General features: G+C 33.4%; 4 protein-coding genes across 4 annotated transcripts; all 4 read left to right on the forward strand.

Annotated features, from left to right (window-relative positions):
* The first annotated feature begins 19,298 nt into the window (after positions 1-19,298).
* Positions 19,299-20,165, forward strand: LOC139874767 (uncharacterized). Its single transcript, XM_071862167.1, has one exon. It carries the CDS (start codon positions 19,299-19,301, stop codon positions 20,163-20,165), a length of 867 nt encoding a protein of 288 aa, XP_071718268.1.
* A 156-nt stretch (positions 20,166-20,321) lies between these two features.
* On the forward strand, positions 20,322-24,473 carry LOC139874768 (uncharacterized). The gene is made up of 5 exons (XM_071862168.1): positions 20,322-21,392; positions 21,452-22,242; positions 22,322-22,581; positions 23,658-23,891; positions 24,154-24,473. The coding sequence occupies exons 1-5, from the start codon at positions 20,322-20,324 to the stop codon at positions 24,471-24,473; spliced, it is 2,676 nt and encodes an 891-aa protein (XP_071718269.1).
* Positions 24,474-25,649: 1,176 nt separating this feature from the next.
* Positions 25,650-26,345, forward strand: LOC139874769 (uncharacterized). The gene has a single exon (XM_071862169.1). It carries the CDS (start codon positions 25,650-25,652, stop codon positions 26,343-26,345), a length of 696 nt encoding a protein of 231 aa, XP_071718270.1.
* A 41,468-nt stretch (positions 26,346-67,813) lies between these two features.
* Positions 67,814-68,916, forward strand: LOC139874770 (proline-rich receptor-like protein kinase PERK15). Its single transcript, XM_071862170.1, has 4 exons — positions 67,814-67,965; positions 68,081-68,198; positions 68,580-68,768; positions 68,872-68,916. The coding sequence occupies exons 1-4, from the start codon at positions 67,814-67,816 to the stop codon at positions 68,914-68,916; spliced, it is 504 nt and encodes a 167-aa protein (XP_071718271.1).
* Positions 68,917-72,089: the final 3,173 nt, after the last annotated feature.

A 72,089-nucleotide genomic window follows, 5' to 3' on the forward strand; every position in this document is an offset into this window, starting at 1 on the left:
CATCAACGCCAACTGTACCATTACCACCTCCAACCACAACCGCGTCGTAAACCTCAACTTCACAATCTGTCCCACGAGCATCAACGTCATACGCACCATAGATACCAAGGAGTACCAACAACAATAACTGATGAAGTATTAATTCATAACTTCATTGGAGAAACATTCTGCGGCGATTATGTAATCTCTAAAGTCTTAGAGATTATCTAATCTAGCCCTAACCATAAATCAATTAAGCGAACCAAAAATGATAGAAGGAAGAGTAGAAACCCTGACAAAAATGGTGTGTGATTAACAAGCTAAACTTGCTTTACCAACAGCATCAGCAGTACCGTTAGAGTTACCAGCATCGTCAGTACAGTCAACATCCGAATCAACAACACCGATAACATCACAAACTTTTTCAGTTCAAGAATCACTGTGGACATCATTACGAATCAATAACGTGTATATTGTATCAACGAGTTATGAAGAATTAACTCATTCCCTCTCAAGAAATTATATGTATATTATATATATATATATATATATATATATATATATATATATATATATATATATATATTTTGAAATAAATCTTTCCATGCTAAACTATTGTGTGTGAATATTAACTACTCGGTTAATTCATATTACAAATATGCAATAATGTACGTCCTTCGGCCGTAACTTAACCAGCGTTAACTACAATCTCTGTCGCAATTCAACAAATTCCAATTCATAATAAATCAAGTATATATTTGATTTTACACTTTCATCATCGATGTACCCGAAACTTTTCAGATAACATCATTCGTACTTTGCAAAATTCACAAGAATTCCACGAACCGAACATCATACATCAACAAATAACGAAGTATTGATTCATAATTTCAATGTCATTAAAGAAATACTGCGTAAAAGTTATGTACTTTTTAAAGCCTTTAGGGATTATTAAATTCTAGTTTCAACTGTAAATCAAATGAGTTTAATTTAACATTAACTCATTAAATCTATGTTACATCTGAATAAAATATACATATATATATTTTCATAAAGACTGTAATAAAATTCTTTTGTACAAAATATTAATTGTGAAATTTTTTTTTAACGGGTAGGTAATACCCGAGAGATATATAAATTCACAAATAATATATTACATTCTTCGAATCTGATTCAGCAAATTATCCATTATACTCCCTACTTTCACAACTATATACATTCTTTTATAGAAATCAAAACAACTATACTCATTCAAAATTTAATCACATATTCTGATTTTGAAATCTCAAAATTCAACTCGAGATATGACCAAAATCATCACTCTTAGATCCTTACATCTTTCACAAGCTATATTTTGACTTCAAAACTGTGTTAGAACATCAAATGTATGTTAACGATTACAATCTGTTTTCAAACCCTTCGAAAATTTCTGAAGACACTTCGAATGATGAGCAATCGAGATGATGATCCAACCACATGTTACCCACAGTTATGTACCCGAAAAAAACTCTTGAAACCAAAGTAAAAGTTTAAACAACGTATCCGCGTCAGATTCTTTGGCATTTATTAGCAAAAATAACTTTGCGACTCCTATTCAAAGTAGCCAGTTTTGTCACAGCTCCAGCAAGTCAACTTTGACTTTTCAGTCAGACTAACCTTATTATAACCTTGAGATATACACCATCGTTACTAGGGAACCTTTTACATTCCACCACATTATTAGCAGATGTACCAACAACTTCATTACCCTTTGACTTTAGCCTCTCTAAAAAGTCATTATAATTATTTATTGAAACCCCATCATTTACTCATTCGCATCTTGTAATGAGAATTGCCATACGAATCATTGGGAATTAGCAATCAGTATTTTGAAATCTCGCAGCATGTCTACGCCAACAGTTATATGTGTATATATAACGTCTATCTTCTGGACTTAATTTAAATGTAAAGTTTCTGAAAAACACTCCGAACTAAGAATTGGTTCTCCGAAAATGGAAAAATGCTGATGAAGCAGCAAAAACTAAAAACGACTTTAAACGGTAAAATCTGAATGATAATGATGAAGTGTGCTGGCAAAGCGCAGAAAAAGAGAAGTTTTGGAACTGGAAAACGGATTGAGTAAAGTAGGAAGGAGGCTTTGGACAAATTACAAAGACTGAACCTGACTTCAAAGGATCCAAATGATTCAGTACCTGCTGAAGTCATTAACGAATACCTTGCTCCTGACTCTAAACCCCTGCGGACAATATTCTTCATCATCCTCTGATATTAGAAATTCTAAAATATCATCATATCTTTCATTATAAATATCCTCCATATTTCTAAAGATATTTTCTTAATTTTTCTTATTTGAAATCATTTACCTCTTCGCACTATCTGTATTACATCATAAAAGAAACTATTTTAGTTTCTAAATTCTGAAACATTCAAGTTTAAAATAGGAATATTTTGAAGTAGTGTTGGGAACTGAAGCATGAATTAGTATAATATAATGACACTTGATCAACGTGATTATATTACAGTAAGTCATGCTGAGTTTCTAAATGGAACGTGATGATTCACAGATCATAATATCATCATGTGCCATGTTATACGACTCTTGTATTCTATTTAACCTCTAAAATATCAAGAAAATATTTCTTGATGATTCGGCCTTTTCCAAGGTATTCTAGTAATTTGACAAGTCAAGATCGTGCCATCACAATTTCCTTCCTAGAACATTAACAATGTTCATTCTGAAATTCATATCTGTGAATTCTGGACCATTACAAGCGGTGCTTAATCGCAAGAAGAAGAAACAAAAGGACAAAACTCCGAAATAAAAATTGGGGTATAAATTGCAGCAAATAAAAGAGAGCATTAACTGTTAATGATAATGATTATAGAAGACAGAAGCAAAGACTTTGAAATATAAGGGAACATATAAAGCCCAACGATAAACCAGAAATTATAAACCATATATATCGATGCATATAGCAATATAAAGACACGGGAGAACTAGAAACACCATAAACCCAAGAGTATAGTAGAAGTAAATAGATTCTTTCGGCGGTAGAAGAAAAAGAAGAATGACCGATATGAAAGTTAGAAGTATATCGAGAATCAGAACTAGATGGAGCATATTGATGAATACTTTAAAATATGAGTTGAGGGGGAAAGAATAGAAGGTGATGAAACATGACTAGGAACTTAGAAATCAAAAGATTTAACTCACACAATGGCGGAATAAGTGAATCAAACCCTCTAGTGAATAGGTTAATTTTTTTTTTTGATTAATTTAGTCAAACCACAACTAAATCAAGTGTGATTAGATCAACACCTAGAGCTATTATTCACCACCTAGGTGATTTGGACTGAGAGAAAATTGGAGGAGCTCATTAGATCTGAGTGTGTGTAACAAATGAGAGGCTTAACCTAAAATGAAGAACATAAGACTTTATATACCCCTGATGTTGACTCACCCATACGATTCATTCATCACACGTACGAGTTGGCTTCATCAGCCGTACGGGTGATCACTCACTCGTGTCTTCTCATTTAGGTTGTAATTGTGACTTAGCTCAGCATCAACCGTGCGTATGAGCCTGTCAGCCATACTAGTGAGGCTTCACTCGTACGTCTAACTAAGTCTAACATAGTCAAACATCTAAATCTCGTTCCTGCAGTTCCTGTAACCACATACAAACACGTATAGGATAATAACGAGCAATCATGGTGGCCTGTAAACTGTTGTACCTGCAATGGACGTGGGTAGATGTCTAGGAACTTGCATAAAATGCATCAACAGAAGGTGTGAGTTGTAAGGAAACGAAGGAGGTGAATTTATAAGACAATCTCCGACAGAACAATTAAAATGGACGATCGCATTTAAAGCGGATCCTAATTCCCTTGATTACCGGAGAGTCAAATCTTATTAAGAAGATTTTCTTCAAATCCCTTGAAATCTGGTAATCAATCATATCTACGTCAAATGATAAGATGAATCTACACTTACTCATTTCACTCTTCTATGTTAGCTTCATTCGTACTCTTCATATAAATGGATTGTTTATCCAAATTATTCGCTGATGATAAAACTCTAATTTTTTGCCCGTATGCATCATGAAAACATACTTATTATCATTCACGACCTTTCCACTCAAATTTTAGGACGAAATTTCTTTAACGGGTAGGTACTGTGACAACCCGGAAATTTCCAACCAAATTTAAACTTTAATCTTTATATGTTTCCGACACGATAAGCAATATTTGTTAAGTTAAATTTCAAGAATTTTAAACTATGTTCATACATTCATTCAACCTCGACCAAGTTCCAACGATTCACGAACCATTAAATGAATATGATTATATATGTATATATGTATATATATTATAACTTGAAACGTAAACAAAATATTAGATCAAATACTTTATATGATTGTATCTGTTTCAAAATGTTTATCAATGGAATTAGAAGATAAGATCAAATGATTGAATTATCAGATATATTAAATTATGATTACAAGTCTCTGTTGAAAGGCCCACGTTGATTTGAGAAATCTTTTCATTTTAACAATATTCGGAAAATGGTAAAGTGATTTATAAATAAGAACAAATTGTCAATCATTGAGAACTAGACAAAGGATAGTGGAAGATTGAATCTCATAAAGACTCGATTGATCTATTTAGTTTCAAACGTACAAAAACGTTTTCAGTTTAAAAAGAACTTTATTATTAAAACTTATATAACTTTTATAAATATCTAGAACCACTTTTGACAACTCATTACTTAACTAGTATGATAAAGATAACGATATTTATATTTTATTTTATATATATAACGATTTAAATTAATATTATATATATTTATACGCGTATTATACGTACATAGTTTTATACTTTTACTATACTTAAACTTTACCTTTACTTTATTTTTACTTTACTTTAACTTTAATAATTCACTTTAATAATTCATACTTTAATAATTCACTTTAATAATTCATACTTTAATAATTCACTTTAATAATTCAAAAATCTATTATAAATAGAATTCAATAGGTTTTATTATTTCATAGAAACTTGAAAATATTTTTCTCTAAACTCTCTCAATCGATTTACATATATATATTTACTCTGTATTATTTCAAGATATTATTAGTATACATAAAATATTACGACGAAGTGCTGTCCGAGTGATTTCGAAATTGTTTTTCGAGTGGGATAGGATTAAGGAAATTATGGGTTATAGCTATGGAGGTGATTGAGTATGGTTCATGGGTATGCTCGTGAGGTCAATATAGTGTTTATCATTTCCGTTGCGTCTACGTACCTTTCCTGAAATATTGAATCTCAATATTGATACGTGAGTACTCATAATTTAACTTTTACATACTAATAGTGTATCCCTGACTAGTGCTCGAGTATTTAGGATTATGCATGCTTGTACTTTTGATATTGCCCTTAGACAGGTTAGGTTGAATGTTGAATTAGTTACACTTGCGGTTGAGATAAGGTATAAGATATGCATGTCCTTGGAAAGCTAGCGAAAAATTAAGAACTTTTCCTTTAGATATCGAATGGTTTCGATGAACGGATTAGAAGTTAGAATCAATTAAATTTTCGATATTTTTATTAAAAATGATTATTATTATCGTCGTTTTTATTGTCGTTCTAGTTTTATCTTATTATTATCATTATTATTATCTTTATCAATAAAAGGGATTTATCATTAAAAATTGTTATTTTTTTTATTATTACTATCGTTATTAAAGTTAAAGTTATAATTAGTATTATTATTATTATCCAATTATTATTATTATTATTATTATTATTATTATTATTATTATTATTATTATTATTGGTATTATTATTATTATTATTATTATTATTATTATCATTATTAATATATATATCATTATTTAAAAATGGTTATTGTTATTGTTATTATTATTATTACTATATTATCATTAAGATAATTATTAGTATTATCGTTAATAATGTTATAGTAACTATCATTATTAATATTAGTGTAATTAAAACAAATATTTGTAACACCTAATTATTTTGATTACTATTATTATCATTATTATGAACACGATATAAAAGATGATTAAGAGCTATTAAACGAAACGATTAGGAAATAATGGGTAAGAGTATCATGATGAAATTAAAATGTTATAAGATATTGATTTAGATAAAATTATCATTCTTATTATTTTTATCATTACTATTATTATTAAAAGTATCGTTAGTATTAAAACTATCATTTTAACAAAAATTATCATTTTAATAGAAATGTCATTGTTACTATAAAATATCATTATTATTATTATTATTTTAAATAAAATTATTATTTTAAAGGTAATATTAAAAATTATCGTAAATATTAAAGTTATCATAATTAGAATTATTGTTTTATCTAATGTCATCTTAGTAATTATAAATATTGATATTTTTATAATAATAATTATTATTACAAAATAATACAACTTTTACTTACTATCATTATAGATATTATTTTATCAAATAAATATGTGATACAAACATATTTTACTACGTGTAATAACTTACTTTAATAATACCTATCATATTATCTTTATGATATTAAATGAACCCTATAAATTTTATTACTTAATATATATATATAAGTATATTTTATTATATAAAATTAATATAAAATTTTATTTATTAATAAATAAATTATATTATTTACTCTAATAAATCTTTTAAAAATATTTAAAAATATAAAACAACGATATTTAAACTATATATTAATCATGTATAGATTTTTAGAAATTATTTTGAGTCAAATTTACTATTGTTGACTTTTGCATATTAGTCTCGAGCATTAGGATTGTGGTACACTATGACTTGACCTAATTTGTTAGACAAATATTGACCAACACATAAATATATATAATTAATTTAGGTTCGTGAATCCGAGGCCAATCTTGCACTTGTTCAATGACGTTATATGTATTTTTACTACGAAATACAGTATGGTGAGTTTCATTTGCCTTTTTACCCTTTATATTTTTGGGACTGAGAATACATGCGCTTTTATAAATGTTTGACGAAATAGACACAAGTAATTGAAACTACATTCTATGGTTGAATTATCGAAATCGAATATGCCCCTTTTTATTAAAGTCTGGTAATCTAAGAATTAGGGAACAGACACCCTAATTGACGCGAATCCTAAAGATAGATCTATTGGGCCTAACAAACCCCATCCAAAGTACCGGATGCTTTAGTACTTCGAAATTTATATCATGTCCGAAGGAGGATCCCGGAATGATAGGGGATATTCTTATATGTATCTAGTTAATGTCGGTTACCAGGTGTTCACCATATGAAGGATTATTTTTGTCTCTATGCATGGGACGTATATTTATGAGAACTGGAAATGAAATTCTTGTGGTCTATTAAAATGATGGAAATAAATGATTATGATAAACTAATGAACTCACCAACCTTTTGATTGACACTTTAAAGCATGTTTATTCTCAGGTGTTAAAGAAATCTTCCGCTGTGCATTTGCTCATTTTAAAGATATTACTTGGAGTCTTTCATAGCATATTTCGAAGAACGTTGCATTCGAGTCATTGAGTTCATCAAAGATTATTATTAAATCAATTTATAGTTGGATAGTGGATATTATGAAATGGTATGCATGCCTGTCAATTTTCGATGTAAAGAAAGATTGTCTTTTAAAAATGAATGCAATGTTTGTAAAATGTATCATATAGAGGTCAAATACCTCGCAATGTAATCAACTATTGTGAATCGTTTATAATGTATATGAACGGGTCCTTTCAAATGATGTTCCCGTCGCAAAATAATTTCCCGATGTATTTCCGAAAGAATTACCGGGATTACCTCCACACCGATCCGTTGAATTTTAAATAGATCTTGTACCGGGAGCTGCACCAATAGCTCGTGCTCCATACAGACTCGCACCCATCGAAATGAAGAAACTTTAAAGCCAATTACAAGAACTTCTAGAGCATGGTTTCATACGACCAAGTACATCACCATGGGGAGCCCCTTTTTGTTTGTCAAAAAGAAGGATGGTATATTCAGGTTGTGTATCGACTACCGAGAGTTGAACAAACTTACCATCAAGAACCGTTATCCACTACCGAGAATCGATGACTTATTTGATCAATTACAAGGCTCGTCAGTTTATTCGAAGATTGATTTACGTTCTGGGTATCATCAAATGCGGGTGAAGGAGGACGATATTCGAAAGACTGCTTTCAGAACGCGTTACGGTCATTACGAGTTTATGGTTATGCCGTTTGGATTGACTAACGCACCAGCTGTGTTTATGGACCTCATGAACTGTGTGTGTGGGCCATATCTCGACAAGTTTGTCATTGTTTTCATTGATGACATACTTACCTACTCAAAGAATGATCAAGAGCACGAAGAACATTTGAGAAAAGTGCTAGAGTTGTTGAGGAAAGAAAAACTGTACGCTAAGTTTTCAAAGTGTGCATTTTGGTTGAAAGAAGTTCAATTCCTCAGTCACATAGTGAACAAAGAAGGTATTCAGGTGGATCCGACAAAGATTGAGACCGTTGAAAAGTGGGAAACCCCTAAAACTCCGAAGCATATACGCCAATTTTTAGGACTGGCTGGTTACTACAGAAGATTCATCCAAGATTTTTCTAAAATAGCAAAACCCTTGACTGCATTAACGCATAAAGAGAAGAAATTTGAATGGAATGATGAACAAGAAAAAGCGTTTCAATTCTTGAAGAAAAAGTTAACTACGGCACCTATATTGTCATTGCCTGAAGGGAATGATGATTTTGTGATATATTGTGATGCCTCAAAGCAAGGCCTCGGTTGTGTATTAATGCAACGAACGAAGGTAATTGCTTATGCGTCTAGACAATTGAAGATTCACGAGCAAAATTATACGACACACGATTTGGAATTAGGCGCTGTTGTTTTTGCATTAAAGACTTGGAGGCACTACTTATATGGGTTCAAAAGTATTATATATACCGACCACAAAAGTCTTTAACATATATTTAATCAGAAACAACTGAACATGAGGCAGCGCTGGTGGATTGAATTGTTGAATGATTACGACTTTGAGATTCGTTACCACCCGGGGAAGGCGAATGTGGTAGCCGACGCTTTGAGTAGAGAGGACAGAGAACCCATTCGAGTAAAAGCTATGAATATAATGATTCACAATAACCTTACTACTCAAATAAAGGAGGCGCAACAAGGAGTTTTAAAAGAGGGAAATTTAAAGGATGAAATACCCAAAGGATCAGAGAAGCATCTTAATATTCGGGAAGACGGAACCCTGTATAGGGCTGAAAGAATTTGGGTACCAAAATTTGGAGATATGAGAGAAATGGTACTTAGAGAAGCTCATAAAACCAGATACTCAATACAACCTGGAACGGGGAAGATGTACAAAGATCTCAAGAAACATTTTTGGTGGCCAGGTATAAAAGCCGATGTTGCTAAATACGTAGGGGAATGTTTGACGTGTTCTAAGGTCAAAGCTGAGCATCAGAAACCATCAGGTCTACTTCAACAACCCGAAATCCCGGAATGGAAATGGGAAAACATTACCATGGATTTTATCACTAAATTACCAAGGACTGCAAGTGGTTTTGATACTATTTGGGTAATAGTTGATCGTCTCACCAAATCAGCACACTTCCTGCCAATAAGAGAAGATGATAAGATGGAGAAGTTAGCACGACTGTATTTGAAGGAAGTCGTCTCCAGACATGGAATACCAATCTCTATTATCTCTGATAGGGATGGGAGATTTGTTTCAAGGTTTTGGCAGACATTACAACAAGCATTGGGAACTCATCTAGACATTAACAACTATATTTATATAAAATATATATAATTATATATAGTAATATTATTATAAAAGGGGTTTTTACCGTTTAATGACCGGTTTGTCGATTTTAAATAAAGCGTAAAGATAAATGACGATAATATAAATGACAGAATTTAAATTGCGATAAAGTAAATTACAGTAATTAAAATGACAGTAAATAAAGGTACTATGAAATATGAAATAAAAGAATTATGCTTATTTAAACTTCCGTAATCATGATGTTTGACGTTTTGATTTTAATTAATTGTTACCCGGGTTAATTGTCTTTTGTCTTGGATTATTTGATACCTATTTGGTTTTTGTCCATAATAGTCCATCGGTTATAATTATAAAATGATCGTCAAATTAACCTTATTCCCGAAGTCAAATATTCCAACTAATTAGGGATTCGAACTTTAACAAGGTTTTAATACTTTGTTAATAATTACACCAGATTATCGACTGCGTGTAATCCAAGGTTTTAATACTTTGTTAACAATTACACCAATTATCCTTGTATATAATCCACCCCTATTTTAATGATATATGAATATTAATTTACCCACTTGATTATAATGAATAATCAATTACCCAACCCGAATAATTAATTAAATGATCGTAAAATGTAGTGACCCGAACTTTTCCATGTTTATATATATTAAATGAAATTGATATTTATATGATTAAGTGTTTCCAACATGTTAAGCAATCAAACTTGTTAAGACTTGATTAATTGAAATAGATTTTATATAGACAATTGACCACCCAAGTTAACCGGTGATTCACGAACGTTAAAACTTGTAAAAACTATATGATGTCATATATATGGATATATATATATATATATATAGTTAACATGGTATTATGATAAGTAAACATATCATTAAGTATATTAACAATGAACTACATATGTAAAAACAAGACTACTAACTTAATTATTTCGAAACGAGACATATATGTAACGATTATCGTTGTAACGACATTTAATTGTATATATATCATATTAAGATATATTAATATATCATAATATCATGATAATATAATAATTTAACATCTCATTTGATATAATAAACAATGGGTTAACAACACTTAACAGGATCGTTAACCTAAAGGCTTCAAAACAATATTTACATGTAACGACTAACGATGACTTAACGACTCAGTTAAAATGTATATATATGTAGTGTTTTAATATGTATTTATACACTTTTGAAAGACTTCAATACACTGATCAAAATACTTCTACTTAATAAAAATGCTTACAATTACATCCTCGTTCAGTTTCTTCAACAATTCTACTCGTATGCACCCGTATTCGTACTCGTACAATACACAGCTTTTAGATGTATGTACTATTGGTATATACACTCCAATGATCAGCTCTTAGCAGCCCATGTGAGTCACCTAACACATTTGGGAACCATCATTTGGCAACTAGCATGAAATATCTCATAAAATTACAAAAATATTAGTAATCATTCATGACTTATTTACATGTAAACAAAATTACACATCCTTTATATCTAATTCATATACCAACGACCAAAAACACCTACAAACACTTTCATTCATCAATTTTCTTCATAAAATTGATCTCTCTCAAGTTCTATCTTCAAGTTCTAAGTGTTCTTCATAAATTCTATAAGTTCTAGTTTCATAAAATCAAGAATACTTCCAAGTTTGCTAGATTACTTCCAATCTTGTAAAGTGATCATCCAACCTCAAGAAATCTTTCTTATTTATAGTAATATATCTTTCTAATACAAGGTAATACTCATATTCAAACTTTGATTCAATTTCTATAACTCTAACAATCTTATTTCGAGTGGAAATCTTACTTGAACTTATTTTCGTGTCATGATTCTGCTTCAAGAACTTTCAAGCCATCCAAGGATCCTTTGAAGCTAGATATATTTTTCTCATTTCCAGTGAGCTTATCCACAAAACCTGAGGTAGTAATGATGTTCATAACATCATTCGATTCAAATATATAAAACTACCTTATTCGAAGGTTTAAACTTGTAATCACTAGAACATAGTTTAGTTAATTCTAAACTTGTTCGAAAACAAAAGTTAATCCTTCTAAATTGACTTTTAAAATCTACTAAACACATGTTCTATATCTATATGATATGCTAACTTAATGATTTAAAACCTGAAAACACGAAAAACACCGTAAAACTGGATATAGGTCGCCGTAGTAACACCGCGGGCTGTTTTGGGTTAGTTAATTAAAAACTATGATAAACTTTGATTTAAAAGTTGTTCTTTTGGGAAAATGATTTTTCTTATGAACATGAAACTATATCCAAAAATCAAGATTAAACTCAAAATGGAAGTATGTTTTCCAAAATGGTCATCTAGACGTCGTTCTTTCGACTGAAATGACTACCTTTAAAAAAATGACTTGTAACCTGTATTTCTGACTATAAACTTATACTTTTCTGTATAGATTCATAAACTTAAGTTCAATATGAAACCATAGCAATTGGATTCACTCAAAACGCATTTAAAACGAAGAAGTTATGGGTAAAACAAGATTGGATATTTTTACTTGTTGTAGCTACGTGAAAATTGGTAACAAATCTATACAAATCATATCCTAGCTAACTTATATTGTGTTATACATGTATTCTAATATATTATGTAATCTTGGGATACCATAGACACGTATGAAAATGTTTTTACATATCATATAGACCCATCTATATATATTATTTGGAACAACCATAGACACTCTATATGCAGTAATGTTGGAGTTAGCTATACAGGGTTGAGGTTGATTCCAAAAATATATATACTTTGAGTTGTGATCTAGCCTGAGACGTGTATACACTGGGTCATGGATTGGGTCAAGATAATATATATCAATTTATTTCTGTACATCTAACTATGGACAACTAATTATAGATTACTAACGAGGACAGCTGACTGAAAATATTTAAAACATTAAAACGTATTAAAAAAGGTTGTAAATATATTTTGAACATACTTTGATATATATGTACATATTTGTTATAGGTTCGTGAATTGACCAGTGGCCAAGTCTTACTTCCCGACGAAGTAAAAATATGTGAAAGTGAGTTATAGTCCCACTTTTAAAATCTAATATTTTGGGATGAGAATACATGCAGCTTTATAAATATTTTACAAAATAGACACAAGTACGCAAAACTACATTCTATGGTTGGATTATTAAACCGAATATCGCCCTTCAAGTCTGGTAGCCTAAGAATTAGGGAAATGGCCCCTAATTGACGCGAATCCTAAAGATAGATCTATTGGGCTTAACAACCCCCATTCAGGTTATGGATGATTTAGTACTTCGAGATTATTATACAGATGAGAGGTTCTGTTTTGGGGATATTCTATGCATTAAGTTAACGTCGGTTACCAGGTGTTCAACATATGAATGAATTTTATCTCTATGCAGTTTGCGAAATGCCTGATAAGAGATGTGTTATAAAAATGAAATCTTGTGGTCTATTATTATGATTTAATAATATGTAGGTTAAACCTATAACTCACCAACAATTTTGTTGACGTTTTAAGCATGTTTAATCTCAGGTGATTATTAAGAGCTTCCGCTGTTGCATACTAAATTAAGGACAAGATTTGGAGTCCATGCTTGTATAATATTGTTTAAAAACTGCATTCGAAGACTTATGTTGATGTGTAATATTATTGTAAACCATTATGTAATGGTCGTGTGAAAAACGCTATATTTTAGATTATCATTATTTGATAATCGTCGTAATATTTTAAAGGTTATGATTTGTTTTAAAATCGAATGCAGTCTTTGAAAAACGTCTCATATAGAGGTCAAAACCTCGCGACGAAATCAATTAATATGGAACGTTTATAATCAATATGAACGGGACATTTCATAAAAGATGTCGTATAAATGTCACTAAATAAAACATACATAAACATTTTAATAATTATTAGATTAACTAATTTGAAGATAGGTTCGACAGGTTCCAATGAGTTGTCATTCGATTAGACAATACCCCCTATCTATTAATAGTCAATAGTCCAATGTCCACAAGTGTCGGTCATTTGTCCAAACCTTAATTATGGTACAAAATCTAATAACCCCGTCATAATATTTAGTCTAACATCGTGATTACTTCGGCTCAAATAAGCATAATATTAACTTAGTTACGAGACATTAATTTAAAAGGGAAGAACATAGCTTACAGTGGTGATTAATCGCGTAGCGTTACACGGACAGAGTTCCGACTTACAAAACCTTAAAACATTTCTTACAATAACCCAATTATTATTAAACTTAAATTAAACTTTAAATTATATATATATATATATATATATATATATATATATATATATATATATATATATATATATATATATATATATATATATATATATATATATATATATATATATATGTTTCTTACAGAGAAGGAAAAGAAAAAGATGTGTTATAACTCGTCCGAAAATGCTGAATTTATGGGACCTGGCCAGATTTCTGGCTTCATGCGATCGTATGAATAATGGTCTTCCTGGCCATGCGATCGCATGGCCAGCTGGATCCAGCCCATTCATTTTGTTTTCTTGTTTTGCCGACGTTTTATTAATATATAATATAATATATATAATTTTAAGAATTATTTATATATTATATTATATTTATGTGCATAGTTGACTTGTAATTTTAGCTCCGTTGCGTCGCGCGTTGATAGTTGGTTATGTCCTGGTTCCGAATTTTCGAACGTCCTTTTGTATGAGGAGATATCTTGTACTTTGCGTTCCGCGACTCGTACTCTTGTCATTTTTAGACGTTTCTTATCAATAAATTGAACCACTTGAATTATATCTTGTTCATTTGAGCTTTTTGATCATTTGCGTCTTCAATTCGTCGTTTTCTTCTTTTGTCTTCGCACTTATTTATTTAAACGAATATTACATAAAAATAGAACAATTGCAACTAAAAGCTTTACATATTGGAAGGATATTGTGCCTAAATATATGTTCATTTGGAGCACTATCAAATATCCCCACACTTGAACGTTGCTTGTCCTCAAGCAATACAGAACTTGAAATTAAATCACACTTCACTCGAATCATTTTTTTATTCTCACACTTTATACATCAGTGATTTAGATACGGCGGTATAAACAATGATAGTAACGATGTGGTTTACAGTCCCACATGACTATGAAAATTTAGATCCTTTAAGGAAATTGGATCTTTATGAAAATATTTGATCTTTTGAAAATTTATTCTAGCTTTTACCCTAGATAAGTTTTCCGGAATACCCCTTCACCGGTGTTTGCAAAATGTTGATTTTGCGTTAAATTTTTAAAAGGCTACAATTCTATAGCGAAACGCAAAGATGCACATATATTGTTAATTTAAAATAACATTTAAATCTTTCACGGGTTATATCTTTTAGTTCGACTCGAGTTGCGATTCAACGACATCATCGTTAGCCACGAAATAATTTTACAAACTAAACGTAATAAAATACATTGAAAACCGAACCCCAACGCGAAGCGAGGGTTCGTACACTAGTTAAAAACTATAAGACGTCATTTGTAAAATTAAATTGAGACAGGATTCACTATACAAGTAATAATACTCGGTTTTACGAAAGTAAGTATAAATGGATGAAATATAGACAACCATTAATTAATTAATCTACCTTATAATAAAAGGGGTTGTTTCTTCAACCAAAAACAAAAGAAAAATTAATTTATTGTACTTTGTCAAGTTTTGTCAACTACACATGCAATGTATGAATCGTCACCATCAGAGTGTATGAATTACAATAGCAACACTCCATCAAATGATGTAAATCATCGGCTGTGTTCTAACAAGACTTTTAAATATGACGGTTAGATGCTAAATCACGCTAATACCTCATCAAATGATGGCGATGGCGACGACATACACTTCCGTATCAATCATCATCGTCACAGTTAACAATTACTACTACAATAATTAGGACATGGAGATTCTTACACTGTTGATATGTTAGAGCACTCTCATCGAGCCCCGCCCTCGTCCTGGACTCAATTCCACTCTCGAGGGAGTCGGTGAAAGTGGCGCGCCCTCAGTCTCCCTATCAAAGCTCGCCCTCATTTTTTCGTGGGATAGCATAAACCAGGACGGAGCCTTTAACATTTTTGGATTGTTCACATATCTTTGACACTCGTAAACTAATTTATTCATTTACTTTGGTGAGTCCATGTCCTAATGAGGAAGTATGTCATTGACGACAGTGTCCATGTAGACGTCGATTTGATGGATCTTAGGTCGCTTATGATCGTAACTAGAGGCGGAATTCACTAGAAATGAATTAAATCGGGAATCGGTTCGTGTCGGGATCGATTGGGTCGAACCTAGGGTTGAATCTAGATTAGATCGATGCCTAGACGTAGTAATTCGGTGGTATAGGGTATTGGTATGGTAGGAGACGAAAGCAAAACGTATTAGGGTTGTAGGGATGTGTAACCTCACACAAGAGGCTTTAACCCGTATATATACTACACCACAGACACAATCGGTCGAGTGTGTCACACACAGCTCGGTCGACTGTGTCACACAGTCGGTCGTGTGTGTAGACACACACAGTCGACTGTGTATGCAGTTTAACATATTGATTTGTTTAAATAAATAAGCACACACACACATATATAATCAATAGTCAACAATCAACGTTATTACATGACTAAATGTATTAAACAATAAATCATCTACAGCTGGGGATTACATGCACCAACAAACTTCCCCTAAGACCTAGCCGGTATATTTGAAAATTCGGCCATTAATCAACGTAAGGATTAGTCACCCAGTTCTTGAGATAACAGAGCTTGACAACTCTGTAATACTGTTCAGCTTGCACACGGTTCTTTGGGCGATACAACATCCTGTTATAGTATAGGGTAAATATGTCTTCTTCACAACAGTTTCGAAGCCAGACTGAATCTAGCACCCTGTTACTATCATTCTCATCGCTTCCATCCCTATCCAATACAATGATCGCTTCCTCCGAGCGTTCATCATAATACCAACAACGAAAAGGTAGGCTGAAGTTCTACGGCATTTTTCTCACAGGAACCTTTAGCATATACTTCACTGGTTCATATTTGACTATCTTTCTCTGTAAGCCCGTATTCTTGTTCGTCCTGTAAGAGATCTTTGAAAATTGGGGTCGAAAACCTTCATAATTAGGTGACATAAATGATCGTCTTATCTTACGAACCAACACATCAGGAATACCAACAAAATCCTGATACAACATCTTGAGCCTGGCAATCTGCATAAATTCAAAGTAAGGTAATGAAGTGAACTGGTACGCATGTTCAAAATGAAAAGAATGTGATGATGTGACACTGATATGGCGGTCTACTCTGATGAGAAAGAAATCGTTGGGAGTGGTTTATATAACCTATAATTTTTACCGGCTTTATGCTATATATGCGTTCAAACATTTTTTTTCACATATGCACACATGAGAATCTACCGTAAGGATCATGTAGTTCCATAACCTCAGTATGATTGAATTTTTTTTTTTTTTTCTATTAAATACTCTTGAAAATATGGCACCATTAAATTTAACTATTGGAATCCATATACTTATAGAATTTTTGAATTTTTAAAAGTAAACAACTACTAATTATAGAAGTATTTCCTAAAAAGAAATTAGAACCCCTCTAAGTTTTCATCCTAAATTCGTCAGTACATATGCAGAGCATATATATAACTATTATATCATATATCATTCACAATCAAACGAGTATTTTCCACATTGAAGATCATGATAAGTAAGTGCACAACACCAAGTTTTTATTTGAGTGGTATCGGGTACTAAAAAAAGAATCTCGTGTCTCGAGTTTGAGTGTCACCTTTCACCTCCCCAAAAAAGAATCCCGTGTTTTGGGTTTGGGGTGACGGGTTTCCTTACATGTGAGTGATCTCCGACTTCGCATTCGGACTTTCGTCTGCGACTACTAACATGCTGGTAAAAATAGATAAGTAATTGGACATAATATACTTATACATGATACATGAAAATAGAAGATTATTGTACAAAGACGTTAACCCCTGCTAAGTATGTATCTTAGTTTTACAGATTCACCTATAATTAAAATATGTAAATATCTCTGCACTATTTATTATAAGGGTTAAATCTACAAATAGGCTATATACTTTCTTAAATGTTCCGATGTAGGATATATACCCATTTTCGTCTCAATATCGGCTATATACTTTCAAAAGTGTACTAATATATACCCATATTCCGAGTATAACATTTTGCTGCCATTACTCGAAATATGTATGATGTCTTTAGGAAACTGTGGAAGGCTAGCCTTGATTGTGGTCACCAAAAGATAATGAAAGGTTCTGATTTCGTGACATATAAAGTTGGATTTTTGGGAGGGAATAAAGGAAATTGGAAAATTGATGAGCAATGGAGAACTTCTGATTATTTTGATAGGTGATCATATGCTAAATTTGAAACTTATGGAATATTATGCAAACAAATTTTGTACATCATGAGGAAGAAGCTACTAAGCGAAATTCCTAATCACTATATATTACCAAGGTGTACGCTCAAAGCAACATACAAAAGTACAAGTGTCTGGGATAAAAAGTCAAGATTTGAGTGATGATGCTACTAAAGAAGTTAGTTTGTTAACTTTGTGGTCTCTTCGAGCAAAGTTTAATAAACTAATTGAGTATGGAACAGATTCCCCCATTGAAATGTAGAAAATTGACAATACTATTAATGATCTATTAGAAGAGCAAAATAGAAGGAAAAAGTCAGAATTTGAGTTGAATACTAACTTTACTTGTGATAATGATGCATCCACACAACAACAAACATCACAAGAGGTTACAGTTTCTGATCTTAAAGTTCCGGTCAAAACGAATGGGCGGCCAAAAGGAGCAACAAGAATGAAGTCGGGTATGGAATTAGCTATGGATGCGAAAAAGAAAAAAACTTGTGGTTTTTGCGGAGAAAAAGGTCACATTAAAACTGGATGTCAAGCGAAAAAGGTTTGTTGAAGTTAAATAATGCAAATTGTTACTCTTGTGTGCCTAAATTGTAATGAATCTTATATTGTGTTGTCAGATGACTAAAGCACATCACTAGGGTGTGGTCTTGCTGGATTTATGGACTTTTTCTAGAGTAGCTATTATTTTTCCTTGGTTTTATTTTTGGAACAACTGGAAGTATGCAGTACTCAAATTGCATTTTGTTAATTTTGGTCTCATTTAAGTTCCAACAATTGGAACAATTTTGGTTTTATTCGAGTTGGAACAATTGGAACAATTTTACTCTTTGTTTGTTCTCATGCAAATAAGCTATTCTTACTTCAAAAATGTATGTAGTACTAACAGTGATATTTTTTTTATTGGTATTCGAGGAACATGGAGAAGCTCTGGTCAATATCTCAATCTCATAAACGTCTACGGGCCACATAATGACGCAGACAAAATAAGTATGTGGGATTCTTTATCAGTCAAGATTGCGGCTTTTGGAGATGAACCGTATGTATTGTGTGGAGATTTTAATGAAGTGCGAGAAGAAGATGAAAGACTTAACTGTGAGTTCATTCCAAGTAGGGCTAGACGTTTCAACAACTTTATTGCATCTAATGGACTAATTGATTTACCTTTGGGAGGTCGTAAGTTTACTCGGGTGAGTGAAGACGGTATAAAGCATAGTAAGTTAGATCGGTTTCTCACCTCTAATACTTTCAATCTTATGTGGTCGCATCTATCATCTGTTGCTTTAGATAGAACCTTGTCGGACCATTGTCCAATTTTATTGAAAGATGAAGAAAAAAATTTCGGGCCGAAACCAATTAAAGTCTTCGATGAATGGTTGAAAATAGATGGTATTGAGCAAGTCATTAAAGATTCTTGGTTAGAAGATACAGGAAGCGGTTCTCGCTTAGATTGCCTATTCAGAAATAAGCTTAAACGTCTTAAGTTGACTTTAAAAGCTAAATGTAATCAAAGGTTCGGATCACTGGATGGTGAAATTGAGACTTACAAAAATATTGCTTGTAGCCTTGAGTTGAAGCCTGAAAATGTAAATCTTGATCAAAATGAGACCGCAATGTGGAAAGATGCAAGATTGAAGTGGATGGAAAAAGAGCGAGTTAAGAGAAACATGTTAAAACAAAAAGCGCGGGTTAGATGGATTTTGGAAGGTGATGAGAATACTAAGTACTTTCATTCTTTAATTCGTAATCGAAACAACAAAAACAACATTAATGGTATTTCGATAAATGGTATGTGGAATGAGGAACCAAGTGTGATTAAGGAAGAGGCTTTTAAACACTTTTCGCACATTTTTGAATGACAAAATAATGACAGACCAAGTATGGAAGATCTTCATTACCCTTCATTGACATTAGAAAATGCTTCTAGCCTAGAATCACCTTTTGAAGAAAATGAAATTCTCGATGCTATAAAATGATGTGGGAGTGACAAGGCACCCGGACCCGATGGTTTCAACATGTTATTTTTCAAGAAATTTTGGGATGTAATCAAGAAAGATCTATTTGCGGCAATTCAATGGTTTTGGGAAAACGGAGAAATTTTGAAGGGTTGTAATGCTTCTTTTATTACGTTAATCCCTAAGAAAGCGGACCCGATGAGTTTTGGGGACTACCGGCCTATTAGCTTAATTAGTAGTTATTATAAAATCATTGCTAAACTTTTATCTAATAGGCTTAGGCAAGTTATCCCGGGCCTTGTTGGATCGGAACAATCCGCTTTCTTAAAAGGAAGGTATTTATTAGATGGTGCTTTAATTGCAAACGAAACTCTTGAGTTCATTAGCTCTACTAAAAAGAAAGGCTTAATCTTTAAAGTAGATTTTGAAAAGGCCTTTGATTGTCTAAATTGGGATTTTTTGATGGAAGTAATGCATTGTATGGGGTTTGGACTTAAATGGAGAATGTGGATCCTTTCATGCTTAAAATCCGCATCTATTTCGATTTTGGTTAATGGCTCGCCTACTCGAGAATTCCATTTGGGAAGAGGTGTTAGACAAGGTAACCATTTATCACCTTTTCTTTTCATTCTTGCCACGGAAGGTTTAAATATTCTCACAAAGGCGGCGTTGGATAGAGGGTTATATCAAGGTGTTAAAGTCGGGAATGATAATGTGGTAATCTCGCATCTTCAATACGCGGATGACACCATTTTTTTCGGGGAATGGAACAATTTAAATGCTCTCGGGTTGATAAATATTCTCAAGTGTTTCGAACTTACTTCGGATCTAAAAGTGAACTTTCAAAAAAGTTGCTTGTACGGTGCCGGTGTTAACAATTCAGAGTTACACGTTATGGCTCGTAGGATGGGATGCCTAGCCGAAAAATTACCTTTTATTTATCTTGGGCTTCCGATTGGTACAAAAATGAATAAATTGAATTCTTGGAATCCGATTATTGAGAAATTTAAGAAGCGTTTATCGGATTGGAATAAGGGTTCGTTGTCGTTTGGTGGTAGATTAACTCTCGTTAAGTCGGTTCTAAATAGTCTTCCGTTGTACTATTTCTCGCTATACCGTGCCCCGCCGTGTGTACTTAAATATCTTGAGAGTTTGCGTCGATCCTTTTTTTGGGGCGGGGATTTATCCAGGAAAAAATATCATGGGTGAAATGGGAGGATGTCATCAAACCATACGGGGCGGGGGGTTTAAGCATTGTGAGTCTAAAAAGTAAGAACCTTGCTTTACTCGAAAAGTGGTGGTGGAGGTTTAAAACCGAAACCAACGCTTTGTGGGTTAAAGTAATTCGTAGCATTCATGGTCCTCTTGGTAACCTATTGTCTGAGTATGGGTCTTCCCATCCTTCGACTATAGGTGTTTGGAATAATATTATTCGTGCAGGGAAACACATTCAAGATTTGCAAGTTCCATTCTTAACTTCCTTCGAGAAGACTATAGGAGACGGTTCATCTACTTCATTTTGGTACGACAACTGGATCGGCAATAACAGTTTGCGAGTTATGTTCCCCAGGTTATTTCGTCTGGAAAACAACCCAAATATTTCTGTCAATGAGCGACTTTCAGGTGCTGCTAACGCAACAGCAAATGCAGCAAATGAAGGCGTGATCGGTGCAGTCGTTTTGGAATGGATTCGGGAACCGAGGGGGAGAACAAGGGACGAATTACATGAGCTTTTACATCTCATTGGCAACATATCTTTGAATCATTCTGAGCCTGACGGTTGGAGATGGAGTCTCTCATCAAGTGGTAAATTCACGGTTAAAAATCTATCGTCTCTTACTGATGAACATTTGTTGAACATTAATAATCAAGGTATTGATGCAACAATTTGGAATTCTCTTGTGCCAAAAAAAAGTCGAGCTATTTGTATGGCGTGTTCTGAAAAAAAGATTGCCCGTTCGAATAGAGTTAGAAAAAAGAGGCATAGATTTACACACGGTTCGATGCCCGCTTTGCGATGATGACTTAGAATCGGTTGTTTATACTCTAATTTTTTGTAGCCACGCTCAAGCGGTATGGAATCGTATCTTCAAATGGTGGAGTCGTGGAAATTTCAACTACTTCTCAATTTCTGAGCTTCTTAGTGATAGCCCATCTGGGGCTCCGTCTATTTGGCTTGCGGTGATTTGGATAAGTGCGTATTTTATTTGGAAAAATCGGAACAATATGGTTTTCCATGGAAAGTCTTGGAATGCTCCAGTCGCACTCAATGAAATACAAGTTATCACGTTTGATTGGATTTCAAGAAGAGCAAAAAACTGTAACATCGATTGGAACATTTGGCTCACAAAACCGGAATCTTATTTAGTCTAGTTGTTTGTGCGATGCAATCTCCGCATCTTATTTCGTGTTTCTTGTTTTTGTCGTTGTTCGTGTGATTTCGTGTTTGTTGTTTCTTTTGTGGGTCGTTTTGTTTGGCCAAGCTACTTGTTGCTTGTTTTTGTGTTGAATAAATTTATTGCTTTTCAAAAAAAAAAAAAAAAAAGTATCAATAATAGTTAGTCTTAGAATTCTAGTATGGCTACTATTATATTTACTACTGATAGTTGGAATAAAAAAAATATTAAATCTAATATGAAACGTTAAAGGTGAGGTCAAAAAACATGCATATAATGATATCATGATATTTTAATAATTAAAATAAAAAGAAATGGTTGTTCAAAAAAAAATTTAAATAAAAAGAAAGAGGTGGGTCATGGTTGGTTATGGTCAATAATAAACAAATATATTGAAACGTCACCGTTTTTGTGCCGGACATGTCGGTAGTACGCTGCATACTTTTGCAGCCATTATTTTCCCTTATTTTTAATCTTAACCATTCAATAAGTTTTATACGTAAAAAAAAATGTCTTCAAATTCCTCTCAAACTTTCAAACCTACTTACCCAAATTCAATCTTAATCAACAACAATTTCTTCCACAAAAACCAATCTTCTTCCAAATCAAAGCCTAATCAATATAACCATCCTAATTTCCGGCAAAATCTTCCATTTTATTAGGAAATTTGTCACGGTTCTCTGATCAATTAACGATCCAAAATCTCTTCCAAAATTACCGCACAATTCAAGGGATCTCCTGGAAAAGAGACCGATCTTTTGCTTTTGTTAAATTCCAACACATTAACCAGGTCTCTAACGCTTTAAAATCACTGAACGACATGCGTGTTAATGGTAGAAAGCTCTTTATTGGATATGAAAATAAAGAGTTAAATGTTGATGCTTTCCCAAATTTTGAACCACAATCACAAAATCAACATACAATTCCAGTTTACCTTCCATAAACTTGTCCCAAAATTCTGATATTTGTAACCGTATACACCTGTCCGCATTAATTGTAGATAAACAACCAATCTCAGCAGCAAAATTGTTCAATTGGTTAAAAAGTCGATTTATTGCAATCAAATCAATTTCGGCTTGGGGTTTATTTGGCGTTATTGTTCAATGCACAGATGAAGCTAGCTTTAAACAAATGAAGAGGGGTCCAACTCTATATGAATTGGAATTTTTGGAGGTAGTTCCGATGGTTAAACGTATAAACAAGTACACAAGATTCGCCAAAATTGCAATTTCAGGTATCCCCTTTGATTGTTGAGGCCCTAATTGTACTATTGAAGTGGCACAAAATTTTTGAAGAGTTATTCATATCAATAGCACTTCGTATAGCCTCAAAAGAGCAGATGTAGCTTTTGCTGTGATCGAAGTGTTTAATCCTGGCCCTATCGATAAAATGGTCACGACGAATGTAGCTAATTCTTCTGTTTGTGAGTTATGGGTGGAAGAAATATCTTACGATCAAGATGTTGTAATTATTGATGATGATCTTATTGTTGAAAGAGGCTGAACATTTAAAAACTTCTTTTCAAAATGAGTTTTCCGGTCATGATTTGTCACCGGAACAGTTGCCGGAGGAAGGTGAAATGTCTGAAATTGTTGGAAAATCAAAAATTCAAAGTCTAAAAAAGACTAATGTTACCGTTGAGATTCACAATTCATTAGAGAAGGTGTCTAAAGCGGTTTGGTCTCAAAAAAACAAAAAGCATGGCTCATTGAGTGTGGCAGATGATATAAAAAAGAACCTGTTCCAATCTTTTGATAAGGATGAATCAAAAGAAAAAAGGACTCTAAAGGACAGTTACTTTCAGCAGTTGACTTGAACACAACCCAAGATTTACCTTTTAATCTCAAGAAAAATGACTATCCTACCCTCCAACAAATTTCCCCAAAAAACCACCCAGTTTCTACTGTTAATCTTCCCAAATCTTCTCCAAAGATAACTTCCTTTCTTAATCAAGAAGTTTCCTTCGCTTCAAAACTCCTCGAAAAGTCAGCTGCCAATTCTTTATCCTAGAACAAATGCATCAGTAGTGTGTGCCGTAGTTCTTGTGAAGAAATCCAAAAACAGTGCAACTTATCTTCCTGCTAAAAAGAAATTCTATTACAACCAAAAGTTTCTTCGAAAAACAAGTCAAAAGATAAAGAATCCAAATGGTTTGATGATGTTCCAAACATATCAGATATCTTCGATACTTCAAGCGAAATTAACCACATCGACGGCCAAAGTTCATCTTTATAGAGTAATGTAAAAGGTGTCTAAGAATTTAGGTGAAAAAAGATAACATATAAGGAAGAATTTTATAATTTTGCGTTCTCATGGAGAACATGGCCGAAGATTATACCCCAATGATAAGCTCAAAATCATGAGGCTAGCCTCATGGAATACCCGTGGCCTAGGTAATAAGTCAAGAGGTAGTTTAGCTGGTTCGTTGGTCAATCGATTTCAAATACAATTTCTATTAATCCAAGAAACTATGGTTAAGGTAGTTCGACAAACCGTTCTCAATGAAATATGAAAAAATTACATTTTCGATTCCGTCCAAGTTGGAGCATGTGGAAGATCAGGTGGACTGCTATCCTCTGATGTTTTTTCTATGATTGAAACATGGAAAAGGAGATACTGGATCGCTACAGTATTAAGGTATCATCCTTCAAACCTTTTAGTTCTTATTGTAAATGTTTATGCTCCTAATCTTGATAGCAAGAAAAAACTAGTGTGGTCACAACTAAAGGATATCGCACTAAATTGGCCGGGTCCCCTTTGTTTTTTGGGTGACTTCAATGCTGTTTGTCACCCTGATGAAAGGTTGAGAGAATGTATCGATCATAACAGTATTCTAGTGTTTAATGAGTTCATTCTAAATGCTTCTTTATTTGATCAAGCATTGTCTAACGACGAGTTCACTTGAGAAGGCCCAAATGGAAAGTTTTCTTGTATTGATCGAGTCCTTGTTAATGTTGAATGATCTTCTCTTTGGCCCGAAGAAATCTTACAAATGGCCCAAACGGATAAACCTGATCATAAGCCCATCATATGGGGAAACAAATTAAGCTATTGGGGTCCAAAACTGTTAAGGTTCAACAACTCCTGGTTTTCGGGTCGTGATTTTCTATCTTTCTGTGAAACAAAGTGGGAAGGGTATCAGGTTAATGGATGGGCCGCCTTCATTATTGCTAAAAGATTACGTCTTCTGAAAGCAGATATAAAAGATTGGTGTATATCTCATAAAAGTCAAGATGAGATTAGTGTTCAAGTCTGCACTAATGATATCAAGTTCCTAAAAAATTGTTTTAAATCAAGAGACTTAACTGATATCGAATTAGCTTCACTGGCCGAATTGAAATTGCTTAAAAAGAAGTTAAAAATTCGCATCGACTCAAAACGCAGAATCCAATTCCATTACCATTGGTTAAAATTGGGTGATAAGAACTCTAAGTTTTTTCATCTTGTCTCTCGAATCAAGAAACAGTCGTCTCATATTACAGGTTTAAAAATGAATGGATCCTGGGAAGAAGATCCTTGTGTCATTAAACAGTTTGTTGTGGACTATTTTGCAAAGCTTTTCAAACCGCCTGCTCATTATGTTCCTGTTTTCGATTGGGCCAGTTTAAAATTAGCCCATGTACCGGCCCACTTAGAAGATTTTCTTGTAAGTGGGCCCAATTCTCTTCTGTTGAAGTTCTGGAGGTGATAGCCTATTTACGAGTATATAACCTACATTGATATTTTTCTGAGTATATAGCCTACATTGGAACAAAATTGAAAGTATATAGCTTATTATAGCTTTAACCCTTATTATAATTATATTTATAGTTATATATAGGCATAGAAATAACTTTTCATAATACCTTGAGAGTTACAAAACTGCTATTCAAATTTTAATTATTATGAGAAACTAAAGAGACACTCAAATTAAGTTACTAATTAATCGTGTCAAGAACCGGAAGATGGATTGGCTCAATTGGATTCTGGATCCGCGGTCATCTCTTGTTTAAATATGGGTGCAAGTTCTCTGTTGCAAGCTCCGCAACTTTCATCGCTTCATGCTTTCGGTCGATTTCTTGTTTGTATGTTTATAGTTTTGTTTCCATTGTACACTTAAAGTAGTTAGCTCCTGTATGTTTTCGATCTCGTGTAAACGGGATTTGGGCCCCCTTCTTGTGCCCTGATTTCGTGATATAAAATATATCTTTCGAAAAAAAAAAAAATCTTTAGTTAAATTTAAATGCATACACAATACATAATGGGTTGTTAGTAATTTTACATTTTTTACTTTTTACTGCTCAACATTATTTAGTACATGCGTAATTAATCATAGATACACTCAAAAACTCGACCGTTAAAGTATTAATTAAAATAATAATAATAATAATAATAATAATAATAATAATAATAATAATAATAATAATAATAATAATAATAATAATAATTTATTATTATTATTATTATTATTATTATTATTATTATTATTATATACATAGATGATAGATAGATATATAGATTTATGTACAAGTTACATATTTATTATTGTTATTATAATTATATGACCCAATTTCAGATAAATAGAGTGGTTAGTAACTTATTTATTGTTATTTTTCAACCATTTTTTTTTTACTTTTTACTACTCGTATCATCTAGTGGATGTGTAACTACTCATAAATACAATCAAAAACTCAAATTTTAAAGCATTATTATATATGTATATAGATTTATGTATAATTATAATTATTTTTATAATAATTATATTCATATCCATATTTATATATATTTATGATTCGAGAACTTAACTTTAGGTAAATAGAGTAAAGATAATAATAGTTTAATGTAGAGGATTAATTAAATTTATGCTCTAAGAGTCAACTATTAAGTAGATAGAGTAATAGAGTAATTTTTCTTTTCACTTTTTTACTGTAAATTAATATAGAGGGTTAATCATCATATTTATGATTTTAAGAGTGAATTTTTAATTATATAATAATAATAATAATAATAATAATAATAATAATAATAATAATAATAATAATAATAATAATAATAATAATAATAATAATAAGAATAAGAATAAGAATAAGAATAAGAATAATAATAATAATAATAATAATAATAATAATAATAATAATAATAATAATAATAATAATAATAATAATAATAATAATAATAATAATAATAATAATCACTATATACATTAAAAGAGAGTCTCGATTAGCTAATAAATATTTCCAAAACCCCCTTTATTACCATTAGATTAGAAAATTACATTATAATACCCCTTGATCTAACGGTTCTTAATCATTCACTAAAAAAATCAACTAATAAATCAATTTTACATATAATCCATCCCTAAAATACCATTCTAATAAAAAAAACACGGTAGCCTTCTAACAAATTTAGGGGTTTCCTTCAATTGGGAGTTATCAAATATACTTTAGAAAGATGACTAAGAAATTAAACCCATCGATTCCAGAGAAAACAAAACCCTAGCTTCCTCTCCCAAATCATCGACGCTAGCAACACAGCTTATCTCATTTTCTTTGAATCTAGTTAGAATCGTATCAAATCTGGGCCGCAACTTAGGGTTTTTTCCTGATTGATTAAATACGAGTGAAGATTTGTGAGAAAATTAGGGTTTCGATCTGCGAAGAAATTCAACTTACAGTCACAATCGATTCAACTGCAATGTTTGACGCACAAATCATGGCTTGGATATCACTCAGATAAAGGTACGATCAGGCTTCTATAATCCCTGTTCATTCCTATAAAAAATCAGATTTGTGCATCAAACATTGAAATATGTTCAATTGTTGTTACAAACTGATGCAGAGGGGTTTGTCAAGGCATTCCAACATGTTTACGGGAAACTTGTGTGTTACCATCTCATATTTTAACTTCCAATTCACGTTTTTATATTATTCAATAATAGTGAACTAACTTTTGTTCATTTGTTTGTTAGTATTTTCGATTTGTGTCAGTTTGGGTTTTACTTAACACCGCACTTACGCACTTTGTAGTAAGTTGTTTATTATTTTTATTTTTTTTATTTTTTTTTATTACATTTAAGTAATATCTTTTTTTCATTAGTATTTTTGATTTTCCTGGTTTTATGTTTCGTCTTCGTCGTTGTGGTCGTTTCTGTGACAAATTAGCTGTTGCACTATTGTAATTGATACGGTGCCTTATGTTTATCATCGTTACCTAATTTCAGCTACTGCTATTTCTGGCATGGTTGCTGGAGTGACTACTTCATCAGTTCCCATGCCAATTGCATCAGCATGCACTTTCTCTGACCCGTTTAACTATTCAGGTTGTTGTTTCCTTCACTTTTTATTTTACTACATTCATTTATTTGTAAATATTTGGCTTTTGATGTTCATAGATGATGATAGATAGATGATGATAGATGATCTATGTTTTGTGAACAGTATGTGCAATTTTTTTATTATTTTTTTCTTTATGTTTACTTTGTGACTTTTGTTTTATAGACTACTGATTCTTATGTTTGATTTTGTTAGTCTGCTTTAAATATTTAGTTTTTTTTTTTGTTTACACATTGATTAATGTAGAATATGAAAATGATAGTTGTTTTTCGTGGTGAAATAAGTAGATGGAAGATCGGTGAAAAACCCAATAAAAATTATCTTCAGTTATGTCTATTCAAAACTTCAAGATATTGTTAAATTAGTCAAAGGTATGTATTCCTTTGATGCATGCCATTTTTTTTAATTTTTTTTTTAGACAGCAGGGGGACTAAACTACCCGTTGTGATCATCTCCATGATTTTAGTTTTTGTTTTTGGTTATGCATCTTGGACATTAATTACCTTTGAGCAATATTGAGGTGCAACCAATAAAAATAATATAAAAATGTTAATAAAAGAACAATTAAATACCAACAATATTGTTTTTCTTCGCATAATCACACATAGTAGTATTTATGTAACACCGACCATTTTTTTTATAACACAGCGGAAGTCTTAGTTAATAAAACACCACATTAATTACATTAGTACAAAAGCTTAAGTTTAACTTTCACAAACGGTGTTACTTTATTACAAACACGGTTACAAATGTCCACATCAGAGTTGCTAGTCAAACATGTTTTCTACATCAAGTTCCGATCCCATCAACAGCACCTAAACATGCAGGGGGAGGAATGTGGGGGATTAGCGCACCGCTAACTGAATGGAATCTATCTACAGATTAAGCTTAAGCAATCCCTCATATAACAGTCAACTAACATGCTTACAACCATCAAGCATACTGTGACACCCCGTACAAAACCATCGTGTACGGATCATCAACAACAGGATCGTTACAAGGTCAAATACTATATGATGTTTTAAAATAAGTTTGCATTCATATGAAAAGGTGACGTCATAACCAACACCAAATATTTAACAACCGGTAGTGTGCTTCTACGAATAGAAAGCGATAATAATAGTACGTGACCCATAGGTCGTTACAAATACATTGTTTAAAAGTAATAAAGTTTGAATGCAAATAAATGTTTCATGCGATGACATCTCTAATAAGCGCAGCGGGAGTCTACAAAGCATGGCAACTACAGCGGAAGCAATCAAACTTTAAGCACCAGATTAAAACATGCTTAAAAACGTCAACACAAAGGTTGTTGAGCTATAGTTTAAGTATAACAGTAATGTAAGGTAGGCCACGAGATTTCAGTGTTTCAAAATAGTATGAAAAGTATATGTATAACCGTGGGCACTTGGTAACTAACTTAACGTAAATAACACCCCCTAAAAGTACACTTGGCGAATGCGTATGTTTAAGAAGTATTAAACACCTGTTAAATGCTAGTGCTACTACCCCGAGTGAGAATGTCAAACCCTATGGATCCATATCTAAGATTCGCGTTCACCGGTTCAAAGACCAATGACTAAACGTTACCGAGTTTATGCCGTTGTATAACCCACACATATATAAAGTTTAAGTACTCGTGCCTAGTATGTAAAATGTAAAATGCGCATGTATTCTCAGTTCCCAAAATAGTTAAAGTAAAAAGGGATGCTATAACTCACAGTGAAAAGTAGTAAAAGTCGATACGCGGGAATAGTAAGCAAGTAGTTGGTCCGGAAGGTCCTCAACCTAAGTCAAAAGTTACTAAGTCAGTAAGTCGTTCCCAAAGGTTTAAAAGTATGTAAATTAGGTCTTATTACCATCATCATTCATCATTAAACAAAAAGTGTAAAGTAAGTTTTAAGTCAAGACTAGGGTTTGAAACAAGGGCTGACTTCGTTCAGTCGCCACGACCTCTATACAAACTGAAATGGGGTGAGACCAGTGGCCATGGCTCCGTATGTGAGTCCCCTAGGTATTGACCAATTTCCAAAACCAAACTTCGTTTGACTGTGGTGATGGTTTAAGTGTGAGTAGGTCAGAAATTTTAGCACAACGTTAATAGGGTGTAGTGACTTTCGGGAGGCCATAGATCCTAAACCGTAACTCGGATTAAGACGAGGTCTAAACGGAAAATCATCTACTCGAACCGAAATAGTTGGAAATAAACTTTTCCAGTAGCCTAGGTTAATGATAATTTCCAGAAATAGTAAGTAAAGGTGTTCCGGTGGGTTCTTGGTGCTTGATGCTCACCACGGTTCTCATCCTTGATGCGTATAGCTTCAAGTGTACAACTCGTTGATGTGTTTACATCATCTTGACCAAGGTTTGACCATCATAACACTAGTGTAAGTCTAAGATAAGTAGCACAACTCATTTAAGTGTTGTATGTAGGTTGATGAACCAAAGTTACATCAAATCTTAGATCCGACACATACATGAGTTATAAAAGTAATATTAAGCTACAAACTTGAAAGTAAACTAAATAAACAAGATCTTAAGTTGTAGAACTTAGATCTTAGCTAGATCTTAAAGATCCTAGACTAGAAATTCTAGATCTAGTGTTCTTAAGTTAGATCCTAAGTTATAGAACTTGGATCTTCACTTTAATGAAACCATAAGTTATGAAACTTAGATTTTCAACTTGTAAAATGTATGTAAGCTTATAAGCTTTTATTTACAACAAAATTAGAAGACCATAAGCTATAGAAACTTAGATCCAACATAAGAGTGTGAAGTTATAACTAGAAAGTTATACTTCCATATTCTTGAACTTACAAATTTAACTTTTAGTTTCAAGAAATATGAGATCAAGATTAACTAGTAATACTTGACCAAATTAACAACATCATAACTTTAAAGTACTTACAAAAGAAAGAATTAAACTAAAGTACAAGTATTATGTTCATGTTTGTTTCATACTTAGGAAGATTCAAATCAAAGTTTGGATCTTAGGATTTAAGTCTACAAAACATGAACACAAGTATGATTATGAAACTTATGAACTTTAAATCTTGAAAATATTTAAATGTAGAACCATAAACTAACAAGTTTAGGTTCTTGTTCTTGGTTCTTCATCAAACAAAAGATTGAAGAAAGCAAGATTCATGAAGATGCAAACTAGGAAGTTTGATCTTTAACAACAACAAACAATAATCAAGTAACAAAACAAGTAAGAAGTAAATGGATGATGATGATGATGTATATTTTTGGTTTTAAGGAAGAAAAAAGAAAGAAACTAAAGCCTTGTTACTTACAAGTTAGAGAGAAAAAAAGAGATCAAAAGAAAGTGTGAGTTTGAAGTGTGTGTAAAAGTGAAAGAGTACTAGCAAATAAGTAACCAAAAAAAAAAAATCTTGAACTCCCTCCCCACCAAGGATGGCCGATGGTTAGGGGTGTCCCAAAGAGGAAAGGTCAAAAGTAATCTTTCATGCATGGGGAGGTGGTGTGAGCTTGAAGAGGTAATAAAGTTAAATGGTATGGGAAAGAGGTGTAAGTATACATGTAACAAGTCTTTACATAACACTAACTAATCTTGTTTATCATTAATGAAATACTTGCATAATAATGGGCTAATTAGTCCATTAAGAAAGTAGGGTGGGCTTCTAAGTCCTGTCCATTAATAAAAGCCCAAGTATGTAACAAATTAAATAAATAAGCCCAAGTAATTAACTACTTACACTAGTTAATTAAAAATGATTAATAATAATTAATCATGAACGTAAATAATATTCAAAATATTATTCGTTTAAATTACGTGTGTCACAAAGACAAGTCGGGCCATGAAAAGTTAAATACGGTAACAAGTAACACGTATAAGAACACGTTTATTAAAACACAAGAATTAAAAATAAATTATTAATAATTAAACGTTGGAAAATCCAGGGTCGTTACATTACCCACCTGTTAAAGAAAATTTCGTCCCGAAATTTTAAGCTGAGGTAGATGGAGGAGTTGGGAAAAGGTGAGGATACTTCTGCATCATTTAATCCTCTAGCTCCCAGGTAAACTCAGGTCCTCGTTTGGCATTCCATCAGACTCGGACGATCGGAATCTTGTTGTGTTTCAAAGTTTTAACCTCACGATCCATAATTTCGACAGGCTCTTCCACGAAGTGGAGTTTGTCATCAATCGTAAGTTCCTCCAATGGTATGACATGTTCCGGTTCAGCAAGACACTTCTTCAAATTCGATACATGAAAGGTAAGATGAACTAAGCTCAATTGATTTGGAAGATCCAAACGGTAAGCAACGGGTCCAACACGCTCCAAGATTTCAAAAGGACCAATGTACCGCGGGTTTAACATTCCATGTTTTCCAAAACGAATGACACCTTTCCAAGGTGCAACTTTCAACATTACACGGTCACCCACGTTGAATTCGAAGTCTTTATGTTTAAGGTCGGCATAACTCTTTTGGCGATCACGTTCCATCTTGAGTCTCGCTTGAATTTGGACAATCTTCTCAGTTATTTCATGGACTATCTCGGGTCCGGTGATTTGCGTTTCACCTACTTCGGCCCAACAAATAGGAGATCGGCACTTGCGGTCATACAACGCTTCAAAAGGTGCGGCATTAATACTCGAATGATAACTGTTGTTGTAAGAGAATTCGGCTATCGAAAAATGCCTTTCCCAAGCCTTTCCGAAATCAATAACACAAGCACGCAACATGTCCTCCAAAGTCTGAATCATGCGTTCGCTTTGCCCGACGGTCTGTGGGTGATACGCAGTACTCATGTCGAGACGGGTCCCCAACGCTTCTTGCAAAGAACGCCAAAATCTGGAAGCAAAATGGGGATCGCGATCTGAGATGATTGATAAGAGCACACCATGACAAGATACAACCTCTTTTATGTATAGTTGAGCTAGTCTTTCCATCGTATCCGTTTCCTTCATGGCTAAGAAGTGTGCAGATTTAGTAAGACGGTCAACAATAACCCAGATGGTATCGTATCCGCCCACCGTATTTGGTAACTTCGTAATGAAATCCATTATTATCCTTTCCCACTTCTATTGCAGGATTTCCGATTGTTGAAGTAACCCAGAAGGCCTCTGATGTTCGGCCTTAACTTTCGAGCAAGTCAAACACTTCCCAACATAAGTTGCAATGTCCTTCTTAAGATTAGGCCACCAATATTTATCCTTAAGATCGTGGTACATTTTACCGGCTCCTGGGTGAATCAAATATCTCGAATTGTGGGCTTCATCTAGTATAAGGCTACGTAGGTCTCCATAACGAGGCACCCAAATTCTTCCGGCATAGCATCGGAGTCCAGTTTCCTTAACCTCGAATCGAGAAATGAGAATGTTCAAGTATTCATGAGATATATTCTCCTCCTTGAGAGCCTCATCTTGGGCTACTCGGATCTGGCTATTGAGGTTCGAATGAATGGTGAAGTTCAAGGCTCGGACACGAAGAGGTGCCGTCCTCTCCTTTCGGCTCAAAGCGTCAACTACAACATTGGCCTTGCCAGGGTGATAACGAAGTTTACAATCATAGTCGTTCAGCGTCTCGATCCATCGACACTGTCTCATATTTAATTGCTTCTGATCAAAGATGTGTTGGAGGCTTTTATGATCGGTGAAAATAGTGCTCTTAGTTCCATAAAGATAGTGTCTCCACAGCTTCAATGCAAAGACAACGGCTCCAAGCTCGAGATCGTGCGTAGTGTAGTTTCGGTCGTGAATCTTCAGTTTTCGGGAGGCGTAAGCGATAACCTTTGTTCGTTGCATCAGTACACAACCAAAACCACTTTTCGAAGCATCGCAATAAACGAGGAAATCGTCACTGCCTTCAGGAAGTGATAAGATAGGTGCGGTGGTTAACTTCTTTTTCAAGGTTTGAAATGCTGATTCCTGTTCGGGTTCCCAAATGAACTTCTTCCGTTTGTGAGTCAGCGCGGTCAAAGGACGCGCAATTAGAGAGAAACCTTCAACAAATCTTCGGTAGTAACCGGCGAGGCCTAAAAATAGGCGGATATGAGTTGGAGTAGTGGGGGTCTCCCACTTGCTGATAGCTTCAATCTTTGCGGGATCACTTTGATACCCTGGTCACTCACAACATGACCCAGGAATTGAACTTCCTTCAATCAAAACTCACACTTGGAGAATTTTGCATAAAGTTGAGTTCCAACACTAGACGAAGATGTTGCTCATGTTCTTCTTCGCTTTTGGAGTAGATGAGGATATCATCTATGAAGATGATAACGAACTTATCTAGGTATGGCTTGCATACATGATTCATGAGATCCATAAACACGGCAGGTGCATTGGTTAGACCGAATGGCATCACGAGAAACTCATAATAACCATAACGGGTCCTGAATGCAGTCTTCATCACATCGCTCTCATTCACCCTCAACTGGTGATAACTGGATCGCAAATCGATCTTAGAGTAAACGCTCGATCCTTATAGTTGATCAAAAAGATCGTCAATTCGGGGAAGAGGATACCGATTCTTGATCGTCAATTTGTTGAGTTCACGGTAGTCGATACATATGCAGAAGGATCCGTCCTTCTTCTTCACAAATAAAACAGGTGCGCCCCAAGGCGAAAAACTTGGTTGGATAAATCCACGGTCTAGCAGTTCTTGTAATTGGCTCTGCAACTCTTGCATCTCAGAAGGTGCGAGTTGATAAGGTGCGCGAGCTACAGGTGCAGCTCCTGGCACTAAATCAATCTGAAACTCTACTGCTCTCGGTGGTGATAATCCAGGTAATTCTTCAGGAAAGACATCGGAAAATTCGTTCACAATTCATACATCACCCACGCTCTTCACTTCGGTTTCTAACGCTTTCACATGTGCTAAAACAGCAAGACGTCCTTTCTTCATGATCTTTTGCGCTTTCATGCAACTAATGAGATTCAGTTTCGAGCGACATCTCTCTCCGTAAATAATCAGTGGCTCACCGTCTCCGTGTGGTATACGAAGAGCTTTATCTCTACAGATAATGTCAGCCCTTATCTTGGTCAACCAGTCCATACTGACAATAACATCAAAGCTTCCCAACTTAATGGGTATCAAGTCAATCTCGAAATCCACACCAGCTATGTTGATAATAGCTCCTCGGCTAATTTGTTCAACTTTCTCAATTTTTCCATTGGCTACCTCTATAAGCATACTCTCCTTTAAAGGAACTAACGATCAATTTATCTTAGAGCAAAAGTGTCTACATACATAACTTCTATCGGCACCAGTATCAAATAGGATAGAAGCTAATAGATTATTGATAGTGAATATACCTGTCACCAAGTCGGGGTTCTCACGGGCATCCCTTGTGTTTACATTGAAAGTTCTGCCACGCGGTGGTCCGCCGTCCTTTCGCTTGTTGGGACACTCATTTCTGAAGTGGCCCTGTTTTCCACATTCATAGCACTTTCTCGGTCCAGTAGGGTTTGTCTTCACATTCAGGGTGGTGATCTTGCAGTCTTTGCCAATATGCCCAGTTCTTTTACATTTTTTGCAGACCACGTTACAGTACCCGGTGTGATTCTTGTAGCATCTCTTTCACTGCGGCAGACTACCCTTGTAGTTAGAGTTCGAGCTAGTGTTCGGGTTTGGGTTGTTTCCCTTAAAACCTTTATGTTGCTTAGCCGAGTTTTGATCATAGACTCTCCCCTTATTGTTGTCCCACTTACACTTCTCACTGCTAACCCCCGATTCGGATTTTGCCTTTTCCGGTTCATCGCTGATAATTTGGTTCATTAAGGTGTGCGCCATGCGCATAGCTTCTGGGACGTCAGCTGGTTTTGAAGAGGTGACATTTCCCTTAATGGTATTATAAAGTCCCCACAAGTACCTTTCCATTCGCTTAAACTCGGGGGTAACCATCGTGGGACACATCAGAGCTAATTCCAGATACCTACGGTTGTAACCATCAAGATTTTTTCCCACAACCTTCAACTGCCAAAACTCGGCCTCCATTTTCTGTATCTCTGTCCTGGGGCAATACTCCTCAATCATAGCCCCTTTAAATTCTTCCCACGGAGTGGCATAAGCCTCGTCAATACCCTTGGCCTGAGCAAGTGTGTTCCACCAGGTTAGTGCGCCATCCGACAGCGTACATGAGGCATACTTTGTTTTGTTCATCTCTGAGCAGTTGCTTACACGGAACACAGATTCTAATTTCTTAAACCACCTAGTGAGACCAACTGGCCCCTCAGTACCACTAAAGTTGTAGGGCTTGCAGCTTTGAAATTCCTTATAAGTACACCCATTACGAATGGGCTGGTAAACTAGTGGGGCTTGGGGGTTCATTTTCTCTAAAGCTGCGACTACTCGTTCAGTGATCATTTCTTCGATCTGTGCCGCTGTGGGCATTGATCTTCCGTTGGCCATTGATCTTCTAAACAAAATTTTTGACTCAAGTCAAAATCCAGTATTCAAATAATAGTACAGTATATGGTAACCAACATGGAATCAACACAACACATGCTAATTAAGTAACGCAAATAGATTCAAATACCACAAAATCATCATACATTAACGTAAATAGAACACCGTACAAAAGTTAAACAACCCAAAGTTCCATTCATTAATAAAAAGTTGCATACATTCGCATAAGATTCGTACAATACATGAGTGAAACATGAAACTACAAACGGGATTACATAAAGAAATCTAATATAAAAGCCCTATGGTGATGGTGGGTAAAGGATGTCCATTATGTGGGACATCTGGTCCTCGAGCTCAGTTACCCGAGCACGGAGGATATCCACCTCAATCGTCAGTTCCTCGACAGAGGGAGAGGCTGGTGGAGCAGGCGGTGCAGGTGGTGCTGGTGGAGCTGGTAGTGCAGACGGTCCGGCACCAGAAGTAGATGCTGCGTAACGGGGAGCCTTACGTATAAATGGATCAGCAGGATACGGCACAAGCCGCTTACGGGCGGTAACTCTAACCTTCAGTCCACATGCGTTAACGAACGACCTACCTCCGTTAACCCCCAGAATAACAGTACCGTCGAAACGATACCGCTTCTTCGGCGGGGTGGAGGGTGGCTGCACGGGTGCCTCCTCAGGGTCCTCGTCGGAATCATCATCACTGGAATCGTCGGATGTTGAGTCGTTAGATGATGAGTCGTCGGAATCATCGGAAGGTGGGTGTGCTCGGCCAGTAGTCATCAGTCGGTATCTGCTGGGTGGAATAGGCACAACACGTCCATCAGGAAGGCGTCTAGCCCAATGATTATGCTCATTACGGAACGGAACGTCCCCATATTCCCCAGGAATCACAGCACCACCAGAATGGTGCTGTGGCTCCGAGGGTCCTGGGATGAGTGGAGCTGGAATCTCCGGTGGATCCTCGTGTCCGTCTGAGATGATTACTAGGTCAGGTGCATGGCTACTGGCACCAGAGGACGAAGCGCCAGAGTTGCTGGAGGGTAAGGAGGACAGGATCTGTGAATCGGCAACAATGGCAGGCGAGGTGGCGGATGAGTCTGAGTCGCTCTCCAAAATGATAACGGGCGGGATATCCGACATCTGAACAAGGAAAAATAACTTTTTTCATGTCAGTAAGTCATAAAGCAAGCACGTATTAGGTAAAGTAACTACGACAGTCTAGATCATCTATAGCAGTAAGTAGCATGGCAATAACGACAAGTATCATGCAATCGAAAGCAGATAATAGCATGCAGTAGTGAAATCATGTAGTAGCATACGGCATATAGCAGTAAAAGTAAGCAGCAGCATGCAGCAAGTTCCGCAGAAACAAGTAAACTAGCAAGTTGTAGATTAGTCCTATTAGTGAATCCTACTCGGTCCGGTCTAGACTCACTAATGCAACCTAATTCCCTACAACCAATACTCTGATACCAAATGTGACGCCCCGTACAAAACCATTGTGTACGGATCATCAACAACAGGATCGTTATAAGGTCAAACACTATATGCTGTTTTAAAATAAGTTTGCATTCATAAGAAAAGGTGACGTCATAACCAACGCCAAATGTTTAACAATCGGTAGTGTGCTTCTACGAATAGAAAGCGATAATAATAGTACGTGACCCATAGGTCGTTACAAATACATTGTTTAAAAGTAATAAAGTTTGAATGCAAATAAACGTTTCATGCGATGACATCTCTAATAAGCGCAGCGTGAGTCTACAAAGCATGGCAACTACAGCGGAAGCAATCAAACCTTAAGTGTGACAACCCGAAAATTTCCAACCAAATTTAAACTTTAATCTTTATATGTTTCCGACACGATAAGCAATATTTGTTAAGTTAAATTTCAAGAATTTTAAACTATGTTCATACATTCATTCAACCTCGACCAAGTTCCAACGATTCACGAACCATTAAACGAATATGATTATATATGTATATGTGTATATATATTATAACTTGAAACGTAAACAAAATATTAGATTAAATACTTTATATGATTGTATCTGTTTCAAAATGCTTATCAATGGAATTAGAAGATAAGATCAAATGATTGAATTATCAGATATATTGAATTATGATTACAAGTCTCTGTTGAAAGGCCCACGTTGATTTGAGAAATCTTTCCATTTTAACAATATTCGGAAAATGGTAAAGTGATTTATAAATAAGAACAAATTGTCAATCATTGAGAACTAGACAAAGGATAGTGGAAGATTGAATCTCATAAAGACTCGATTGATCTATTTAGTTTCAAACGTACAAAAACATTTTCAGTTTAAAAAGAACTTTATTATTAAAACGTATATAACTTTTATAAATATCTAGAACCACTTTTGACAACTCATTACTTAACTAGTATGATAAAGATAACGATATTTATATTTTATTTTATATATATAACGATTTAAATTAATATTATATATATTTATACGCGTATTATACGTACATAGTTTTATACTTTTACTATACTTAAACTTTACCTTTACTTTATTTTTACTTTACTTTAACTTTAATAATTCACTTTAATAATTCATACTTTAATAATTCATACTTTAATAATTCACTTTAATAATTCATACTTTAATAATTCACTTTAATAATTCATACTTTAATAATTCACTTTAATAATTCAAAAATCTATTATAAATAGAATTCAATAGGTTTCATTATTTCATAGAAACTTGAAAATATTTTTCTCTAAACTCTCTCAATTGATTTACATATTTATATTTACTCCGTATTATTTCAAGATATTATTAGTATACATAAAATATTACGATGGAGTGCTGTCCGAGTGATTTCGAAATTGTTTTTCGAGTGGGATAGGATTAAGGAAATTATGGGTTATAGCTATGGAGGTGATTGAGTATGGTTCATGGGTATGCTCGTGAGGTCAATATAGTGTTTATCATTTCCGTTGCATCTACGTACCTTTCCTGCAATATTGAATCTCAATATTGATACGTGAGTACTCATAATTTAACTTTTACATACTAATAGTGTATCCCTGACTAGTGCTCGAGTATTTAGGATTATGCATGCTTGTACTTTTGATATTGCCCTTAGACAGGTTAGGTTGAATGTTGAATTAGTTACACTTGCGGTTGAGATAAGGTATAAGATATGCATGTCCTTGGAAAGCTAGCGAAAAATTAAGAACTTTTCCTTTAGATATCGAATGGTTTCGATGAACGGATTAGAAGTTATAATCAATTGAATTTTCGATATTTTTATTAAAAATGATTATTATTATCGTCGTTTTTATCGTCGTTCTAGTTTTATCTTATTATTATCATTATTATTATCTTTATCAATAAAAGGGATTTATCATTAAAAATTGTTATTTTTTTTATTATTACTATCGTTATTATCGTTAAAGTTATAATTAGTATTATTATTATTATCCAATTATTATTATTATTATTATTGGTATTATTATTATTATTATTATTATTATTATTATCATTATTAATATATATATCATTATTTAAAAATGGTTATTGTTATTGTTATTATTATTATTACTATATTATCATTAAGATAATTATTAGTATTATCGTTAATAATGTTATAGTAACTATCATTATTAATATTAGTGTAATTAAAACAAATATTTGTAACACCTAATTATTTTGATTACTATTATTATCATTATTATGAACACGATATAAAAGACGATTAAAAGCTATTAAACGAAATGATTAGGAAATAATGGGTAAGATTATCATGATAAAATTAAAATATTATAAGATATTTATTTAGATAAAATTATCGTTCTTATTATTTTTATCATTGCTATTATTATTAAAAGTATCGTTAGTATTAAAACTATCATTTTAACAAAAATTATCATTTTAATAGAAATGTCATTGTTACTATAAAATATCATTATTATTATTATTTTAAATAGAATTATTATTTTAAAGATAATATTAAAAATTATCGTAAATATTAAAGTTATCATAATTAGAAGTATCGTTTTATCTAATGTCATCTTAGTAATTATAAATATTGATATTTTTATAATAATAATTATTATTACAAAATAATACAACTTTTACTTACTATCATTATTGATATTATTTTATCAAATAAATATGTGATACAAACATATTTTACTACGTGTAATAACTTACTTTAATAATACCTATCATATTATCTTTATGATATTAAATGAACCCTATAAATTTTATTACTTAATATATATAAAAGTATATTTTATTATATAAATTTAATATAAAATTTTATTTATTAATAAATAAGTTATATTATTTACTCTAATAAATCTTTTAAAAATATTTAAAAATATAAAACAACGATATTTAAACTATATATTAATCATGTATAGATTTTTAGAAATTATTTTGAGTCAAATTTACTTTTGTTGACTTTTGCATATTAGTCTCGAGCATTAGGATTGTGGTACACTATGACTTGACCTAATTTGTTAGACAAATATTGACCAACACATAAATATATATAATTAATTTAGGTTCTTGAATCCGAGGCCAACCTTGCACTTGTTCAATGACGTTATATGTATTTTTACTACGAAATACAGTATGGTGAGTTTCATTTGCTTTTTTACCCTTTATATTTTTGGGACTGAGAATACATGCGCTTTTATAAATGTTTGACGAAATAGACACAAGTAATTGAAACTACATTCTATGGTTGAATTATCGAAATAGAATATGCCCCTTTTTATTAAAGTCTGGTAATCTAAGAATTAGGGAACAGACACCCTAATTGACGCGAATCCTAAAGATAGATCTATTGGGCCTAACAAACCCCATCCAAAGTACCGGATGCTTTAGTACTTCGAAATTTATATCATGTCCGAAGGAGGATCCCGGAATGATAGGGGATATTCTTATATGTATCTAGTTAATGTCGGTTACCAGGTGTTCACCATATGAATGATTATTTTTGTCTCTATGCATGGGACGTATATTTATGAGAACTGGAAATGAAATTCTTGTGGTCTATTAAAATGATGGAAATAAATGATTATGATAAACTAATGAACTCACCAACCTTTTGGTTGACACTTTAAAGCATGTTTATTCTCAGGTGTTAAAGAAATCTTCCGTTGTGCATTTGTTCATTTTAAAGATATTACTTGGAGTCTTTCATAGCATATTTCGAAGAACGTTGCATTCGAGTCATTGAGTTCATCAAAGATTATTATTAAATCAATTTATAGTTGGATAGTGGATATTATGAAATGGTATGCATGCCTTTCAATTTTCGATGTAAAGAAAGATTGTCTTTTAAAAACGAATTCAATGTTTGTAAAATGTATCATATAGAGGTCAAATACCTCGCAATGTAATCAACTATTGTGAATTGTTTATAATGTATATGAACGGGTCCTTTCAGTTGGTATCAGAGTGGTGGTCTTAGCGAACCAGGTCTGCATTAGTGTGTCTAACTGATAAGTCGATAGGATGCATTAGTGAGTCTGGACTTCGACCGTGTCTACATGTCAAAAGTTTTGCTTATCATTTTGTGTCGAAAATTAACTACTTATCATCCTCAGGAAATTACCTGCTTATCATTTTTAGTCTAAGACACGTCTTGCTGCATTGATTGCATGAATAGTATATAGACAAAAATTCATATCTTAGCATATCTGCTAAATCATATCTTATCGTATCTGTTACTTTAAACTTTGCTTGACATATCCCGCAAAGTCCTCCGTAATCTACGAAATCTTTTAATATATATATATATATATATATATATATTCTATGTAATTAGAATACCATCCGTTAGCCAAAATCATTTCATATCAAAAAAAATAAAAAATCCTTTATCCAATCGTACGAAATGGAATTCGTCATCAGTTCAAGTCACTCAGATTCCGAAATGGAATCCCATTCAAGTTCCGAAAGCAGTGTGGCCGAAATAGATCAACCAATCAGTCATCACCTATTCTGGATGAATTGGGGATGGGTTCGTAGCCTCCCCAATCATTGGAGACAAGAAGAAGGTGATCCCTTCCATCCACCACATTGCCCTCTTGACGAAGAACCTGAAGCACTTACCGGCAAACCTGTCCGAAACACCATGTTCTCGCTCATTTCCAGAGTATCTCGTCACAATTATATATTACATCAAATTTTATATTTTATTTATCCGCTCGTCCGAACCGACAATCACCCCGGTGTAATAGAAGAAGTCAACGAGCTTCGAGCTCGGGTAGTGACTTTGGAGAATATGGTGCAGAGATTACAAACACCAGCAGCAGCATCAGCAGCATAACCAGTACCACCATCATCAACGCCAACAGTACCATTACCACCTCCAACCACAACCGCGTCGTAAACCTCAACTTCACAATCTGTCCCACGAGCATCAACGTCATACGCACCATAGATACCAAGGAGTACCAACAACAATAACTGACGAAGTATTAATTCATAACTTCATTGGAGAAACATTCTGCGGCGATTATATAATCTCTAAAGTCTTAGAGATTATCTAATCTAGCTCTAACCATAAATCAGTTAAGAACCAAAAATGATAGAAGGAAGAGTAGAAACCCTGACAAAAATGGTGTGTGATTAACAAGCTAAACTTGCTTTACCAACAGCATCAGCAGTACCGTCAGAGTTACCAGCATCGTCAGTACAGTCAACATCCGAATCAACAACGTCGATAACATCACAAACTCCGTCAGTTCAAGAATCACTGTGGACATCATTACGAATCAATAACGTGTATATTGTATCAACGAGTTATGAAGAATTAACTCATTCCCTCTTAAGAAATTATATGTATATTATATATATATATATATATATATATATATATATATATATATATATATATATATATATATATATATATATATATATATATATATATATATATATATTTTGAAATAAATCTTTCCGTGCTAAACTATTGTGTGTGAATCTTAACTACTCGGTTAATTCATATTACAAATATGCAATAATGTACGTCCTTCGGCCACAACTTAACCAGCGTTAACTACAATCTCTGTCGCAATTCAACAAATTCCAATTCATAATAAATCAAGTATATATTTGATTTTACACTTTCATCATCGATGTACCCGAAACTTTTCAGATAACATCATTCGTACTTTGCGAAATTCACAAGAATTCCACGAACCGAACATCACACATCAATAAATAACGAAGTATTGATTCATAATTTCAATGTCATTAAAGAAATACTGCGTAAAAGTTATGTACTTTTTAAAGCCTTTAGGGATTATTAAATTCTAGTTTCAACCGTAAATCAAATGAGTTTAATTTAACATTAACTCATTAAATCTATGTTACATCTGAAGAAAATATACATATATATATATATTTTCATAAAGACTGTAATAAAATTCTTTTGTACAAAATATTAATTGTGAATTTTTTTTTAACGGGTAGGTAATACCCGAGAGATATATAAATTCACAAATAATATATTACATTCTTCGAATCTGATTTAGCAAATTATCCATTATACTCCCTACTTTCACAACAATATACATTTTTTTATAGAAATCAAAACAACCATACTCATTCAAAATTTAATTACATATTCTGATTTTGAAATCTCAAAATTCAACTCGAGATATGACCAAAATCATCACTCTTAGATCCTTACATCTTTCACAAGCTATATTTTGACTTCAAAACTGTGTTAGAACATCAAATGTATGTTAACGATTACAATCTGTGTTCAAACCCTTCAAAAATTTCTGAAGACAATTCGAATGATGAGCAATCGAGATGATGATCCAACCACATGTTACCCACAGTTATGTACCCGAAAAACTCTTGAAACCAAAGTAAAAGTTTAAACAACGTATCCGCGTCAGATTCTTTGGCATTTATTAGCAAAAATAACTTTGCGACTCCTATTCAAAGTAGCCAGTTTTGTCACAGCTCCAGCAAGTCAACTTCGACTTTTCAGTCAGACTAACCTTATTATAACCTTGAGATATACACCATCGTTACCAGAGAACCTTTTACATTCCACCACATTATTAGCAGATGTACCAACAACTTCATTACCCTTTGACTTTAGCCTCTCCAAAAAGTCATTATAATTATTTATTGAAACCCCATCATTTACTCATTCGCATCTTGTAATGAGAATTGCCATATGAATCATTGGGAATTAGCAATCAGTATTTTGAAATCTCGCAGCATGTCTACACCAACAGTTATATGTGTATATATAACGTCTATCTTCTGGACTTAATTTGAATGTGAAGTTTCTGAAAAACACTCCGAACTAAGAATTGGTTCTCCGAAAATGGAAAAAATGCTGATGAAGCAGCAAAACCTAAAAATGACTTTAAACGGTAAAAGCTGAATGATAATGATGAAGTGTACTAGTAAAGCGCAGAAAAGAGAAGTTTTGGAACTGGAAAACGGATTGAGCAAAGTAGGAAGGAGGCTTTGGACAAATTACAAAGACTGAACCTGACTTCAAAGGATTCAAATGATTCAGTACCTGCTGAAGTCTTTAACGAATACCTTGCTCCTGACTCTAAACCCCTGCGAACAATATTCTTCATCATCCTCTAATATTAGAAATTCTAAAATATCATCATATCTTTCATTATAAATATCCTCTATATTTTTGAAGATATTTTCTTAATTTTTCTTATTTGAAATCATTTACCTCTTCGCACTATCTGTATTACATCATAAAAGAAACTATTTTAGTTTCTAAATTCTGAAACATTCAAGTTTAAAATAGGAATATTTTGAAGTAGTGTTGGGAACTGAAGCATGAATTAGTATAATATAATGACACTTGATCAACGTGATTATATTACAGTAAGTCATGCTGAGTTTCTAAATGGAACGTGATGATTCACAGATCATAATATCATCATGTGCCATGTTATACGACTCTTGTATTCTATTTAACCTCTAAAATATCAAGAAAATATTTCTTGATGATTCGGCCTTTTCCAAGGTATTCTAGTAATTTGACAAGTCAAGATCGTGCCATCACAATTTCCTTCCTAGAACATTAACAATGTTCATTCTGAAATTCATATCTGTGAATTCTGGACCATTACAAGCGGTGCTTAATCGCAAAAAGAAGAAACAAAAGGACAAAACTCCGAAATAAAAATTGGGGTATAAATTGCAGCAAATAAAAGAGAGCATTAACTGTTAATGATAATGATTATAGAAGACAGAAGCAGAGACTTTGAAATATAAGGGAACATATAAAGCCCAACGATAAACCAGAAATTATAAACCATATATATCGATGCATATAGCAATATAAAGACACGGGAGAACTAGAAACACTATAAACCCAAGAGTATAGTAGAAGTAAATAGATTCTTCCGGCGGTGGATGAAAAAGAAGAATGACCGATATGAAAGTTAGAAGTATATCGAGAATCAGAACTGGATGGAGCATATTGATGAATACTTTAAAATATGAGTTGAGGGGGAAAGAATAGAAGGTGATGAAACATAACTAGGAACTTAGAAATCAACAGATTTAACTCACACAATGGCAGAATAAGTGAATCAAACCCTTTAGTAAATAGGTTAATTTTTTTTTGATTAATTTAGTCACACCACAACTAAATCAAGTGTGATTAGATCAACACCTAGAGCTATTATTCACCACCTGGGTGATTTGGACTAGGAGAAACTTGGAGGAGCTCACTAGATCTGAGTGTGTGTAACAAATGAGAAGCTTAACCGAAAATGAAGAACATAAGACTTTATATACCCCTGATGTTGACTCACCCATACGATTCATTCATCACACATATGAGTTGGCTTCATCAGCCGTACTGGTGATCACTCACTCGTGTCTTCTCATTTAGGTTGTAATTGTGACTTAGCTCAGCATCAACCGTGCGTATGAGCCTGTCAGCCGTACTAGTGAGGCTTCACTCGTACGTCTAACTAAGTCTAACATAGTCAAACATCTAAATCTCGTTCCTGCAGTCCTGTAACTACATACAAACATGGATAGGATAATAACGAGCAATCATGGTGGCCTGTAAACTGTTGTACCTGCAATGGACGTGGGTAGATGTCTAGGGACTTGCATAAAATGCATCAACAGAAGGTGTGAGTTGTAAGGAAACAAAGGAGGTGAATTTATAAGAAAATCTCCGACAGAATAATTAAAATGGACGATCGCATTTAAAGCGGATCCTAATTCCCTTGATTACCGGAGAGTCAAATCTTATTAAGAAGATTTTCTTCAAATCCCTTGAAATCTGGGAATCAATCATATCTACGTTAAATGATAAGATGAATCTACACTTACTCATTTCACTCTTCTATGTTAGCTTCATTCGTACTCTTCATATAAATAGATTGTTTATCCAAATTATTCGCTGATGATAAAACTCTAATTTTTAGCCCGTATGCATCATGAAAACATACTTATTATCATTCACGACCTTTCCACTCAAATTTCGGGACGAAATTTCTTTAACGGGTAGGTACTGTGACAATCCGGAAATTTCCAACCAAATTTAAACTTTAATCTTTATATGTTTCCGACATGATAAGCAATATTTGTTAAGTTAAATTTTAAGAATTTTAAACTATGTTCATACATTCATTCAACCTCGACCAAGTTCCAATGATTCACGAACCATTATACGAATATGATTATATATGTATATGTGTATATATATTATAACTTGAAACGTAAACAAAATATTAGATTAAATACTTTATATGATTGTATCTGTTTCAAAATGCTTATCAATGGAATTAGAAGATAAGATCAAATGATTGAATTATCAGATATATTGAATTATGATTACAAGTCTCTGTTGAAAGGCCCACGTTGATTTGAGAAATCTTTCCATTTTAACAATATTCGGAAAATGGTAAAGTGATTTATAAATAAGAACAAATTGTCAATCATTGAGAACTAAACAAAGGATAGTGGAAGATTGAATCTCATAAAGACTCGATTGATCTATTTAGTTTCAAACGTACAAAAACATTTTCAGTTTAAAAAGAACTTTATTATTAAAACGTATATAACTTTTATAAATATCTAGAACCACTTTTGACAACTCATTACTTAACTAGTATGATAAAGATAACGATATTTATATTTTATTTTATATATATAACGATTTAAATTAATATTATATATATTTATACGCGTATTATACGTACATAGTTTTATACTTTTACTATACTTAAACTTTACCTTTACTTTATTTTTACTTTACTTTAACTTTAATAATTCACTTTAATAATTCATACTTTAATAATTCATACTTTAATAATTTACTTTAATAATTCACTTTAATAATTCATACTTTAATAATTCACTTTAATAATTCATACTTTAATAATTCACTTTAATAATTCAAAAATCTATTATAAATAGAATTCAATAGGTTTCATTATTTCATAGAAACTTGAAAATATTTTTCTCTAAACTCTCTCAATCGATTTACATATTTATATTTACTCCGTATTATTTCAAGATATTATTAGTATACATAAAATATTACGACGGAGTGCTGTCCGAGTGATTTCGAAATTGTTTTTCGAGTGGGATAGGATTAAGGAAATTATGTGTTATAGCTATGGAGGTGATTGAGTATGGTTCATGGGTATGCTCGTGAGGTCAATATAGTGTTTATCATTTCCGTTGCATCTACGTACCTTTCCTGCAATATTGAATCTCAATATTGATACGTGAGTACTCATAATTTAACTTTTACATACTAATAGTGTATCCCTGACTAGTGCTCGAGTATTTAGGATTATGCATGCTTGTACTTTTGATATTGCCCTTAGACAGGTTAGGTTGAATGTTGAATTAGTTACACTTGCAGTTGAGATAAGGTATAAGATATGCATGTCCTTGGAAAGCTAGCGAAAAATTAAGAACTTTTCCTTTAGATATCGAATGGTTTCGATGAACGGATTAGAAGTTATAATCAATTGAATTTTCGATATTTTTGTTAAAAATGATTATTATTATCGTCGTTTTTATCGTCGTTCTAGTTTTATCTTATTATTATCATTATTATTATCTTTATCAATAAAAGGGATTTATCATTAAAAATTGTTATTTTTTTATTATTACTATAGTTATTATCGTTAAAGTTATAATTAGTATTATTATTATTATTATCCAATTATTATTATTATTATTATTGGTATTATTATTATTATTATTATTATTATCATTATTAATATATATATCATTATTTAAAAATGGTTATTGTTATTGTTATTATTATTATTACTATATTATCATTAAGATAATTATTAGTATTATCATTAATAATGTTATAGTAACTATCATTATTAATATTAGTGTAATTAAAACAAATATTTGTAACACCTAATTATTTTGATTACTATTATTATCATTATTATGAACACGATATAAAAGACGATTAAAAGCTATTAAACGAAACGATTAGGAAATAATGGGTAAGAGTATCATGATGAAATTAAAATATTATAAGATATTTATTTAGATAAAATTATCGTTCTTATTATTTTTATCATTGCTATTATTATTAAAAATATCGTTAGTATTAAAACTATCATTTTAACAAAAATTATCATTTTAATAGAAATGTCATTGTTACTATAAAATATCATTATTATTATTATTTTAAATAGAATTATTATTTTAAAGATAATATTAAAAATTATCGTAAATATTAAAGTTATCATAATTAGAAGTATCGTTTTATCTAATGTCATCTTAGTAATTATAAATATTGATATTTTTATAATAATAATTATTATTACAAAATAATACAACTTTTACTTACTATCATTATTGATATTATTTTATCAAATAAATATGTGATACAAACATATTTTACTACGTGTAATAACTTACTTTAATAATACCTATCATATTATCTTTATGATATTAAATGAACCCTATAAATTTTATTACTTAATATATATAAAAGTATATTTTATTATATAAATTTAATATAAAATTTTATTTAATAATAAATAAGTTATATTATTTACTCTAATAAATCTTTTAAAAATATTTAAAAATATAAAACAACGATATTTAAACTATATATTAATCATGTATAGATTTTTAGAAATTATTTTGAGTCAAATTTACTTTTGTTGACTTTTGCATATTAGTCTCGAGCATTAGGATTGTGGTACACTATGACTTGACCTAATTTGTTAGACAAATATTGACCAACACATAAATATATATAATTAATTTAGGTTCTTGAATCCGAGGCCAACCTTGCACTTGTTCAATGACGTTATATGTATTTTTACTACGAAATACAGTATGGTGAGTTTCATTTACCTTTTTACCCTTTATATTTTTGGGACTGAGAATACATGCGCTTTTATAAATGTTTGACGAAATAGACACAAGTAATTGAAACTACATTCTATGGTTGAATTATCGAAATAGAATATGCCCCTTTTTATTAAAGTTTGGTAATCTAAGAATTATGGAACAGACACCCTAATTGACGCGAATCCTAAAGATAGATCTATTGGGCCTAACAAACCCCATCCAAAGTACCGGATGCTTTAGTACTTCAAAATTTATATCATGTCCGAAGGAGGATCCCGGAATGATAGGGGATATTCTTATATGTATCTAGTTAATGTCGGTTACCAGGTGTTCACCATATGAATGATTATTTTTGTCTCTATGCATGGGACGTATATTTATGAGAACTGGAAATGAAATTCTTGTGGTCTATTAAAATGATGGAAATAAATGATTATGATAAACTAATGAACTCACCAACCTTTTGGTTGACACTTTAAAGCATGTTTATTCTCAGGTGTTAAAGAAATCTTCCGCTGTGCATTTGCTCATTTTAAAGATATTACTTGGAGTCTTTCATCGCATATTTTGAAGAACGTTGCATTTGAGTCATTGAGTTCATCAAAGATTATTATTAAATCAATTTATAGTTGGATAGTGGATATTATGAAATGGTATGCATGCCTGTCAATTTTCGATGTAAAGAAAGATTGTCTTTTAAAAACGAATTCAATGTTTGTAAAATGTATCATATAGAGGTCAAATACCTCGCAATGTAATCAACTATTGTGAATCGTTTATAATGTATATGAACGGGTCCTTTCATTAAGCACCTGAGAAAAACATGCTTAAAAATGTCAACACAAAGGTTGGTGAGCTATAGTTTAAGTATAACAGTAATGTAAGGTAGGCCACGAGATTTCAGTGTTTCAAAACAGTATGAAAAGTATATGTATAACCGTGGGCACTTGGTAACTAACTTAACGTAAATAACACCCCCTAAAAGTACACTTGGCGAGTGCATATGTTTACGAAGTATTAAACACCCGTTAAATGCTAGCGCTACTAGCCCGAGTGGGGATGTCAAACCCTATGGATCCATATCTAATATTCGCGTTCACCGGTTCAAAGACCAATGACTAAACGTTACCGAGCTAAGGGGAAAGTTTATGCCGTTGTATAACCCACACATATATAAAGTTTAAGTACTCATGCCTAGTATGTAAAATATAAAATGCGCATGTATTCTCAGTTCCCAAAATAGTTAAAGTAAAAAGGGATGCTATAACTCACAGTGAAAAGTAGTTAAAGTCGATACACGGGAATAGTAAGCAAGTAGTTGGTCCGGAAGGTCCTCAACCTAAGTAAAAAGTTACTAAGTCGGTAAGTCATTCCCAAAGGTTTAAAAGTATGTAAATTAGGTCTTAGGTACCATCATCATTCATCATTAAACAAAAAGTGTAAAGTAAGTTTTAAGTCAAGACTAGGGTTTGAAACAAGGGTTGATTTTGTTCAGTCACCACGACCTCTATACAAACTGAAATGGGGTGAGACCAGTGGCCATGGCTCCGTATGTGAGTCCCCTAGGTACTGACAAATTTCCAGAACCAAAATCGTCTTCGTTTGACCGTGGTGACAGTTTAAGTGCGAGTAGGTCAGAAATTTCAGCACAACGTTAATAGGGTGTAGTGACTTTCGGGAGGCCATAGATCCTAAACCGTAACTCGAATTAAGATGAGGTCTAAATGTAAAATCATCTACTCGAACTGAACTAGCTGGAAATCAAATTTTCCAGTAGCTAAGGTTACTGATCAGTTCCAGAAACAGTAAGTAAAGGTGTTCCGGTGGGTTCTTGGTGCTTGATGCTCACCACGGTTTTCATCCTTGATGCGTATAGCTTCAAGTGTATAACTCGTTGATGTATTTGCATCATCTTAACAAAGGTTTGACCATCATAACACTAGTGTATGTCTAAGATAAGTAGCATAACTCATTTAAGTGTTGTATGTAGGTTGATGAACCAAAGTTACATCAAGATCTTAGATCCGACACATACATGAGTTATAAAAGTAATATTAAGCTACAAACTTGAAAGTAAACTAAATAAACAAGATCTTAAGTTGTAGAACTTAGATCTTAGCTAGATCTTAAAGATCCTAGACTAGAAAGTCTAGATCTAGTGTTCTTAAGATAGATCTTAAGTTATAGAACTTGGATCTTCACTTTAATGAAACCATAAGTTATGAAACTTAGATTTTCAACTTGTAAAATGTATGTAAGCTTATAAGCTTTTATTTACAACAAAATTAGAAGACCATAAGCTATAGAAACTTAGATCCAATATAAGTGTGTGAAGTTATAACTAGAAAGTTATACTTCCATGTTCTTGAACTTACAAAGTTAACTTTTAGTTTCAAGAAATATGAGATCAAGATTAACTAGTAATACTTGACCAAATTAACAACATCACAACATTAAAGTACTTATAAAAGAAAGAATTAAACTAAAGTACAAGTATTATGTTCATGTTTGTTTCATACTTAGGAAGATTCAAATCAAAGTTTGGATCTTAGGATTTAAGTCTACAAAACATGAACACAAAGATGATTATGAAATTTATGAACTTTAAATCTTGAAAACATTTAAATGTAGAACCATAAACTAACAAGTTTAGGTTCTTATTCTTGGTTCTTCATCAAACAAAAGATTGAAGAAAGCAAGATTCATGGAGATGCAAACTAGGAAGTTTGATCTTTAACAACAACAAACAATAATCAAGTAACAAAACAAGTAAGAAGTAAATTGATGATGATGATGTATATTTTCGGTTTTAAGGAAGAAAAAAGAAAGAAACTAAAGCCTTGTTACTTATAAGTTAGAGAGCAAAAAAGAGAGCAAAAGAAAGTGTGAGTTTGAAGTGTGTGTAAAAGTGAAAGAGTACTAGCAAATAAGTAACCAAAAAAAAAAATCTTGAACTCCCTCCCCACCAAGGATGGCCAACGGTTTGGGGTGTCCCAAAGAGGCAAGGTCAAAAGTAATCTTTCATGAATGGGGAGGTGGTGTGAGCTTGAAGATGTAATAAAGTTAAATGGTATGGAAAAGAGGTGTAAGTATACATGTAACAAGTCTTTACATAACACTAACTAATCTTATTTATCATTAATGAAATACTTGCATAATAATGGGCTAATTAGTTCATTAAGAAAGTAGGGTGGGCTTCCAAGTCCATGTCCATTAATAAAAGCCCAAGTATGTAACAAATTAAATAAATAAGCCCATGTAATAAACTACTTACACTAGTTAATTAAAAATGATTAATAATAATTAATCATGAACGTAAATAATATTCAAAATATTATTCGTGTAAAGTACGTGTGTCACAAAGACAAGTAGGGCCATGAAAAGTTAAATACGGTAACAAGTAACACGTATAAGAACACGTTTATTAAAACACAAGCATTAATAATAAATTATTAATAATTAAACGTTGGAAAATCCAGGGTCGTTACACATACAAACAACGACAATATGAGGCTCGGCGGCTTGTACGGGCACGCGACTCCTAGCCGATCGAACTAGAGTCTACCGATAGTCCTTCCTACCAAGTCTCTGCATAACTATCTAAACGCAACACATGCCTTCTTCTATGCTATACTAACAGACTGTAGGACTTGGACTTAACCTCCCTTGGAATGGTTGACCTCACACGAATTTCAACAGCCCTAGGCATGGTTGAAAACCCCAACCGCCCTAGGCATGGCTGGTGTCAAACACAATGCACATATACAATATATATAGATCACATAGCATGCAACTATCTAACTAGCATGGCAATCACTACACTACACAAGGTAATCAGAGTAATCCACAGTAGCATGATTTGCTACTTAAACTCTATCCGAAGATAGATCCACTCACCAATTACCAGCAACGGCTCAGATTCTAACTACTGAGCTTTCTCTTTATCCTTTCCACCTGAGAATAAACATAACCAAGTCAGTAATCATGTCTTGATATAATCCCAGCAACAAGACAATAGCATCAATATATAAACACTTGAACACTTAACCACCTGACTAGTCAACCGTACAAGTGACACTCACCCACACGTTTGAGGAACCTCAACCGGAACCTTAACCGTGCGGTTGACACCTCACTCGTACGTTTAGTACTTGAACAAATATCTAATTAGACAACAGTAGATCCGTACGGTTGACTACACGAGTGACATATGACTAGTACGAGTCCCATCTCAACTGTACGATCCAACTAGCAAATACAACAGTTCGAGTAACCACTCACTCGTGCGGTTCACCATGAAGTTGACCGCCTCAACCGTACGAGTGAAATCTCACTCGTGCGAGTGAAGGCTCACTTGTGCGAGTGATAAGTAACATCTATAGCAACATATAATTACATTTTCCAACCTATATTTATCATATATTCATTCATTCATAAGCCTATATCAAGAATTTAACCCATAATAACAAATAAACGCATGCACACTAGCCACACACGCTAATACCTCTATTTCTGACCCAAATACATTTTGATATAGCTTTTAAAAAGTTTACCATTGGAAAGGATTTTTTTCATTAAGATTCCAACAATACTTGATTCATGAAAAACGGAGTTACGGTTTGAAAGTTATGACCAAAACAAGTTTCCACAAATCTGACCCTGTGCTCACACGTGTGACTGAGGCCTCACTCGTGTGAGTAAGCCCTCACACGCGTGGTTGACCCTCAAAAGTGTGGTCATTCATACGAGTGACCTGTCAAAAGTGTGGGTGCTGAAGAACAGCTCCTGCACGCTGATTTTCGCGTTTTTGGCCCAAAAACTCGATTTTTGCAAGTTCTAACCTCAAAACCACTTGAAAAATATCATATAAACTATATAACAACTATTTCTAACATCAATTAAGCATAACAAACACAAAACATGAAGATTCAAGGTCAAAAATGCTTAAAACCCACTTTACACCCAAACCCAATTTCTTTAAGAATTAACACACGAATTCAAGTTAACAAACCTGGATTAATGATCACAAAGATGATATGAATCAATACTTAAAGCCTTATAATCCAATTTCTAGCTTGGATTAATTTAGGGTTTAAGAGGAAATGAAGTTAGGTACGTACTTATTTTGAGAATTATCTAAAACTGAGAAGATAGAAGCAATATGCACTCTAAATGGGTTATTAAAACCCATACCCCATAACACACGGGTATTTACCAGTTATCTAATATCTTTCATACCTCGTTAGGAGGCCCTAACGGAGTCCAATTTAAACAAACAAACCATTTCTGTTGAAATGTCCCGTTCATATTGATTATAAACGTTCCATATTAATTGATTTCGTTGCGAGGTTTTGACCTCTATATGAGACTTTTTTCAAAGACTGCATTCATTTTTAAAACAACCATAACCTTTATTTTATCAATAAAGGTTCTAAAAACATTACGTAGATTATCAAATAATGATAATCTAAAATATACTGTTTACACACGACCATTACATAATGGTTTACAATAGAAATATATTACATCAACATATGTTTCTCGAATGCAGTTTTTACACAATATCATACAAACATGGACTCCAAATCTTGTCCTTATTTTAGTATGCAACAGCGGAAGCTCTTAATATTCACCTGAGAATAAACATGCTTTAAACGTCAACAAAAATGTTGGTGAGTTATAGGTTTAACCTATATATATCAAATCGTAACAATGGACCACAAGATTTCATATTTCAATACACATCCCATACATAGAGATAAAAATCATTCATATGGTGAACACCAGGTAACCGACATTATCAAGATGCATATATAAGAATATCCCCATCATTCCGGGACACCCTTCGGATATGATATAAATTTCGAAGTACTAAAGTATCATGTACTTTGGATGGGGTTTGTTAGGCCCAATAGATCTATCTTTAGGATTCGCGTCAATTAGGGTGTCTGTTCCCTAATTCTTAGATTACCAGACTTAATAAAAAGGGGCATATTCGATTTCGATAATTCAACCATAGAATGTAGTTTCACGTACTTGTGTCTATTTTGTAAATCATTTATAAAGCCTGCATTTATTCTCATCCCAAAAATATTAGATTTTAAAAGTGGGACTATAACTCACTTTCACAGATATTTCCTTCCTCGGAAATAAGACTTGGCCACGGATCGATTCACGAACCTATACAAATATGTACATATATATCAAAGTATGATCAAAATATAATTACAACCATTTTTATTATGTTTTAAAGATTTGAGTGTATTAAGTCAGCTGTCCTCGTTAGTAACCTACAACTAGTTGTCCACATTTAGATGTACAGAAATAAATCGATATATATTATCTTGAATCAATCCACGACCCAGTGTATACACGTCTCAGGCTAGATCACAACTCAAAGTATATATATTTTTGGAATCAACCTCAACCCTGTATAGCTAACTCCAACATTACAGCATATAGAGTGTCTATGGTTGTTCCAAATAATATATATACATGGGTCGATATGATATGTCAAAACATTTGCATACGTGTCTAAGGTATCCCAAGATTACATAATATATTAGAATACTTATATAATACAATATAAGTTAGCTAGGATATGATTTGTATAGATTTGTTAAACATTTCCCGTAGCTAAAAAGATCAAAAATATCCAATCTTGTTTTACCCCTAACTTCTTCTTTTTAAATCCGTTTTGAGTGAATAAAATTGATATGGTTTCATATTGAACTCTAATTTAAGAATACAAACATAAAAAGTATAGGTTTATAGTCAAAAATTTAAGTTACATGTCAATTACTAAAGAGGTAGTCATTTCCATCGAAAGAACGACATCTTGATGACTATTTTGAAAAACATACTTTCACTTTGAGTTTAACCAAGATTTTTGGATATAGTTTCATGTTCATATGAAAAATCATTTTCCCAGAAGAACAACTTTTAAATCAAAGTTTAACATAGTTTTTAATTATCCAAACCAAAACAGCCCCCGGTTTCACTACGACGGCGTATATCCGATTTTATGGTGTTCATCATGTTTCTAGGTTTTAAATCATTAAGTTAGCATATCATATAGATATAGAACATGTGTTTAGTTAATTTTAAAATTCAAGTTAGAAGGATTAACTTTTGTTTGCGAACAAGTTTAGAATTATCTAAACTATGTTCTAGTGGTTACAAGTTTAAACCTTCGTATAAGATAGCTTTATATGTATGAATCGAATGATGTTATGAACATCATTACTACTTCAAGTTTTCTGGATAAAACTACTGGAAATGAGAAAAATGGATCTAGCTTCAAAGGATCCTTGGATGGCTTGAAAGTTCTTGAAGCAGAATCATGACACGAAAACAGTTCAAGTAAGATTTTCACTCGAAATAAGATTGTTATAGTTGTAGAAATTGAATCAAAGTTTGAATATGAATATTACCTTGAATTAGAAATATAACCTACTATAAATAACAAAGATTCCTTGATCTTAGATGATTACTTGGAATGGATTAGAAAGCTTGGAAGTAAACTTGCAAACTTGGTAGTATTCTTGATTTTTATGAAACTGTACTTATGGAATTTATGAAGAACACTTAGAACTTGAAGATGGAACTTGAGAGAGATCAATTAGATGAAGAAAATTGAAGAATGAAAGTGTTTGTAGGTGTTTTTGGTCGTTGGTATATGGATTAGATATAAAGGATATGTAATTTTATTTTCATGTAAATAAGTCATGAATGATTACTAATATTTTTGTAATTTTATGAGATATTTCATGCTAGTTGCCAAATGATGGTTCCGACATGTGTTAGGTGACTCACATGGGCTGCTAAGAGCTGATCATTGGAGTGTATATACCAATAGTACATACATCTAAAAGCTGTGCATTATACGAGTACGAATACGGGTGCATACGAGTAGAATTGTTGATGAAACTGAACGAGGATGTAATTGTAAGCATTTTTGTTAAGTAGAAGTACTTTGATATGTGTCTTGAAGTCTTTCAAAAGTGTAAGAATACATATCAAAACACAACATGTATATACATTCTAATGGAGTCGTTAAGTCTTCGTTGGTCGTTACATGTAAGTGTTGTTTTGAAACCTTTAAGTTAACGATCTCAATTAATGTTGTTAACCCAATGTTTATTATATCAAATGAGATGTTAAATTATTATATTATCATGATATTATGATGTATGAATATCTTTTAATATGATATATACATTAAAATATCGTTACAACGATAATCATTACATATAAGTCTCGTTTCGTAATTCTTGAGTTAGTAGTCTTGTTTTTACATATGTAGTTCATTGTTAACACACTTAATGATATATTTAAATATCATTTTATCATGTTAAATATAGTGTATCAATATCTTAATATGATACATATGTATTTAGTAGACATTATCATAACGATAATCGTTATATATATATATATATATATATATATATATATATATATATATATATATATATATATATATATATATATATATATATATATATATATATATATATATCATTTCGAGTTTCTTAACTTAGTAATCTCATTTCTTATGTATATCACACATTGTTAATATATTTAGTGAGATACTTACTCATCATAATCTTATGTCAGCCATATATATATGTCTATATATACCACAACATGTAGTTTTTACAATTTTGTAACGTTCGTGAATCGGCGGTCAACTTGGGTGATCAATTGTCTATATGAAACTTATTTCTTTTAATCAAGTCTTAACAAGTTTGATTGCTTAACACGTTGGAAATATTTAGTCATGTAAATATCAATCTCAATTAATATATATAAACATGGAAAAGTTCGGGTCACTACATCTGTGACCCTTGTCACAAACTGGTCTTAACCAACTAATCAAATAATAATAAATATATTATTAAGATAAAAGCATATTTAAACACAAATATAAACCTAAGGGCAATTAAGTAATCTTACTTCTAACCCCGGTTTCAGTCTGTTACAAATCCACCCCCTTAAAGAGATTCCGTCCTCGAAATCTGGTCTTGGTCAAACAGATGAGGGTAACGGGTCTTCATCAACTCTTCTGTCTCCCATGTCAAGTTAGACCCTAAGCTGTATTTCCATTCTACTAAAACCATCGGGATCTCTTTCTTTCTTAACTTAGTAACCTTTCTGTCGACCACTCGAATTGGTTCCTCCACCAACTTTTTTCTCAAATCAACTTTCAAATCTACTAGCGGTACGATCTGTGTCTCGTCATCGACTTTACACTTACATAAATAACACACATTGAAGGTATTATAAATACCAGCTAACTCTGGCAGAAGATCCAGTACCACGGTTTGATCATTCAGAATCTCACTAATTGGAAACGGTCCAATATACCTTGGCGCAAGCTTACCACGTTTACCAAATCTGATAACCCCTTTCCACAGTGAAACCTTAAGATACACATGATCACCCACATTAAAAGTTATCGGACATCTACGCGGATCGGCATACATCTTTTGTTTATCTCTGGCAGCTTTCAACTTTTCTAGTGCAATTGCAACTTTTTTGGCTGTCATTTGAACAATTTCGGGACCAGCAAACTGTTTCTCTCCATCTTCTAACCAACAAGTCGGAGTTCTGCAATGATGACCGTACAACATTTCGTAAGGCGGCATTCCTATGCTCGAATGATAAGAATTGTTATACGCGAATTCAACTAACGGCAAATGTGTATCCCACGAACCACCATATTCTAATACACATGCTCTCAACATATCCTCTAGTGTATGTATCATTCGTTCACTCTGACCATCTGTCTGAAGATGATAAGCTGTACTCAGATTCACACGTGTACCCAGATTCTGTTATAGACTGTTCCAGAAGTTCGATACAAATCTAGAATCCCTGTCTGACACAATTGATAATGGCACACCATGATGACTAATTATCTCTTTCACATATAAATCAGCAAGTTCACTTAATGACGCTGTCTCACTAGTAGCAAGAAAATGAGCACTCTTGGTCAAATGATCAACTATTACCCAAATCATATCGTGTTTTCTCTGAGTTCTAGGTAATTTTGTTACAAAATCCATCGTGATATGCTCCCATTTCCATTCTGGAATCTGTAACTGACGCAACAAACCATACGGTTTCTGGTGTTCTGCCTTCACTTGCGCACAAATATGACACTTTTCAACATACTGAGCGATATCTGATTTCATAGTCGGCCATCAATACACTGATTTAAGGTCATGATACATCTTATTACTGCCTGGATGTACTGTCAATCTGGATTTATGAGCTTCAGTCATGATCAATTCCCTCATGTCTCCAAGCATAGGCACCCAAATACGGTTATTTAAAGTCTTAAGTCCACGAGAATCATCAATTAGGTCAAATTTTCGTTTAGTCATAAGTTCAGATTTAATATGTTCATCCTCCAAAGCACAGGCTTGAACAGTTCGTAATTGATCGATCAAATCTGAAGTTATACTCAAATGCATAAATTTCACATTCTCATCTGACTTTTTACGACTTAATGCATCTGCTACAACATTCGCTTTACCCGGATGGTACTTGATTTCACAATCGTAGTCTTTAATTAGTTCTTGCCACCGTCTCTGACGCATATTCAGTTCTTTCTGAGAGAAAATATATTGCAGACTTTTGTGATTTGTACATATTACACAATGTGTCCCATACAAATAATGTCTCCATAGCTTCAGGGCAAACACTACGGCAGCCATTTATAAATCATGTACAAGATAATTTCTTTCATGAATATTCAGCTGTCTGGAGGCGTACGCGATCACTTTATCTCTCTGCATCAATACACAACCTAACCAGACGAAAGACGCATCACAATAGACCACGAAGTCATCTAAACCTTCTGGTAATGCTAACACTAGAGCCTGACACAATAACTGTTTCAAAGTCTGAAAAGCCTTTTCTTGATCATCACCCCATCGAAAGGCTATGTCTTTTTGAGTCAACTTAGTCAACGGACCCGCTATTTTTGAGAAATCTTTTATGAACCTTCGGTAATAACCATCTAATCCCAGAAAACTCTTAATTTCTGTCAGATTCCTTGGCGATTTCCAATTCATAACCGCATCAATCTTAGATGGATCAACTTTTATACCCTCGACACAATTTACATGACCCAAAAACTGCACTTCTCTTAGCTAGAATTCACACTTAGAAAATTTTGCAAATAACTACTCATGTTTCAACACATTCAACACCTGTCTTAAATGTTCAACGTGCTCAGCCTCTGACTTTGAATACACTAATATGTCGTCTATAAACACAATCACGAATTTATCTAGAAACGGACGACACACCCTATTCATCAGATCCATGAAGACTGCTGGTGCGTTTGTTAACCCAAACGGCATGACCAAGAACTCATAATGACCATACCTAGTTCTAAACGCTGTCTTCGGGATGTCATATTCTGCAACTCTAACCTGATGATACCCAGATCGTAAATCTATCTTGGAGAAGTATGAAGCACCCTGCAACTGATCGAATAAATCATCTATTCTAGGCAGTGGGTACTTATTCTTTATTGTTCTCTTATTCAACTCCCGATAATCTATACACATACGCATGGTACCGTCTTTCTTTTTAACAAATAATACTGGTGCACCCCAAGGAGTAGAACTCGGTCTAATAAACCCACGATCCAATAGCTCCTGAATTTGTGACATCATCTCACGAATTTCTGATGGCGCTAAACGATACGGGGCTTTGGCAACTAGAGTGGCTCCCGGCACCAATTCAATCTTATACTCTACTTCTCTTACCGGAGGTAACCCTGGTAACTCGTCTGGAAACACTTCCGGAAATTCTGATACTACCGGTAAATCGGCCATCGCTTTCTTTTCTTTCTTACCATCTACTACATAAGCTAGGAATGACTCACACCCTTTGGATAACGATTTCCTGGCTTTCATCATTGATATCAACGGAAAATTATACCCACCCAGTTCCCCTCGGGCTATAACACGGGTTCCATCAGCTAAACGAAAGGAAATCATTTTCCTATCGCACTTAATACTAGCTCTAAGTGGACTCAGCCAATCCATTCCTAACACTACATCAAAACTAGGAATGGGTAACACTAAACAAGTAATAGGAAATGACTTTCCTTCAATATCAATACTAACCCCAGTCACAAATGTTGTGACGGGTGTGATCTTTCCATCACCTACCTCTACTCTAATCAGTTCAGACAACACAGTAGCAGGTAAATTCAACTTAGCACAAAAGTCTAATGACATAAAAGACTTATTCGCACCACAATCAAACAATACATGAGCAGGTATTGAGTTGATTAAAAACATACCGGTGATCACATCGTCAGTTTCTGTAGCCTTCTCAACTGACATCTGAAAAGCTCTGGCCTCTGCTGTGGGAGGGTTCTTCCTCTTCTGCCCACTCGAGGCAGTAGACCCTCCAACTGATGTTGAACGCGCACCTGACCCTGCCCCGGAACTCACACTCTTGTACGGATAATTTATAGCACGATGCCCTGGTTGATGACAACTCCAACACACATTTCCTGGAAACGAACACCTTTGGGACTCAAGTCCTACTACACCACATCTTAAACACCGTCTTGTTGCTTCTGAACATTGACCACTGTGTAGACTTACAAATGTGGCACCAATTCCCTCTACCTGATCCAGACCCAGAACCACTCTGTCGACTCTTACCTTTCTGTCTAAACCCAAACGATTTCTTTGACTTGCCACTGGATTGACCACCCGTGTAACCACTCAGAGTTATCACACTCCCTGTCATCATTCCTCTTGTCGCTTTTAAATCACTTTCCACCATCCTGGCTATAACAAAGGCCTGAGACAAACTCGTTGCCATTCTCACTGACATTCTGTATTCTGGCAAGATCACATTAACAAAATGTTGATTTCTTGATGCTTCATCTGGTACCCACTGAGATACAAATCCCAACTTATCCATAAACTGACCAATCACTTAATCGATTGACATCTGGGGCGTCATTCTCATTTCTAAAAACTCAGTCTTCAATTGGTTAAGATCAAACGAGGAACAATACTGTTCACCAACTTTCCATTGAAATTGTTCCCAAGTAATTTGCTTAACATTCTCCTTTGGAATACTTAACGTTAACGCATTCCACCAAACCATAGCTCTACCCTTTAACAATCTACAAGCATATATAACCCGCAACTCCGGTTCACATTGACAGGCTTCCAAAGCCCTTTCAACCTCCATCAACCAATTCATAGTTTCTGTCGGGTCAGAACTTCCCGAATATTCTGGGGGTTTGCAATCTAAGAACTGTTTATAGGTACATTTCTTATGGGGCTGAACAAAGGGTTGTGGGAACATTTACGTTTGGTACGGGTTCATTAACATTGGATTTTGAAAAGGAAAAGTATTTTGTGGGGGCATGTAGGACTGTTGAGGTGGTTGATTTTGCATTGGGTATTGGAATTGAGTCTGGTTCATGTTGGGTACTGTTTGAGATTGTGCTGTCGGAAATCCATGTGGTGTATCATCATTTCCCGCATGATTTACCAGCTCAAGCTCAATAATCTTATCCTGAGCTTCTTTCAGTTTACTTTCTAACTCATGAATATAACTCTGTTGATCATCATCATCGGACTTAACACCCTCATCTGGTGCTCTGTATGTTCCAGAGTTTGTAGGGCCAGTAGCGTTTGCATCTCTGTTAGCCATACCTGTGGTACAAAATAGCTCACACAAAAGCTTAGTGGATAACTGATTAGCTCAACACAACTAACGTACACGTATCCCTGCATTCACTTAACTCCACCCATGGACATGTTTGATACCACTCAAGGTTTGAGAACAAGATACACGCATGTATTTGCTGTCAAACCTATGCTCTGATACCAACTTGTAACACTGGCTATTTTTTTTTATAACACAGCGGAAGTCTTAGTTAATAAAACACCACATTAATTACATTAGTACAAAAGCTTAAGTTTAACTTTCACAAACAGTTTTACTTTATTACAAACACGGTTACAAATATCCACATCAGAGTTGCTAGTCAAACATGTCTTCTACATCAAGTTCCGATCCCATCAACAGTACCTAAACCTCCAGGGGGAGGAATGTGGGGGATTAGCGCACCGCTAAGTGAATGTAATCCATCTACAGATTAAGCTTAAGCAATCCCTCATCCAACAGTCAACTAACATGCTTACAACCATCAAGCATACAAACAACGACAATATGAGGCTCGGCGGCTTGTACGGGCACGCGACTCCTAGCCGATCGAACTAGAGTCTACCGATAGTCCTTCCTACCAAGTCTTTGCATAACTATCCAAACGCAACACATGCGTTCTTCTATGCTATACTAACAGACTGTACGACTTGGACTCAACCTCCCTTGGAATGGTTGACCTCACACGAACTTCAACCGCCCTAGGCATGGTTGAAAGCCCCCAATCGTCCTAGGCATGCTGGTGTCAAACACATTGCACATATACAATATATATAGATCACATAGCATACAACTATCTAACTAGCATGGCAATCACTACACTACACAAGGTAATCAGAGTAATCCACAGTAGCATGATTTTCTACTTAAACTCTATCCGAAGATAGACCCACTCACCAATTACCAATAACGGCTCAGATTCTAACTACTGAGCTTTCTCTTTATCCTTTCCACCTGAGAATAAACATAACCAAGTCAGTAATCATGTCTTGATATAATCCCAGCAACAAGACAATAGCATCAATATATAAACACTTGAACACTTAACCACCTGACCAGTCAACCGTACGAGTGACACTCACCCGCACGTTTGAGGAACCTCAACCGTGCGGTTGACACCTCACTCGTACGTTTAGTCCTTGGCCAAATATCTAATTAGACAATAGTAGATCCGTACGGTTGACTACATGAGTGACATATGACTAGTACAAGTCACATCTCAACCGTACGATCCAACTAGCAAATACAACAGTTCGAGTAACCACTCACTCGTGCGGTTCACCATGCGGTTGACCGCCTCAACTGTACGAGTGAAATCTCACTCGTGTGAGTGAAGGCTCACTTGTGCGAGTGATAAATAACATCAATAGCAACATATAATTACATTTTCCAACCTATATTCATCATATATTCATTCATTCATAAGCCTATATCAAGAATTTAACCCATAATAACAAATTAACGCATGCACACTAGCCACACACGCTAATAACTCTATTTATGAACTAAATACATTTTGATATAGCTTCTAAAAAGTTTACCATTGGAAAGGATTTTTCATTACGATTCCAACGATACTTGATTCATGAAAAACGGAGTTACGGTTTGAAAGTTATGACCAAAACAAGTTTCTACAAATCTGACCCTGTGCTCACACGTGTGACTGAGGCCTCACTCGTGCGAGTGAGCCCTCACACATGTGGTTGACCCTCAAAAGTGTAGTCACTCGTACGAGTGACCTGTCAAAAGTGTGGGTGCTGAAGAACAGCTCATGCACGCTGATTTTCACATTTTTGGCCCAAAAACTCGATTTTTGCAAGTTCTAACCGCAAAACCACTTGAAAACATCATATAAACTATATAACAACTATTTCTAACATCAATTAAGCATAACAAACACAAAATATGAAGATTCAAGGTCAAAAATGCTTAAAACCCACTTTACACCCAAGCCCAATTTCTTTAAGAATTAACACACGAATTCAAGTAAACAAACCTGGATTGATGATCACAAAGATGATATGAATCAATCCTTAAAGCCTTACAATCCAATTTCTAGCTTGGATTAATTTAGGGTTTGAGAGGAAATGAAGTTAGGTACGTACTTGTTTTGAGAATTATCTAGAAATGAGAAGATAGAAGCAATCTGCACTCTAAATGGGTTATTAAAACCCATACCCCATAACACACGGGTATTTATCAGTTATCTAATATCTTTCGTACCTCGTTAGGAGGCCATAACGGAGTCCAATTTAAACAAACGAACCATTTCTGTGACCCTTGTCACAAACTGTTCTTAACCAACTAATCAAATAATAATAAATATATTATTAAGATAAAAGCATATTTAAACACAAATATAAACCTAAGGGCAATTAAGTAATCTTACTTCTAACCCCGATTTCAGTCTGTTACAGTTTATGTAGGTTTTGTGCTAAATTCGGTTGTTTGAATGATATAAGCGGGAGATGGGTATATATGTTACAACTTTTTTCTGGTTAAGTGTCAAAATGGGCAGGTTTTGCTCTGTAAATGTGAATGGATATTAAGTTGGTTTTGGTTCATGGTCAAAATTGCTCACCAATTTTGATTTTAAAAAAAAAAAAAATGCTAATAATGTAGGTTGGAGATTTCCATTTTGATGTAGGGCTATGTCATTTTTGAAACTTCTTGAGTTATAAAATGAGTATACTGGTTTAAGTGTCACGATAATGATGTTTCCATCAATTGCTTGTTGTTTGGGCTAAGCTTTCACTTTAGTAGTGAGATAACAAGCCCTTTGATAAACGTCCTGCAAGTAAGCGTAGTATTGGAACTTGCTTCATTATGAATGGGTTGAAGATGTTGATGATTCACATGGTTGTGTTAGGCTGCTATGATTGTTTTGGCCTCTCAATATGAAGTGTTGCTGGTCCAGTTCTACTCCTGTTGGCAAAATCATGTAAGTTCAAAAAACAATTACTAAACTGAGGTAATTTATGTTATTGCATATTTAGATCACATGAACTTTTTTAGCTTAAACTATTTTTTGCTTCTAAAAACATCTTTAAAGCCATATTCATTTATAATATATTCTTTATGCAGCTGCCATCTCACGTGTTAATGAGTATGCCATAAGTTGGATTTGCAGCTACCTCTAACCTCACTTGATGAAGTCTGATTAAGAATGTATCTAACGTTTATACATGGAGTTTTGGATATTTTTGGGTACAAAAATGATGAGGGTGTTCAATTGAGGTTTGTTAGTTTTTGGTTGTATTTTGACTTTTTGAATAAGGGTTTATTCCACTTTGACTTTCAAAGATTGCAAGTCTGCTACTAAGTTTTTTAGTTTTGTTTTCTTTTTGAATATCCGTTGTTAATATATGATGCAAGTTTATAATAATCAAATTAAATGATAATTTCAGGAACGAATCGCCCTGTAATTGAATTCCCTTCAAGATTGCGAATTGCACTTGGAGCAGCTAAAGGACTAGCTTATCTCCATGAGGACTGTAAGTTTATTCATATTTCATATTCAAATGTAAAAGACAGTTATATGCCATGGTAATTATGCATTAGTCCTTCTACGAACTTTTTGTTTGCAGACCCTCAATTATATCTTTACAATGTTTAAACGTAGTTCACTCTCTAAATTTGCATTTACATCTCAATATTACAGGTTGCGGATTTTGGGCTTGCCAAAATTACTTCTGATGTTGATACCCATGTTTCAACCTGAGCGATGGGAACTTTTGGGTAAATATAATTTTCTAGTCGAGTTTCATATTGTAGTTGCTGTTAAGTTATGAATGAGTCATTTCGGGTTATATTTTATCTACCAAAATGTTCTTAAAAATGCTTAAAACGTTCTAAAGCACTTTCAAATAAGTTATTGTTTGATAACGTTCTTGACTTGAATTTGAGGTGTGGTTTTTTGTATGCTTTTAATGCTATATGTAGTTGGCAAAATAGGTTGAAACGAATTCGCAGATCAAAACATGCAATTTTAGTGCATATATTTAGATTAAAAATGCTAATTTTTTTCTGCGAACTTATGATTTTGTATTGATGTAGTTGACAAAATGGCTTGAAACGAGTTCGAGTATGGGTAATTTTGTTGGCTTATCAGTCGACAATGCATAAACCAATATTGTGTCTGTAACATTACAAAACTACAGGCAAGGCCTTTGTTGATCCATGCAGTTGATGATGGAAACTTTGACACAATAGCCGATTCACGTCTACACAAAAAATACAACCACAATGAAATGGCCCGTATAGTTTCTTGTGCCGCAACCTGTGTTCGTCACTCAGCCTGTCGCCGGCCCAGGATGATCCAGGCGTTTCTTTCTGATTGTTGCTCTCATGTTTGGAGGAATGTTTTCCTGTGAAGGATTTTGATGACTAAAACAAATGATGTAGAAATATTCTTGCTAATTCTTGGTGATATTATTTTATTTTGTATTACAGCAAAGTTTTGTGACATGGGCCGTGTTTTGCTTGACCATCTTTTAATTAGTTGATTTGTTGTGAATTTTGTGATTGTATCTATATATACTACTAATTGTACATTGAAGGCTAGCTATTAACGGATACGAACCGTTATTTATTAGTACTACTTTTGAATTTAAGTTCACTACTTAACTCTAAACATGATTTTTTTCCATATTTTTATACATAAAAAGTTTTAAACTGTTTGATTGTTTATTTGTGTTATCATAGTTACAGAGTCAATTACAGAATTGCTATTTCTTTATACATAACCGATGTTTGATTCGATGTGAATTTACAAATGATTTCACAGCCACCATATTCATACTTGAAAAGTTTTAATTCTAGAGTTTATATATTACAGAGTAAATGTATATACGGCGAGCAGAGAAAACAAAACCCTCCTTTAATCGTGCTTAACAATTAATCCATCGCCACGACTATCGTCGTTAGCGTTGTCGCCGTTATTTCCATCTCCACCGTCATAATCCATGACCGGTATTGATCCTGTATTTCTTCTTCTTTTTGTTTCATGCTTTATAAATTCTCATGTCTGATGTATCTCCTATAATCGTTTATCCTTTTGTTTCAATCGTCATGCTTTACAAATTCTCATGCCTCATGTAATTTTTGTTAAATTGTAGTTTACATATGGTTGAAAAATCCCTATAATCATTCCATTGTATATGTTAATCAGAAGCTAGCTACTACTACTGATATGAATTGGGTTTATTAATTGTTTATTGTTTTTATGATTTAATTTAGGAGGAAAAAAAACTGCAATTGGACTCATACTGATATGAATTGGAATTATTAATTGTTTATTGTTTTTATGATTTAATATAGGAGGAAAAAAACTACAATTAGACTCATATTAAAAATCTTTGCTTCAAAAGTATGTGTTTTGCGGTATGGTATGTCTATATTGCTTCAAATATCTCGAATATATTACATTCCTTTTAAAGTATATGATATTTATTTTTATTTTACTGAATTGGATTCGGAATGCTTATCATATATATCACATATCTTTTTCTTATTTCACCTACCACGTATCCTTTTTCCACTATAAATACCTCCATATTCTTAAGAATTACTCACATCAACACATAAGAAAAATTACAAAACAATACATACGAATAAATGGCTAAATCTATGGAATTCACCTCACTTAATATGATTAGCAAGGATCAAAATGACTGGAAAGTCAAAATCAAGGTCATCAATCAATGGAACAAGACAACATATATGAAGCCAGACTCAATATTATCATATGAATTTATCCTTGTGGATTTTGAGGTAAGCAAAATTTCATTCATATTTGCATTGTACACTATACTAATTATGATGCATACTTAAGTTAATATATACATCTCCTAATGAATATACTTTTGCAATGATTTATTTATGTTATTAATCAAATATGTAATCTGTATATTATGATGTATGATGTAATTATGTTATAATTGTTTATGTTTTTATTTAAAATCTGTATATGTATATTATGATGTATTTATGCTATTAATTGTTTAAATTGTTTATGTTTTTTTTAATTGTTTATGATGTATTTATGATATAATTGTTTATGGTGTAATCTAAAATCTGAATATTATGATATATTTATTTATGATATAATTGATTGTGGTTTTGTTTAGGTTTAGTGTGTAAATTTATAGTTTAGGGTTTAGATTTTAGGATTTAGAGTTTAGGTTTAGAGTTTAGGGTTAAGATTTAGGGTTTAGGGTTTAGATTTAGGGTTTAGAGTTTAGGTGTAACGTTTTGCGTTTGGATTTAGGGTTTAAGGTTTGGGTTAGGGTTAGGGTTTAGGGTTTAGATTCTAGGGTTTATATATTTAGGGTTTAAGGTTTAGGGTTAGGGTTTAGAGTTTTTAGGGTTTAGAGTTTAGGTTTTGGGTTTAGAGTTTAGGGTTTAAATTTTAGGGTTTAGAGTTTAGAGTTTAGATTTAGGGTTTTGGGTTTAGATTTAGGATTTAGGGTTTAGGTTAGGGTTTAGGTTAGGGTTTAGATTTAGGATTTAGGTTTAGATTTTAGGGTTTAGAGTATAGGTTTAGGGTTTTGGGTTTAGGTTAGGGTTTATGGTTTAGATTTTAGGGTTTAGATTTTAGGGCTTAGGGTTTAGGGTTAGTGTTAGGGTTTAGATTTAGTTTTTAAATCAAATGATTTAGAAGAGTTTAGGGTTTAAGGTGTAGGGTTTAGATCTTAGGGTGTAAGGTTTAGATTTGATGGTTTAGATTATAGTGTTTAGGGGTTTAGGTTAGAGTTATCTAATATTTTTATATCTGATCTGTAATCTGTAAATTGGTTTCACTAATTAAATCTGTAATATGTGTCTCCCGAGAGAAAATAAATGATCGACTGCTAAAGATCTTGACTAAAGCATTGATAGCTTTGTAGAGGAGAAAACCTTTGATTCTGACTGAAGTGAACATGGGCGGTACCAACTACGACTAGAATCGGTTGTGGTCAATTGAATTCAAAAGGTACACATTCCTATCTAGATGTTATATATATAATTCTCATAATAAAAATGAATTCCTGAACACCTTTATACTCATTAGGTGAATACTTCTTCGTTCATAGTTACAGCTCTTCACCATTTAATTTGGTGCACTTGGTTAAATCTCAAGGTCTTTATCCATCAAACATAGTAGGTGAATACTTCTTCATTCATAGTTACAGCTCTTCACCATTTAATTTGGTGCACTTGGCTTAATCTCAAGGTCTTAATCCATCAACATAGTACGTCTTAACCAATTACGTATATAAACTGATATAGTGTCTATAATTCAAGAATTTTACAATTGGTTTGCGTAGATGATGTATTAAATATCAACTTCAGTTACAAATATATTTGTTCCATAATAACGAGTCACTCCAGATATCAAAAATGTTACTACATGGCCTGATGACCAGAGTCATTTTTAGGCAGTTGCAAGTGAAGAATTTCTTTCATGATAATTAGTTTTGATTAGAACTTTTTATTATTATTAATCGATTGGAATGACATAACGATTGATTACAGGGTTAATTTGGTTTCCTAATTAGTAATGTTTTTTTTATGTGTTGACATAATTAACGACCAATTCGAATATTTTGAGAATTATAGTTCATCTTCTATTGTTAGATTGTTTGGAGAATCTGAAACTTATAGGCAAATTAATAGCAAACAAACAAATA

This window comes from Rutidosis leptorrhynchoides, chromosome 11 (genome assembly GCF_046630445.1).
Source record: "Rutidosis leptorrhynchoides isolate AG116_Rl617_1_P2 chromosome 11, CSIRO_AGI_Rlap_v1, whole genome shotgun sequence".
Lineage (NCBI taxonomy): Eukaryota > Viridiplantae > Streptophyta > Magnoliopsida > Asterales > Asteraceae > Rutidosis > Rutidosis leptorrhynchoides.

Excerpts from the sequence above, each read along its gene's own strand:
- LOC139874770 (XM_071862170.1), top strand. The coding sequence starts at position 67,814 with ATGATAATTTCAGGAACGAATCGCCCTGTAATTGAATTCCCTTCAAGA. Across the intron at positions 68,199-68,579 it reads AGTTTCATATTGTAGTTGCT|GCAAGGCCTTTGTTGATCCA; the intron begins GTTAAGTTATGA and ends ACAAAACTACAG. Across the intron at positions 68,769-68,871 it reads TTTCTGATTGTTGCTCTCAT|CAAAGTTTTGTGACATGGGC; the intron begins GTTTGGAGGAAT and ends TTTGTATTACAG.
- LOC139874767 (XM_071862167.1), top strand. The coding sequence starts at position 19,299 with ATGTGGGATTCTTTATCAGTCAAGATTGCGGCTTTTGGAGATGAACCG.
- LOC139874769 (XM_071862169.1), top strand. The coding sequence starts at position 25,650 with ATGGCCCAAACGGATAAACCTGATCATAAGCCCATCATATGGGGAAAC.
- LOC139874768 (XM_071862168.1), top strand. The coding sequence starts at position 20,322 with ATGTTATTTTTCAAGAAATTTTGGGATGTAATCAAGAAAGATCTATTT. Across the intron at positions 21,393-21,451 it reads TATACCGTGCCCCGCCGTGT|GAAAAAATATCATGGGTGAA; the intron begins GTACTTAAATAT and ends GGATTTATCCAG. Across the intron at positions 23,892-24,153 it reads CGCCAAAATTGCAATTTCAG|AGGCTGAACATTTAAAAACT; the intron begins GTATCCCCTTTG and ends TATTGTTGAAAG.